At 35.8% G+C, this 72,089-nt stretch overlaps 1 long non-coding RNA gene across 1 annotated transcript; it reads left to right on the plus strand.

The window, feature by feature from the left end:
• Window positions 1-34,805: 34,805 nt before the first annotated feature.
• Window positions 34,806-48,497, plus strand: LOC147655511 (uncharacterized). Its single transcript, XR_015288218.1, has 4 exons — window positions 34,806-35,149; window positions 35,401-35,490; window positions 38,051-38,119; window positions 48,455-48,497. It is a non-coding gene; the product is annotated as an uncharacterized LOC147655511 (long non-coding RNA).
• The last annotated feature ends 23,592 nt before the right edge of the window (window positions 48,498-72,089 follow it).

The raw sequence follows: 72,089 nt of genomic DNA on the forward strand, positions 1-72,089 counted from the left end.
GCTATTGAGCTAAATGATCTGCATGAGCAGGCAAAGGAACACTAGGATATTATCAGGCAGGTACTAGAAATTATAGAAGACAGCATTACTTTAAAAGGCTGAAAATGCCAATGTTCTCAATCTTTTTATCACCATGACCTTCATTTAAGAAATTATTTTTTAAATTTTTTAAATAATTTTCTCCTTCACTTGTTTATACTGTTTCCAACCTCTATTGTTTCCACTATAGTACAGACATAAAAGAAGGCACAACTACTAATGTCTAATTGTGTTTGACATGTAACTCACATCTTACAATAATTCTTCATTGCTTTTCTTACTCATCATTACCTTACTAATTCCATACTTCAGAATCTTTCAGAGACCAAGTACATATCCAAAAGTCCCATTGCTGCAGCTGATAGGAACTGTAGTTTGTCTCAAATACTTTTTATCTCAAACTTCTATAGGGTTCCTCAGATAGATTGTTGAAATGCTGTTTAATGTTCAGGTCTGGAAATACTGATATATATTTTTATGGTTTTAATGAAGTTGAGGTGGTAGCACTAACATGAGTAGAATCAGTGCATACAGATGAGTAGAGTTAAAGGGACTGACTTGCCCTAATGTTTTCCATTCAAACAATTTCTCTTGAAGAGTTTACTCAGTCTGCTAGAGGTAAGAATTATCAAAGATCATACACTGCTGTCGTCCACAGAATTTCTGTAATGTATGAACCAAAAAAAAAGGCATGGAAGGAAATGAGATTTATGTTTTACAGTTTGGGATCACCAAGCATACAGATTCAAATCTTTACAAAGAAATTTTCATATGAAGCAGTACTACTATTAGAGGCTAAATAAAAAAGCTAAAGCAAAATCAACTGCTCTAGAACTGTCTTCCTAAGCATCCTATGACGATGCTATCTGTGTAGCAAAATGGAAAGTTAGTTTTGCTTTTGTGTTCCCAACTATTTACATAAAAGCTGTTTGGTTTGCTTTTTAGAAAAGCATTCCCTGCAGAGTATCAGTGAAAAACATATGTTCAATAAAAGATGTTTTTACAAGAAATCTGTACTTTTTCACTTAGAAGTTGTTACTAAGGAAATAAAAAAAAAAAAAAAGCCCTTCAAAGTTACTCCATGAACAAATATAAACATGCAATGCCTTCTTTTGAGGAAAGCCTGCAATGATCATTATCATCCTTATAAATAAACATGTTTATTTAAATTTACTGTAACCAGTTAAGAAGAATATCAAAGCGTAAAGTTATGTTCATTAGCCAGATTAACCAAACTGGCAATGGTGAGTTTAAGAACAGCCTAGGATCATCACTGTTTCATAATCAACTCTACATAAATTGTTGAGTTTAAGCCTCACAAACATTCCTCTGATATGCTTTTCACTTGTTGGGTTCCTGAGACATGTGGACAAACAGATGATGGCATTTCTCTTTCAGTCTGTGTGAATGGATGCATAGGTCTAGCTGTCATTACATTAGGAAATAAATGAAACAGGTGAAAATAAACCTAATTCAGTACCAACATGGGATATAAATCAAGATTAAATCTGAAATTTTGATCCTGGAAAACCATTCTTTATCACCAAGTCCTCTAGTATAAGATTCTGTATCTCCACTTCTGACATTTTAATGACAACTAATCCCACTTGAACTTTCTACAACCTAGTGACTTTTATATTTGTGGCTTATTCTCACAGGCAATTCCCATTAAATATAACTAACCTTAAAAAAATTTCCCCTCTTTCCATGACTTTTAATTTAGAATTTCACAGTCAATTTATATTGCAATGACTTATTGTTCAGCTGCTGAAATTCAGTAATTTAATTCATTTATGTAATTTAATCTTGGATTATACCAAGATCATAATATCTGTCATCATTCTTTAATTTTTTCTATGTATGAAATGAATGCTTTACATTGCATATAATGAAGGCTTTACATAGCATATTACTGCATTGTAAGACATTAATCGAGATAATGAACAAGAGAAAGAATAAAAAAGTAAAGAAACTCTGTGAATTAGCAAAAATATTTTCACAAAACATTTTTTAAAAATTTTGTTTCTTTCTGCTTGCACAGACTGAGAAACATTAAAGGTGATAAGGATAGAAAAGCATTTGTTCCCTCATAATTATATATAAGTAGCCAGAGATTGGTACTTTGTGAAGAACTTTTACTGTCAAGTGTCTTCTGGATCAGTGACTGAAGATAAAACATACACATATTGTATGCTTTAGGTACCTTTCTGTAACTTTTCTACTCTTTCAGAAAAGAAACAGGCATGTATAGAAGGCTGAGACCCCCAAATCCAGTCGACAGGCATCATTTTCAGCAGCATCAGAACTTGCCTTTATTTTAAACTCTTATCTGGACAAGTCACTATTTGTATCATTCACTTCCTTGGGAAATATTAAGTTAATGACAATTCTTCTGGCCTGTTTTCTTTCTCACAAAACTGGCAATTGAGACCAACTGATTTTGCAGCTCATGCATTTCCAGAAGGAGTGGAGAAAAAGGAGTCTTTGTGGGTCTCATTTTCAGTATTAATATTAGCATTTACCTTTCTGATTGAAAGTGTGAAACCTTCTGTTATGATACTGTTATATCTGGCAGCCTCTAGAATTCTCCTCTTTCATGCTATTGTTTTTTTAGTTGTTTTTTTTTAAGCTGACACAATATTACCAGTCTAGTTACAACACAAATCATAGAATCCTGTTACGATTTTTGAGTTTGAAAAATAATTGAACACCAGAAGCAGCAGGGTACAAGCTTATCATTAAACAATGTACTGAAACTTTTCCTAGGACCTCCTGGCATTAGATCCTGACATTAACATGTCTGTGAGTCACCTATATTTTCTCTTTTTCCAATCTCTGCTCGCTCTTTAGCATCTCTAATGGAGGTGGACTTTTAGTTACTTGCACAATATCACACTATCAGTGAGATAAAAATCATCATCTTATAAATAATTGCAAACTTATGCTTAAATTGTCTGTTAAAAAAAAATAAATTCAAGAAAACAGGAACTGCTTTTAACTTTAAAGACAAAGGTAGGGTTTCCATCAGTTTTCTAATGAGTGTTTTGCTCTAGCTGGCTGTACCATTTTCCTGAATGAAGTGGTGAAATCCTTTTGCACTTTTCTCATCAACAGCACCATTTCTGAAAGGACATAACAACAGTGTTTAAGTTTTCTGGAAGTAAAACAAAAGTGGGGAGAAAAACTGTCTCTCAGCAAGTTTTTCAAAGCAGTAGTCTGTTTTACATCACATTTCCAGTTCTTTCTTTTGCAGGTAATGAAGCTTCAAAAAGCACTCTTAAAAGAAATTGCATCCGCCTAAAAAAAGATCTATAACTCCTTCAAGTCAGAGACTGTTAGGCAAGGATACTTCCCAAGAATAAAAATTGTGATTTTAAAGCTAGATTCAATTTTTAGTTACAAAAAGCCCCCAGGATTCTACTCCAATAGGAGGAAGTTTGAATTTTCCTACCTGGCATGCATGCTTCTGCATTCATAAAACTATTTACTGCCCTTTATTGATGATCTTGTTTGGTGTGGAGTGGGGCTGAAAGGGAGATACAGTATGCTCTACAAAGCACGTGCTCCAGAAAACTCATTTTAGAATCACATAATCATAGAGCAGGTTGGGTTGTTATGGAACTTAAGGATCATTTAGTTCCAACCCCCCTGCCATAGGCAGGGACACCTTCCACTACACCAGGTTGCTCAATTCCCTAAGAAATCTGTCCCTGTGGTCTATGTGGAGCCTTCTCTTCACCATGCTGAACAATTCCAATTGTCTCCAGTTTACAGGAGAAGTGCTGCAGTGTTCTAATAATTTTTGTGGCCTCTCTCTGGGGCTCCTCAAATAAGTCCACATCTGTCTAATGTTGAGGACCCCAGACCTGGATGCAGATCTTTAGCTGGAGTCTCACGAGAGCAGACTGAGGGGCAGAATCACCTTCCTTGACCTGCTGCCCAAGCTGCTTTTGATCAGGCCCACAATGCAGTTGGCTTTCTGGGCTGCAAGCACAGATGGGTGGCTCATATCCAGCTTCCCATCCATGAGAAATCAAAGTCCTAAATCCTTCTCTTCAGGACTCCTTTCAGTGAGTTTTTCTCCCAGTCTGGCACCTCACTTGCAGCACCTTGCACTTGCTGAACTTCATGATGTCCTCTTCTCAAGCTTGTCCAGGTGCCCCTGGATTGTATCCTATCCTTCTATTGTGCCAGCTGCACTGCTCAGCTTGGTGCCATCTGCAAACTTGCTGAGGATGCACTTTATCTCGCTGTTTGTGTCACTGATGAAGATATTGAGGAGCACCTGACCCAGGACAGAGCCCTGAGAGACACCACTCATCACCAGCCTTCACCTGGACATAAAACCATTGATCAAAACTCTCTGGCTATGTCCATCCAGACAATTCCTTATCCACTGAATAATCCACCCTTGAAATTCATGTGTCGCCAGTTTGCAGACAAGGATATCATGTGGGACCGTCTCAAAGGGCTTATAAAATCTAGGTAGATGACAGCAGGTGATCTTCCCTTATTGACCGTGGCTGTCACTTATCATAGAAAGCTACCAGACTGGTCAGGAATGATTTTCCCTTTGTGAAGTCATGCTGGTTGTCTTGGGTAACCTACTTTTCTTGGATAGGCCTTAACATTGTTTCCATGAGGATCTCCTCCATTCTTTTCCCAGTACAAGAGTTCAGGTTTACCAGTAATTACTGGTTTACTTTTGCCAGTAGTTATTGGTACTGAGATTTAGTATAGTTCCCTGGGTCTTTTTTCTCCCCTTGCCAAAAATGGGAGTGAAGTTTCCCTTTTTTCAGTGAGCAGGACTTTGTTGGGTGGCCACGAACTTTCAAATTTGTTGGAGACTGGGTTGGCACAGGACCCTGAGATGCATCTCATCAGATCCCATAGACCTGTGGCTAGTCTAGGACTACCTCAGATGTGTGGTCTAAAAATCAAAAAATTGTACCAGGTCAAGAAAAAGTGAAGAAGCCTAGCCCAAGGGCCATTTTTCAGGGCAGGAAGAAAAGGTTCATCATAAGATTAAAGATTTATTGCATATCTGGGAACGAAAGTTGAACTGAATACAGATAGGAAGATTAAACATATTTTGTATGCAAAACCTGTAAAATCTAGCTGTTATTGAAAAGATAATGAATAATCTGGAATGAGAGATGGAAATGTCTAAGCCTTATCATAGACAGGATATTTGAAAAACAAGTGTCCTGCCGTCATAAAGGATTATCATGCACTTTTGAAAGTGGACATTGTGATAAACAGAAACTTGAAAGTTACTTAATTCTGGCCATAAACTAAAAACTCTCTGATTTAAATCTATCTTTGTACATAAATGATCACTACTGGATTATTTGGAATGCATTTGTTTTGCTTCTAACAATGACAGGTTTATTGGGAAGTTGCAGAGGTTGAACCGGTTATTCTGGTTCATTCACAGTGAATACAAGAAATGAATTTCTTTCTGTTGTATCAGTGTATTCTAAAGGTGCTGACAAGGACATTATTTTACTGAAAAAATAATTTTTATATAAATTTTTATATAAATTGTTACAGAAATCACAAAGGATACAAGCTAATAAAAATTACAAAAAGTTAAAAGAATAGCCAGTCACACCTTCTATTCTACTCAAAGTAACATGAAAAAGCCCTTCAGAACTTCAGAATTGAATGGTTTAAAAATAATTCATGAATATATAAATATCATCTTTAGTCTCTTTTGTAAATCATGTTTCCTTTAAATAAAGGTGTTTACCCATTGTTTACCAACAAGTTCTGTCTACATAGAATGAGTCTTGTTCTCATTTACCCTACTGCATTCTTATTTCTTGCACAATGAAAATTAATATCTTTGAGAAGATGCAGATTGCCCCATGTTTTCCCTTATGATTCATGGATTAGTTATAGGCTTGTCTTTCATTTACTTTGCAGGTTGCATGCTCATTTGCAGCAGTGTGCAATGAGAGTCAAGTAAATTTGGCTGTTAACAACGTACACTCAAATTAGTGAAAAAGAATTTTAGCAGAACACTAAGTCTGAGAAATGTAATGAACATTTAATTTACTGGCAATAATCAGAAATGGAAACAAAATATTAGCTGATGACAGATAGACATTAAATCAATAAGAAAAATTAATTCCTAGAACAAGTTATAGACAAATACAATTACTTATAGTTTACATTCTATGTGTTTATATAATTTCTGTAAGACTTTATCAGATACTGCTCTCTGACAAACTTGACAGTAATTTTCTCACTGGCTTTGAAGATTCATCATGAAAAGAACCAGTTTCCAAGCTGACAGACTATCTCACATGTTCTTTTATGCTCTTTTCAAATTTATTCACACTGGCCAGTAGTTCATTCCATGGCTTGCAGAAACTGTTATTTGTGAGAGCTGCTCAAGAGAGGGCAACAAAGTCTAGATCCCTGATTCTTCTGTGTTCTAATGAAAACTGCTTAATTACATCATTATGTAAGCAGTGCAATGAAGAGAAGGGAAGGGAAATTATATCACACAATGAGTATTTTGGGGGTATGTGTTTGATTTTTACTGTTTTCAATTGTCTGGCAATTTGCCAGAGTGGCTCATAAATTAACAAGATAAAGATAGATACTGTCCAGTTTTGTAAGATGCATCATCTTGGCTCAGTCTCTAGAAATTTACTTCTTTCCTCTGAATACTAGGGATTGCCTTTGGGCAACATTTAGCTCTATGAAACTGGGTGGGTGTGAAAGGACTTCTGAGGACTCTAGTAACCATTATACAGCATAATTTCTGCAGTATCTTTTTAATGTGCTAAATTTGATAGTCTGCATTTGGTTCTTGTAGAGGAATTCTTCCCTTCAGACACATATGCTCCCCGTTTAAATTGTCTTCAAATCAATGTGTCTCTTTGAAGCCAGTTTGCTTTAGGCATTATTTATCTCAGATCAGGAGATGGAGGTGGATCAATAGAGCTTTCTCATCGGTCTCTATCTTTTTAGAAAAGCACACTGGATTGCTGCTCGAAAATGAGAAAAGAAAGGGTGAATACATTATTCTCTTAGAAGTTCTGCTTGTTGTTGTTTTCCCAGTGCTAATGATGTGAATGATTGTAACACAGAATTTCAAAAGTTTCAATTTTGAAATTTACAAGGCATTTACCTGTGTAAAAAGCCAGAAAGAATGGTCTCCATTACTTGTGTTCTTCTGAGGATGTTTTTAATTTATTATTCAAATAATTATAAGTTTACTTGGAAAATTCTAATTTTATTCTTTACTTAAAAGATTCTAAAGATTTAATTGGGATGACTATACAGAGGTAGTAAAGCAAAACTCTTCAGTCTTTTTTTACTTTCTTCTTGAAACAAACTTAGGGTCCACACTTTATTTCCTAATTTGAGTGTCATAGAACTGAGGTATTTATGAACAAGCATGAATATAGACAGAGGTAAATTTGAAGATTATCCAGTTGATAATAATGGAATAATTCTCAAAATTAGCACAGTACAACAAGAACCTTATATCTTCATATAGCAAGAGCATTTTTCCTTCATCAGCAGCAGTATAAAGCATGAATTATCTCTGTGTATGAATGACAAGGACTCGAGTTATCTAAGAGACATCAATACAAACTATACTTCTGTGATGAGGGGGAAATATGTTACCAGTCTTGGCTAACTTACTTTTTGACTTGAATAAAACTTAGGGAAAACTTTTTATTTACAATGTAAGGGTTGTATCTGTGCTTTAGAAGGTCTGATCATCTACTCAGTTTATGTTTATTTTTGTGACAACACAAAAATTAATATATTTCAAATGTTTATATATTGTTACAACTAAATATATGTTCTTATATTTCAGTTAGGAGATTAGAGATTGTTCTGAGGGGAGTGTTTAGAAGACTGATAAATCAAGCTGCTTTCAAACTTTGAGAACAAAACTTTAAGAGATTCATTCATTCGTTACCAACCCACTGCATGCTAATGGTTTTCTCCTACACATTAATAACCATTACCACTATGAACTCAGTGAAGTTAAAAGCTATGTCTGAAGTTAGTGGTGGGGACACTGTGTCCTGGAGATGATGTTGTGTAGTTCACAGTGAATGCCATGCTCCATGGTGATACTGAGCTGCCAAGGTCATGGTGAGCAGCCTGGATAGCCCTTTGGTGAGACAAATCAGAGAGGAGACTCCTGTCTTCTTCATCCTTCCTCATCACTGTTGGTCTTTTAGCCTTCTTGCTACCCTTTTCTCACTAAACAAGGCTTCTATGGTTTTTGATTTTCCCATTCATCCTTCTGTGGTATTTGGTAGGAGGTCCTGCCTATTGGCAGTCTTCTCTACTTGTCTTGTTCTTTGTCTTGCAGATTCTTGGTTGTACTCTCCCTTGAGCTGCAATCCTTCTTAGCCCCACTGGTGGTCACAACAATCCCATGTTTACATAAAATGCATATGCATAGTGTCTGGCTGTGCTGTCACAGCATTACAAAACACATGCTGCTGCTAACACTATTTTAGTACACTTATATTTCTTAGTTGTGATTGCATCCTGGTTAAAACACATAGGTTTTATAGGTGGTACCATCAGGTCTCTCCTTCAAATACTACCAAGGAATTGCTGATCACAAGGTGCTCTATGTCCTTGAAACACCCTTGACTTACATTGTGCATTACATTGTGCTACTACTCATGAAATTGCAAAGATTTTGTGAAATATATCAGTGTGAAAATGTGTAGCTCTGTTTGTAAACATTCAGCTCACCAATAACTGCTAATTATAGAATGCAGTGGAAATTAGAGTTAATTTATGGCCCTGAGTACTTCCTAGAAAGGTACCATGATATATTAGGCTATCCAAACAGCATGTACATTGGCATTTAGATGAAATTAAGCAGCAATTACTCGATAAGCACAGAAAGGATCACCAGATTTAAAATATAATCTTGAATAGTTAACATGATTCAAAATGACGTACAGATTTTTAAAACAAAAAAGGAAAGGATGATGTTTATTGCTGTATGTGTTGAAAAGGATTGAGATGTGATTTTTTTTTTACACTCACATAATTAAATGTGAAAGGTAGAGATTAAATAGAACAACCCAAGTATATTAGCTTTGACTGTTACTATTAATTTTTCACTTCTATATATATTTTTTTATATATAAAAATATATATATATTTTCTATATATATCTTAATTTTTTGATTTTCTGGAATTTTATGTCTGTGATAAAAGATTCTTAAAGGTGTGATACTTAGTTAACTTTCAACCACAGTGAAAAATAGAAAAGAACTATGCATATTTTACAAGAGATGATACTGATACCAGTTGTGGTCTTTTGTCTAAAGAAGATTTAAAAAAGGATATGAAAAATGTAGTTTATTTTCTACAGCATTTTACATTTGGAACTCACTTTCATATTTGATCAGTTGTGTACATTTTAATTAATTGCTAGTAAATATGGTTCTCTATTAATCCCTCGCTTTTATTTCTGTTCATCTTTCTCCAGTATTTCTTAGAAGAAGGAGTAAAAATACATCACCCTTAAAAAGAGAAAAATCGACATATTATTACACCTCTTTACTTCATCCAGCTAATGAAGACTGCCACTGGCATGACAAAGCATGTCCTACCAGGATTTCTGGAAAAATTTCAAAGTTTAAAAAAATTTAATATTTCAGATAAAACATGCATTATGTAGAGTTCTTAATCTAGACAAGAGAAACAGGAAGTACTACATTTTTCATATGATAATAAGAATGAGATTAAAAAAGTGGTTTTGACTGTTTTCTAAATTAATTTGTTTATTTTATAACAGCTAGCTTTAAGCGAAAAATTATATCTCTGTTTTCATATATTATTACTATAGACTGTCCTGGAGAAGCTCTAAAGTACCACTTAAGTAGTGTTTATCATAACTGAAGAAGAATACTGTTTTAAAATACTCCAATTAAAAAGCCAAAAGTAAACATTAGTATTTCTTGAAATGACGTGGACTTTAGACTAACCATGATTCATTAATAATTTTAGATGCTTCTGTAGTCCAAAATTAACTCAATCCCCTGTATGTATATTTAAATCCCTGATGAAGCATGAAGAGTTTAAAGATATAGAAAACATGGGAGCTGAAAGTATCTCTCTATGCAGTAAAGAATCTGTTCTGTGGGAAAGGAAGAGCTCAGGTTCAAAGGCTTTCACATCAGCGACTTTCATGAGACATTAAATTCAGTTCAAATGTGTATTTCTGAGAGGAAGAAAAAAAATACACTCATAGAACAAACTGCAGTGAAATTTTGTTAAATGTAATTGAGGATGGTTTGCATAGGAATGCAAAAGAAATGGTATGTGGGTTCAAATGTTGTTAGAATTTATATTAGGTAGATACTTCTAACTAAAATATTTCTTATATGCTGAAAATAAGCCAGGAAAGCTGTTTATACAAGAAAGTTGCATTTCTTGTACCTACTTGTGGTAGGTACCTTGGATGTTATCCCAAAATGGTACTCCTAATAAGGAGCATCAAGGCACTAAGATGCACAAATTGACACCTGCTGTGACATCATTACAGCAAGTACAGGGGCGGTAATTATGGGAATTATAGAAAATAAATGTACAAGTCCCGCTGTTTCCAAACACCTGCTGGTAGGTAGAATGCTTGCTCATATTTTCCTTTAAACATAATTTTTGCTTTTGCCTCCATCTTTAGAAATAAGCAAGCCTTGTTGTGTAGAGCTGAAGTTCTGTTGAAGTAGCAGACCAGATCAGGAAGCGTGCAGCCACACAAACTCTGAAGCTTACCACATGAGTTCCATTTTTAATATATGGATCCAGTTCCTTATTCAATTCATACAGCTCTAGTGAAGGGTTCTCAGTGTTTCACAAGGTTCGAGGTTTTTCCTGTTACATTAAAATGAGAACGTATAGACAAAGGAATCTGATAAGCACCATAGCTCAACCAAATGGAAGAGCTTTTTGGGGAGAGACAAAAATACATTGGGATGTTGCATTATTTTAAAAATCAAAATCTAAATTACATCTATTAATTCTGGTATTTCTAAATGCAAATGACATGCATGAAGCAATGCACTTTAATTTCTTAATGGTAGCAATAAGATTAAGAAGTTGTGGAAAAATTGATTTAATGACAAAATACAAAATAAATATATTATAATTAGAAATATTGGGTTTCCATGACGAGGTCTTGGCAGTGCTTACAGTGATTTTTCTGTGAGAAGCTCAGAGAAGCTTCCCTCATATCTGAGAGAACCCATGCCAGTGAGCTCCAAGATGGACCTACTGCTGGCCAAGGTGGTGGCAATGCCTCTGGGACAACATGCATAACAACAGGAGGAAAAGAACCTGCAAAACTGTAGCCAGAGAGACAAGTGAGAGCAACAGCCCTGCAAACACCAAGGAGAAGGAGGGGGAGGAGCTGTCCTCCAGACACAGGAGCTGAGACAAGCCAGCAGCCTGTGGTGCAGACCATGAAGAACCTGTGTCCCTGCAGCCCATGGAGGTCCATGGGGGAGCAGAAATCCACCTGCAGTCCCTGGAGGACCCCAGGCCAGAGCAGGTGGGTGCCTGAAGGAGGCTGTGACCTCATGGGAAGCCTGTGCTGGCACAGTCTGTTTCTGAAAGACTGCACCCTGTGGCAAGAACCTATACTGGAGCAGTTCATGAAGAGGGGCAGCTTGTGGGGAGGACTCACCCAGAAGTTTTAGAGGACTGTCTCCTGTGAAGGCACCCCATGCTGGAGCACTGGAAGAGGGTGAGGAGTGAGGAAGATGCCATGACAGAGATGTGTTTTGAACGGACCACAAGCCCCACTTCCTATTCACCTATGCCCCTAGGGAGAAAGAGGTAAAAAATTAGAGCATGATGCTAAGCCTCAGAGGAAGAGGCAAGGAGAAGATTTTTTTGAGATTTACTTATATTTTTTTCATTATCCTACTCTGACTTGACTAGTAATAAATTATATTAATCTTCCCCACATCAGGTCTATTTTGCCCATGACAGTAACAGGTAAGTGGCTTCTCTGTGTCTTTAACTTGACTCATGAGCCTTTCATTGTACTTTTCCCCCTGTCCAGCTTTTTGAAGGGAGTGATAGACTGGCTTTGGTGGGCACTGGGTGTCCAACCAGGGTCAACCCACAACATCAATCTAGCAACATTTCTCCCTTAATGACGTAGTTCTTATCTAAGAAATAGTCGTCTTTGTAGCTCACTAGAAATTTTTAATTTTGGATATTAATTATTAGTTTTAATGTCATTAAAATCTTATTAAAATTCAAATTAAATAAAATTAATTATTATTACTTGTGGAGCTATTATTAAAAAGCAGAAGCAGTAAGAAAAATGGAAGAAGAAATCAATTAAAATATTCCTTTCAAAATTTGTGAAATTAGTCAGAAAAAGGCAAGGAAAGGATCTCTTGTGTATTTTTTAAATATCAGGTTTTGCTTTATATTATCTATTCTGTTATTTGTCTCAATACTGGTTTTGTTCTGCTACTATATACACTTTCTCATCTGTTGACATTTTGACTATACCCCCTTCAACATGGGAAAACAGATATTATTGTCTATTTATGGCAATGTTATCCTGGGTATTCTGAATTAATTATTGCATCAGCTTCACTTCTTGCATTTTCCTGGTCTTGATGACTTAATTGCTGTTTACAAAATTTTTTTAAGATGTAGCGTAGATATTATATGTAAAATATGTCTTAGAGGAGAGTATTTTTAAAGTCCATTCCTTACTCTGGATTGCAAAGCCCTTATCCTCACAGATGCCTTTAAGATTTATTCTTTTTGGTATGTATTTCACTTCAGAAGTGATGTAACTTAAAAATGTTAAAAAATACTAGCAGTAAGTGTTCAAAATGGAACAATGTCAAGACTGGAAAACATAACTTCAACTTCATATTTTTCTCTGTGTTTGAAGTTTTCAGTCACGAAAACAGAAGGAAAAAATAATGCAGGTTTAGTCAAACTAATTGAAAAATTTTATGTTCTGAAAATGGTATGAATTTTTTTCTCTTCCAGTTCAATTGAATGCAATAAGCAACTATCTTGATGAAGCTGCCATTCCATACAGTAGGCCTGTCTCCCACCAGTATAGAATTTCATAAAATTACAAAAAGATCTGACAATGTAAACGGTCTTGTTTACCATTTAAATGCCAGCTTTTTGTTGGAAATACTTTCTTTAGAGAACTTCCAAGGAGGAAAATTCCATAAAGAGAAGGCAAAGCTAAATTTGGAAGGATGCAGTATCTTGAGTTGCTGCTTACTTCAGATATGATGAAGTATTTCTTGGAATGTATTTTCTGAATCTATAGGCATATTTTATTAGGAAATTCTAAAATAAATAGAAATAGAATCTCATGAAGAGTGAACTTAAATAAATACACAAAACCAATCAACAAATCAGAAAGAAATTCAAATATTTTTAAATATCTGAAAAATTTCTGGCTTTAATGACAGAGAAATAAATGTTTTATCTTTTGCTCTCAGATGGATAGTGTCCCACGTTGGTTTCTTATCTTCCTTCCTACTTATTTGACAGGTCTATAATTGCCCAATATGCCCTTTTAGAAATAAACTTTCAACTTCCTATAGACTATTAAGCTTTTGATTTAACCCTGATGGCATGTCCTTATTTATCTTCTCCCCAGCTTTTTGTGCAGTGTCTCAGCTCTCGTGTAATGACTATGGCAGTAGCAACTCATTATCTACTTGTTTTGCCCATTCTTTGTTCATTATATTGTTTCTGTTTCCCCGTAAATGTCCTTGGAATATTAGTTCTGTGTTTTCCCAGCAGAACATTTTTATGTGTGCAGCTGGTGAGCCTCCTTCAGAAAACCTCAAGCTTCCTCTCTCTTGCTGCACTACTCCAACAGTTTATTCCCTATTTTGACATGAAACAAGTACACACATAAAGGTACTCTGCTGGGGCTGCCTGCTGCCTCTCAACTGGAGATGTAAAAACCCAGCAGGAAAGGAACACCAGCTTCAAATTTCTTTTTGTTGCCCCCAACTGTGCAGGATGTTGCCATGCTGTTAAATCCAGCTGACTTTCTGGAAGATGTAAATTTACCAAGATCTGAGGGGGCTGTGATCATCCAAGTTCCTGATGCTATGTTCCACAGGAAGTCATACCTATTCTTACCACTTGCCAGTTGTCAGTCTCCTCTGGCTTCTTTCCAGCCCTTCTCATTTATTCTTGCTGACTATGACCAACACTAGGTACATTTTCCTTCTTTCTCTTTCAAAAATCCATTTGATTCCAATTTGTTCATGTATTTTGCAGAAGGGTGCCATATAATCTGCAAAAGCACTTCTCTTTTACCAGACCAACTTTCTTGGGTAAATTTTTCATTCATATAAAATTGTCCTATTCATTTACCATGGCTTATATTAAGAATTTTCCCCAGGACACATCTGTACATTAAAATAGTTTCTTTAATTTCATTTGTGTGTACCACTTGCAGCTATTGAAAGCCAGTATGCACTTTAATTTTTGTGAGGTTTTCTTTCTCATTAGGTGATTATTCATCCTATTATTTCTCCTGTAGCTCTTTCTATTTCTGACACCTCATTCTGAAAACACCTCCTGATGTAGCTTTGTACAACATTTCAAGCTGCCATATGTATAGCTTTTATTATTATTTAATAATTTCAAAACTCATTCTAGGTAGAACTTAAAAGGGATGGGGTAAAATGCCAATTCATAAATCTGCCAATCTCAATGGAGCAGAGAGTAAATGAAGTAAAAAACAATGAGATTTATCTAATATATTCTGATACTAGACACTTGGAAAAAATCTCTAATCCCCTTTTCTCAAGGAGAGAGAGTAAACTTGCTTACTCTTCATCCACTAATGCTCCTATTTGTTCTGCTGCACAAGCGTGCCTCAAATAGATCTTTCTTATTTTAATCTGCTCTCTTCCACCCTTGATGTGGTTCGACTTTCTCTCTTTGATAAGGTATTCCAAAAGTTGTTTTTCAGATAGGGTAACTAAATTGAAAGGCCTGGGGGAAAGACACTGTTGATTTGTAGGTGTTAGAAACCTAAGTGTAAGGACTGTGGTCTGTTTGCTCTTTGCAGTGGGGTATTTCTATTTTGTGCCCCTAAGTGCCCCTAAGTGACATAAGAATCATGTTGATGTCCATTCCACTAGCATACCTATTCAACTGGAAAATAGACACAAATTTTCTTAGTCCACATACAAGTTTTTCCTCTCCAAGAATCAGAGGGCTAACAAGTGCTCTTTGTCGTAGACATAAGCAGTGACATTTTGTCTGCTATTTTTATTTTGAAAATATTTCCATTTATAATTTTATTTTGTCTAAATTATAGACCTATGTTTTCAACAAAGTACTTGCAGGTGTCATATCACGGAATCAAAGATGGAATTAAGCAAGTTTAATTCCTGTTTTGCTAACAGTAGCAATGCAAATCTAGCAGACAGTACTCAAAAGAGTGACATTTAGAAGACAGCAGGTGGTGCAGAGGACCTGACAGCTGCACTCAATGTCCCCGGATCCTCCTTGGGACTTTGTTCTGTTTCCATGGAGGGAATGTTCTTAGGACAACCAGGGATGCATTGGGAATTTATTTTTTTCCTTAATTGCATTCAGAATATATTGAGGTTATGTGCTCTGGAACAGACCCAGACAGGGAATTAAAGCAGAGAAAGTGGGGATAATTGAGGAATTTTGTACAAAAGCCTGGAAAAGTGACTGATGGCTTGACTGATCTCAAAATAAATAACCACAAAACCTAAGAAATGAAATCAAGTGTATAATCTTGAATTTCCTATAAAACTTCTCCTCAGTTTGAATAAACTGTGTTTGGAAAGTAACCTAAACCACCATTGATGTGCTCTAATTTGCCTGTTAATAAGGCCCTTCCACCAGCACATTCAGGTTGTGTTCTGCACTGAAGTGTTGAATTTGCCCTTCAGTTGGGGAAATTTGACGACTGAACAGCTCCTTGCTTTGTGCTGCTACTGGTAGCTTTTCATAAGCCCCATCTTGAACCAAACATGTCATAGCTTAGAGTTCACCTGTGTTCTTGCCACAAAATAGTTATTTTCTGTTTTCCTCACCTGGAGAGATAGGCATTTTTTGTTGTATTTATTATGGTAAATGTATTTCAAAGCTGTACCACAAAATCCTCCCTACAAATACCAACTTGCTTATATGCAGAATCTTTACATCTGGTGATGATGGCACAATACTTTTTATACACTATATTTTCATACACTGAGTACATTGTTTCTCTGGCCTTTGCAGATATTCAGAACTATTTACAACTAAATAATGAGATATTTCTCTTTAAGATAAAGATTATTGAATCTGAGTTGATTTCACAGGTCTACAGATTTAAAGTAAGAAAATTTTGGTGTGAGAACAAATAAAGACTCCAGTCATCAGCTGAACCAGAATTTCTTTTCTTTTAGGCTGTGTAACAGATTGAAAAGGGAAATTACATCCTAAAGCATTGTTCTTTAATTAGCAAGAAAGTTTTGGGTTGGGTCTTAATGGGTTTATGTTTGTACGGTCTTTTAATCTCCTCTTATTGGGTGAGAAGTCATGTTTCAGATTTATATCCTATTCTGGATTAAGTTTAAGTCCCATATTAAAATTAATTTAACGTACACATTCAGCATGTTTTATAATGACATCTCATCCAATAAAGAACAAAACATGTGACTGAAGTACTGCTGTTGTGACAAAATGCTAAATTCATAATAATTGCCCTTTGCAATGTATCATTTCACTATTTCACACTTCAACAAATTTAACCCAGTTGCCCAAATTGTATGTCAGATGCATCAGGATCTTTGTATTCCACTACACTACAGGCAAGTGAAAATCCTTTTTGACTTTGGTGACAATGGAAATTATCCTCTTGCAAACAGGCTTTGTAGCCATTTGAATAAACTCTGTAGAATTTTACAAGAATTTCCTGATAGCTAGACTAGGTACTGGGCATCAGATTATTATTTTTTTTTTTAAAGAAGTTATTTCTTTCTTTTTTGTTATATGTGGTATAATTTTGTTTATGTCGAATTTTAGATGCTCAGTCTGTTTATCTGAAAGCAGCATGTAAAACCTCACCTCAGAGACATCACATAAGGGTTAATTAATGCTTCTATTGTGCTTTGAAGTCTGTAATGAAAGTCACTGCAGGGGCTTCAATTCTGTTATCGTCACTACCACTGTTACTATTTACAATAGTTCACACTATTTTTTCTCTTTGTCTCTTGGAGTCCTTGATCCCTCTTACAAAACAAGCCTAAAAATCACATACCAGTGATGTGAGCAAGATATATATTTAGTAGCTTTACACCCTACTCATGTGGCTCTTCATCAGTTTGCCACAGGGAAACATCTGTTGCTACATGTCACCTCTCTTAGATCTTACCCTACACAAAGTTTTCTTGTTTTCTCTCTCCTGCATCCTCCAATAATGTTCTTTATTTTCTCTGGTTCTTTATGATTTAATTTCTAATGCCTTGCATGCACTTCCTATAGTCACTTGCTCATTTTTATTAGGTTTTTCATTTTCCTGTCATTTTGTCAGTGTTTCACCAGCCATCTGGCCTGCTAATTTTCCTCTGACTTTTAGTACTTTCCTCATCATTGCCTCATGTACATTGGAAAGAAGTGTTTGCATCCTGCTGTCAGGCTTGAGTTTTTTATTTTTTTTTACCAAGACTACAATTTTTTTTCTCTTGCTTAGCTTTTATTCATGTAGTTCTAGCCATCAGAAATGAAACAACCAAGTTTTCATAGAACACAATGAATTTTATAGTTAAAAGAGGGGAAATTTAAAGAAGAAATTATAATAGATGTTGCATTTCAGCTCAACTACAGTTAAAAGTCTACTTTGTAGAAAACATCACCCCAGGAATTCCCTGGGAAGTAACTTCAATAGAAGTAAACAGTGATTTTAGGGTATGATTTAGAAGATCTGTTTCAGACATCAATACAGGCCTGAGCTAACTTCTCTCCACTGACAGTAGAAATTGTGTAGATTATAAGTTTAGCTGAAAAAATCTGAATTTGACCTGATGAATGACATTCTCCAACTCTGTGTTCAGCTGTAGATACTAAATCTTAACCATGGCTTGTTGCTCTATTGGGAACGGCAAGAAGAACGACACAGACTCTCTCGGGAGTTGAACAGGAGAGTTTCTCCAAGGTTTATTAACTCAGATCTTCTTTTATAGACTGATACGTGAAAGTAGAGAAAAGTAAAACTCTTATTGGTTGGTAAACTGACACATCACCATCATTGGTCAGTGGGGTACACCACCCCTCGACCTTCTCTTGCAAGAAAACGAGGAACAGACAAACAGCACCTGCAAGGCTGTTTTCTATCTCTGAGGATTGTTTTAATTCCTCCCCATGATTTCCCAAGCCACTTTCTCCAGCGAGACTGAGAAAGTTATGTGGCCTGCTATTCCACAGGCACTGTGCTCCCTGCTTCATAGTTAGCATCCATAATGGCTGGTAAAGTGTTCAGTAACAAGTTAGGCCCAGAGTGAGTAATATTTTTAAAATCAAGTCATATGTTTTAGAAATCAAACTACATTAGGAATTCCTACATTTAGGAATCAAACTGCATTTAGGAATCAAACTACATTACCATAGGTTTACCAGTACTTACTACATTACCAGAATGCTCAACCTTTCATAGTTTTTCAAGTTACTTATTTGTTTCAGAGATGGCAGCTACTTGGAATGCTTTGGTTTTGGCTCACTCAGGCTTTGGCTTGCTCAAGCATATTAGTCATGATCTTAAAGCTGAAAAAAGACAGCCTCTGCTGATGTTCTGTACTCCTGGAAATTAACCTGCTGCTACTTTGAAGTGATCTTCTGAATCTGAAGCAAACAGCATGTCAGTCTGCCCATATCCTTGTGTGTCATCTGCTTTCATTGACAATTGACAACCTGATTGATTTCCTGAGGTAATTTTGACATTTTCACACCAGAATAATGGGGTTTTACCTAATGTGTTTCTAGTTACTGAAAGATGATACCTTTGGTACTTTATATTTTTTAATGCAATACATTTTAATTTCAGATTGTGATCATGTCTTTGAAGGAATTAGAAATTGGTGCAAATATATTTTTCCTATAAAGGTCAAAACTTACTGTGTGATAGTCTGTGGCATGTGTCAGGTCAGGGACACAAATCCTAAGGCTATTTCTGAGCTAAATAAATACTAAACAGTCGGTGTTCAAGGGATGGAAAACGAGGAACTAGTGCTCCATCATAGATGCCGCATTCTCTGCTGAACAACACTAAATACTAATTCTTGACAAAACTGGTTGCAGTATCTGACCTGAAATTATGAGTTGCACCCCTTGATGTGGGTGCCAAATGTCCACATTTGCATGGCACAAACCAAATTTTGCAGTTGGATTTGGGTTTTTTGATAGTTATGAGTAAACTCTGTTAGCTCAGCAAGCCATTAGGATGCACCCTTGTGGCTGTACAATCATGGTACTGTGACTGAGCCAGCAAAGTCAACTTAGAAGACTGTTTTTCTTAGTTATTGTGCTGACTGCAGTTGCACAACAACCTGGTCAGAGATGTCACTTTTCCCTTTGTCTTTGTTTGCAGTACCTTTCTTCTGCAGCATTGTAGCCCAATTTGTTAGGAAGTAGTCATAGGAGTTTTGCTGTGAAACATCAGCAAAGTATTCTCAAGGTTTTTTACCTTTTCTTTGTGGTGTAGATTGATAGAAAGAGAGAGAGAAACATTCATCTAACCAGCACTGTCCTGCAGTGAATATGGGAGTACTTACTATAGCTGAGGAGACCAAAAATAGCTTATTTATCTGAACATAGGCTGTGTCTCGTGAACAGACTGCTCTGCTTCAAAACTGAGAAAGGTTAAATGAGGGGCAGTAACCAGGTTCTTTCTTCAAGCATCCTTTCTTTCACTTTAAAATCCATCTCACAGATTTGTTATTGATTTCTGTGGTTCCTGGGACAGAGAAAGATATATACTACATGTTTAACTGAAGCAGATCTTGAGGAACAAGGACAATGTTACTCAGGAAGCATTTGTGGGACTGTTGAAGATTTTTGGTCATATTACTAAAGCTACTGTTCAGCATTTACCTTGGCTTTAAAACTTGATTCCTGAGACAATGCTCTGGTTTGAATGCAGCTATATAACTTGAACAACTCAGCTTGGTATTAGTCACAAGGATGTAGCTGATGTTCAAAACTTGTATTAGTGATTCTGAACTACATCTTGCATTGCTGCCACTGATGTTTGCAACAAGGCATGGTGCTATTCACTCTTATCTTCAGTATAATTGCCTCTAAAATATGTTGCTGCTACTCCAAATGTTCCTACAACTGTATATGTGTATCATCTCACATGCCAGAGGCTGTTTAACTGCTTTCAGTTTATGTGATGATTAGCATTGTTTGATGAGACAGCTCTTTGCTGTTAATGTCTTTGAAGATGGAATTGTTTTTATCTTGGAATTATCCCGTGACCAACATAGATCCTCTAGTGAGTGCTCTTTTTCTCTGGCAATTTCCTTACTGCTCACTTCTTTTAAAGAAGTCAAAAAGTGATTTTCTTTTTGTGAAATATCTCAATAGCTGATTCAATCACTACATTTAAATAAGACAGAAAAATATAAATAAATCAAACACTAATGTAAGCTCAGGGGGCAAGAATGTTATTCGTAGTATGAGCAGAGTCATTTTTGACACAGTAGGTGAATTCCTAAAGAAAGTCACATTATATATATATATATATATATATATATATATATATATATATTACTGAGAATGTCTGTAATGTTTCCTTTATTCATATATTACCAATTTCTGCAACACTGATGTAAGAACTGGAACTGACTATGTGAAATTGCTGGTTTTTACCAGTATTATAAAATCATCTACTACTGTTACTTATTAATGAAAAATTAATGAGAATTAATTATAACATGCAATTTCTTTTTAGAATTTGCAAATATATTCGTTACCCATAGATTTAAATAATTCAGTTCAATTCTTTATGGATATGTTTTTAACTAGATATATATATGACTCTGAAGGATCTTTTTTCTTAAAGGATACATTTCTTCAAATGATAGACATATTCCAGCTTGGAAAATAATAAAAGTGCATACTAGATACTGCCAATGTAACTAAAGCATGTTACTGTCTTTATTGTCACCTTGACTCCACATCTCATTATATCCAAGTGTATAAATTAGCTTGCTGCCTTTGTATTTTTTGTATGATGGCATTTCTGGTGATATTAGTGCAGAGCAGAAACTGTCAGGAGGGAGCATCTCTAAGAGAGCAGCTAAATTAGCACTAAGTTTACTTTTTATGTCATTTTCTACATCTTAGCAGCTCTGAATCTGAGTTGGTGATTTAAAAAAGAAAGGCAGTAAAGTCTCAGTTTTAGGGGATTCTGAGTTTTGTTTGTTTTCTTTTTCTTACTATTTGCTCTTGCTTTGTTTTGCAGTAGAATTGGGGAAAATAAATAGGAGAGGGAAAGGAGGGGCCCATGTGCTGAGTACATCAGCTGCCTGACTGGCGAGCCATCTGGACACATAGGGTGTCTCAGATGTCTTGGTCTCACAGTTGGCTTCAAACCCTTCCTTGAGATGGAGGGAGGGAAATGCTGAAGCCTTTGGATAGTCAGGGGACATGTGGCTGAGGCCAGGATGAGGAATGTTTCAAGAGGACCTCTGGGAAAGAGCTGCCAAACCCCAGTCTCAGTGTGCAGAGTAGGTAGGACAGTTTGGCCTTTATGACTTGCACCTACAAAAGCAGAATGTGCAATGACTAATACCTTACAATGCAAGGTTAGTTACTTTATATGTTACAGTAAGAAGTTTTCTGCCTCTGGATTACACTCAGTGAGTGTGGACTTGCCATTTATGTTAGGAAGTATGATAAACAGAGATCAGAAAGAGGAGGAATATTACAGAACAGACTTACATGTAATGCCTGATTGGTATAAGAATCTAGCAAGGCTGGTGGCAAGTGCGCAGATGGACCACTGAAAGCCGGATGGCTGCTTTCATTAGGCTGGTGGCTGCTGAAGTCCTACATTATAACATTAGACATTCTCACTTTTTAAATCCTATTTTGCTGTTTCTGAATAATGGCAAGGTAATCTGTGCCTCTGACTCACAGTCTACCTTTCTGATATGTCCTTTCTTTGGAAGTCTTTAAGCAAATATGAATTATACCCTCTGACCTGCTTAATTTAAGAAAGGTCATATTTCTAAATATTTTTCCTGCTTTAAGATGAGGATCTAATGAATCATATAAAAAAAAATAAAAAATACTGCTCATGTTAAAATGCAGATTTGTCAGCAATTTTAATATGAATGATGAAATAGATCATCCATACCCAATAATACTGTTTCTTGCCAAATGTTTAAACAGTATGTAGGAACTTAATAAAATGATCTAAATGTTAATAAGTTCTGCTAACTATTGACATAGGGTTTTGAAATAGGTTGCAATACTATCATGTCTGACCTTAATTCTGAATGGCCTAAAAATATCAGTCAGTATTATTTTCTAACATTAAGCATCAATTCTGCAAATGAAACATTAATATCTCTTGCACAAGTTCTTCATTGGTTTTCTTTACTACACTTTTACTTCTGTAGAAATTTTGTGCTAGCATTTCAGTGCTTGCTGAAACATCTATATGATTTTAATTCAATTTCACAGTAGTTTTTCTATTTTTAAGTATAGTTCAGTAGTCTGAGAATAATGTGACTATACCAGCAAAAGAATCAGAACATTTCTATCCTGTGTAAAAGAAAATAATTTTTTCTTGGGTCTTTATAATTGCATTTTCATTTTCAGGCTCATCTCCCTGGTTAATAACCAAAATATTGATTCACAAAGAAAAGTAGTTTAAAAACACAGTAAAAATACTTTTGGATAAAATCATAAAATTGGATATGTCACAAAACTCTGCAAGACACATTCTTCTAAGACAGAAGTTCATCTATTTTTGATGTCTTGAAATGATATTTAGGATTTCCATTTTAGCAAGGAGCCCTTAATTTCATGAAAAGTTGGTTTAGTTACTATTATTCTATTTTAATTTTATGCCTCTTCTTAAATCACCTTGAAATTTGTTTGGGTAGAGAATTTAAAAGACAATTATATTTGTTATTGTAGAAGAACAACTTGATGGAAAAAAATAGTACTATGTATATGTAGTTGTCCAATCCTACTTACAGGTGGATCTATTGTAGTTAGTATAATTATGTTTATAAGTGTGCTGTCCAAAGCTTTCCTCTTACAAAGCTTTCCTCAATACTCTTATTACAGTCACTTATATATTTGCTGTCTCTGTTAGTATAGTTGTCATTTTCCACACTGAACATTTGCTGATAATTTTAAAATGCAGTGATTCAATGTAACAATTTATGGTTTTTATGCACAGCAACAAAAGCATACAAAATAATTTGCAACCATTTTGTGAGCTTCACTTTGCTATTTTAGCATCCTTTTATATACTTTCATGTATTATCTGTCCTCTTCTTTTCCTTTTCTTATGTGAAAGCATAAGAAGTACAGGAATTTTTTCAACTCTATTTCTTTTGGCAGGGTTTGATACATATTGATCCAAATGTGTAATGGTAATAATGGTATCACATGCCAATGTGGAACCCACATCCACATTATTTTTACTCATAAATCCCTCAGGTTTGTGAAGGCATTTATAACTACAATAATTTTTGATAATTGTAGCCCAAACAAAAAAATAAGTCTCCAGGTGTCTCATTACTGAATATACCTTATAATTTTCTTAAAATAATTCTTTATTCTTTTGTGTTCCACAATATTGCTTTGGTTTTGGGGCTGTTTATTTGGGCAGGACTCTGAGCTAACTACCACATGTGCTTTACTCCTAAAACTGAATTACTTATTTTAGTTCCGAATAAGGCAACCTGCTTTTAAATATGTCGAGACTTTAGTGATCCAATTACTTGAAATTGAATTGAAATAATTACACCTAGGTACAATAGATAAAAGCCTAAAAGGTAATAAACACTGAGTGTAACAAATCCCATTAGTTAGCTGATTCACAGCTATTTTTTGCAGTCAGTTGTGTTTGGATTCTCGGTCTAAAGAGTAAGCAAAGGGTGTACCATGAGGGACATGTTTTGATATTAGAATGGCTACAAAAAAATAATGCAGAGATGAGCTTGTTTTCTACATTCTATAGTAACTTTATTGTTGGCTAAAGTTTTTGCTGTGTCTTTCTATACAGTTTGATGCTCTTAACTGCTGATTTCTGTCTCTGTTTTAAAACTCTGATGTATTCAATGTATTGCAGATCTGCCTAGATTTCATGCTGTGCTCTATGCTTTCTGAAGTCTCCAAAGAGAGATGATAAGGAAAATTTCTTTCTTTTTCCCTTTTCCCCATGATACTGTGTTAAATGTGGCTACTCAGCTACTTTATTTTCCTATCATCAAATCAGCTCAGGATATTTGTGGCTCTGTTATGCCTGCAAAGCCCAGAATCAGGCTGGAGAAGGTGCAGTCTCAGCATCCCAAAAATAATAGTAGAAGAAACAGACTCTTTGGATATAGTCTTCCAGAATGAAGGCAAAAGAAAAACTTTATTTGAAAAAACCCAAAACAAACAAACAAAGAAACAAACAAAAACAAAACCAAAAAAAGCCCCAAAAAATCATGAGACAGAAATAATTTATAATAATTTCTACAAAGAAAGAAAAAAGTTCATTTGCTGCTGTGAGTGGTGGTTTAAACCCATCTGGAAATTAAGAACCACACAGCTGTTCACTCAACTCCCTTCTTCTCCCCCAAACACAGTGGAATGGGGAAGAGTATCAGTAAAACTTGTAGGTTTTGAGGTAAGAACAGTTTAATAAGCAAAAGTAAAATACAAGTGCAGTAATAATAGTAAATTATAATAATGACAGTAATGAAGTAAAAAAAAAAAGTGAGGCACTACAAGCTCTCACCACATGCTGACTGATGCCAGACCATCCTTCCTGAGTCCAGATCCAGTTTAAATACTGGGCATGAGGTTCTGTGATGTGTAATATCTTTTTGGACAGTTCAGATCAACTATCCTAGCTATGTTCCCTCACAGTTTCTTTTGTGTTCCTGTTCACTGGCAGAGCATGAGAAGAATTAAAAAAGTCTTGGACTTAGGATAAACAGAACTCAGAAAAAATCAAAAAAATCAGAGTGTTATCGAAAACATTTTCATTCTGAATCCAAAACACAGCCCTGTAACAGCTACTGAGAATTTCACTCTACCCCAGTTGAAACCAGGACACTTTCTTACCATCCTCTTTAAGATGTCTGTACAAGACTCCTGTATCCTCTGTAGCCACAACTAATGTAAGATTACTAGCTCCTCAAGAAATACTTGAGATATATTGGTTTCTTACATTTTCCCTTAGTCTGTCAACTTCAAGGCTCTCTCAACCATTTCTGTATCGAGAAATAGTGTGTCAAGATGCATTGAATGTCATTTTTATATTAGCACTGGAAAAACAATTATGACAGAAATGAGCATGCTCTGTGAGCAGCGTTAACAACAAGAAGGTCCAACTCATTTAATTAGTTACTATTTCCCTAAAGCTTTGAATGTGTGAAATGTTCTATAAGCAGTGAAATATTTTATTATCACTTTACTCAAGGTCCTAGCTAGGCGTAATAAGGGAAATTTGGATTTTCTCATAGGAAATTGGACGAAAAAATTGCTGTCAACCAGGAATCCTGGGAATTGAGCAGCTAAAGGGATTAGAAAAACCCTGAGTCCAACAACTTTTACTGCAGAATTAAAGATTTCTTTTTAATAGACTTTGGCTCTAAATTCATTACAATTTTTAATACAAGAAACAATTAAGAGTCAGCAGAAGGAATTGGGCAAACAAAGACATTAATCAAGTATACTCCAAAATGAAAAATCTCTTTAAAAATTATATGGAATATCATATGTTATCAATGTACTGCAGAATAACAAATGTCCAGATGGAAGAAGGCTTGAAGTACTGCATTCATTAGGGCTAGTAAATCATGCATTCTTTTGAGATATTCTAAATTATGTTGGATTGCAGTTCTCAATACTTTGTAAACTGAGTCTCTGAGAATATACACACATAATCATAACTATAACCTTGGCTACATAAATATTGAAAAACTTAAGCCTAGCATTACATTTCCTCCTTTTAAAATACATAAGTAAAATGTTGTAAAGAAAAACCTCATCTTCCATCTTTTCCCCTTCTGATGAAGCTTTTTTTAATGAATAATTCACAATATTTTCCACAGAGACAGAGAATGAGAATCATTGATAGAATTGTAACTGTATACATTTCCTTTCTGTAGTCAGCTTGGGACACTGAAGCAGAACAATGATTTTAACTTAGGTTTCCCTTCTTTATTATAGATATTAAGCAAATCCCTCCTATTCAATATCCCAGTTTGTATTCTATGACTTGTGAAAAAGTATTCTGAGATTTCATTTTGGCTGTACTAAACAATGCCCTTATTCCATTTTGCAGAATCACTGAGACTCAATCACTGAATCATTTAGCCATTTTTTGTTGTAGAAATGCAGTGCTTTGTGAACCTTAGTTTTATACTTCAGTGTTTTTATTACTAAATAAGGAAATGATGCAATGTTCTTATTCTTCTATTCCTTTTTTTCCCTCTTCATTGCATGGCAATTTCTAATAACGTTGTTATTTTCTTGTTTTTTATGATGTTATTTAATTCCCTCTAATCTTAAGGAGTTCCTAAATGATAATTCTGAAATAATCCCATACCTAGGAAGGAAGCAAGGACTGTACTTTTTCAGTAATAGTCATTATATCACTATGCCTTATTTTTTTTTTTTTTTTACATTTTCACATGAAAATAGTACACCTTCCAAAAATACATCAAAATTATCTTTATTGCTTTCAACTCTCCCAGTAGATATGCATTGTGAAGATCAAAGAAAGGATCATAAATAAGCCACAGTTACATGATTAATGCTATCACAGATGCTGAAAGAAAAAAAGAGTAATTTGTCATTTTAGCTTATCTTCAGGAATGCTGACTTGATTTGATTGTTGTAACCTCAATAATTTGCCAGGAGATTAAGCCCAAGATTCTGATGTTATATCTGAAAATGGGGATGATCCTGCTCATTCATTATGCATTTTGGAAAAATGAACCCTTTGTCTATTTTTCTGCCAACACAGCTTTGTTGTTCATTGTGCTCTTATTAGTGTTTTGTTTTGTTGTTTATTGTGTCACATTACTGCTTCCCCTAGCAACCCTCACCAAGCTTAAAGGATTTTACTGTAGGAATTTATTTGCAAGGCTCAGCTAAATCCTTTCCACTTTTAATTTAAGCTTATTTTACTGTAATTTTGAAGTCTCAAAATGCAGCAGTGTACTTTTCAAGAATATGTTGTGTCATTTTGTGGTCAACAGGTGAGATAGATTGCCTGAGGAGTTACTGAGCATATTTGGGAAAGAAAGGGTCAGTAGACTGTATAAGTAGCCAAGGGGAAGTGATGGGTCCTACAGTTATGACAGTGAGGAACAATGTATTCTAGCTTAGGCAGACAAACAGCAGGGTTGAAGTGAGGTGCAGAAACCTTTATACTTACAGACTATCTTCTTTAGTTGTTTTAATTTTGCTCTACTGTAAAATAAAAATAAAAATTGAGCATCTTGTTTTCCTTCATTATTTATTTTCTTAATTTCAAAAGCTTCCCAGTCTTTTGAAAGAGTCATTTATAAAAGGAAAAGTCTGGACTGAATTTCCTTAATGTAATTTCCTATGCAGTGACATTTCAGACATCATGGTAATAGAAAAGACTCCTTTTATCTGTGGGAAGACCTGAAAGCCCCAAATACAAGAAGCTGAAAAGAGACAAGGGAATGCCATAAGAGGATGATTGGTAAATTGAGCATAAGATGTGACAGGGAAGTCAAAGGGTGTAATGTAAGGTGTAACTATTGCCTTAATCATTATAGGATTTAAATTTTGGTTATTGCTTTTCTCCACGTCATGCAGTGCCAGATCACAAATTGCAATTACAGTTATATGGAATGACACTAAGATCACATAAGATATTGCAGCAGGGCTCTGTGAGTAAGGGATCTCACACAAAAACTCACTTTCTCAATCATCATTATAACAAATATGGAAATTATTTTATCGCTTCAAGTGTTGCTTAATACTATTCCTCTCTCAGGTCTTTTGCTTGTGACTACAAGTGATGGCAAAATGGAATGAAGTTCTTTCAAAATACTAGTTTTTAAAATGAAGATTAGTATTTTCCAAGAATTTCCCCAAATGTACTTTGAAATAATAAGTGAATATATATAAAAATATATGTATTTACATGCAAATAGGAATCTTGGAACCATGTTTAATTAATCTGAGTGGATGTTTATTAATGTTTAATTAAACTGTAGAACTATATAAGAAAGACAAGACAAAGTATATTAAAATTATTAGCAAATAAATCTAATGGCCAAATTTATCCATATCTTGAAAGATTCTATATCGAGCAAAAACTAAAATGGGACAATCATTATCAGTACTAGCTGACTATAAAATCAGTTTTTTACAAGGGCAGTGTAACAGATAAACATTGAAAATTGTATGAACAGATGATTATTAGTCTGCATATGAAATAAACATTGGAAAAACAATTTTCAAAGGCCATTGCTCAATTACTTTATTGATTAGGATTAAGAAGACTAAATGATCAACAACCCATTGTATACTGTGAAAACTCTGGTGGTTGAAACATTTAGGAAGAGAGGACAGCTCAAACATACAATTTTAAATACTGGTATTTATACCTCAGTTCAACTTAATTGCAATTTGTAGCCCCATAGAATTATCTAATCACCATCTGCTGCTTCAAAAGCAGTAAAAAATGATGACGATACCAGACAAATAAACTGCTCCTTAATAATGTCCATTTGGAACTCCTGAAAGAGAAAGCACCAGAAATAGAATAAGAATGAACTAAAAAAGCTCTCACAGAAATACTAGGTTTGTATCAGAAGAAAAATCATTACTGAGCAACTAATTGAAAAAGTTAATTACAATAAATATAGGAAGAAAACAATCTACACTTTATTAAATGGTCTTGGTCATAAGTAAATGCACATGTATGAACTAGAAGAAGTGGATATAGACTGCTTCTTTCATGGCTAGATATAAGTTTAGCAAAAGAGGAATATCTGACAGTTAATAATGCTGCAGATTTGTCTTTGAGTAGGAAGAGAGTCACTGGTGATGGAAACCTGAAAAGGATGTGTAGGGAAACAAGGTGAAGAATGAAATACGTGGATAATGGATTTTATTACAACTGCCCATAAACTCTGGAGACTGCATAAGGACTTTTTGATGGGCCTTTGTTATTTCTGACATGTACATCTATCATCTGTTATGTAGTGTATTTGCTGTGGATGAGCTTCTCTTTAGCCTAGCTGACCCCAGAGCAAAATTTATTGGTTCTTCTATTCCAGTTTCTTTTTATAAATTGTGTAATCAGTTCAGTTGATAGAAATATTGAATTGATGTATCTTTTGATTTTGGATAGAATTTTGGGGATCTTATGCATATCTTTGAAAATTTTTTCTTTTTTCTGGAATACAGCATGATGGTGAGGTCTGGGCTTGTTTGGGGGTTTTGACAGCTTAACTGCTTTGCATTCCTTTTGGAATTTCAATTTACAAAACTCTTATGACATTAGTACACTATCTGATCTTCCAAATAAATAGCTGAAATTATGGAAATTGACTTAGAAACATTTAACACTCTCAAAATGCAACGATCTCATGAAAGTTGGATCTTTTTTACTCACTTTTTAAAGACACAGGTATCTCTAGAAAAAATTTGTGTATGTCAGGACTTTAAGCATGCAGTTAAAATGTCTCAAAGACACTGTCCCCATAAGATAAACTACAATGGCAGGCACAGATGGCAAACAGGAGGGTGTTAATTTCAGGCCTGCATGGAGGTGAAAGGCTTGGAATTAGCACACTGGGCAAGATTCCACTGTGCAGACTGTGGGAGAAGCACAGAGGCAACAACAGGAAGATGCCAGACCTGATGAGGCAGATCTGGGTAACCTATTTGTACAATCTCCCACCATAGCAAGTGGTGAGAAAGGAAGCAACTGCTTGCATACATCCTATCCCAAGTTGTAGGAATGACACGGACACCTCTGGATGGCCGGGTCTTGCACTGACACTTTTCCAGTGGAACTTATGTTCTTTATGTACAAACAAATAGGAATAGTAATATTAGTCTTAATGGATTGTTCAATATATGAATTAAGTGCAAAATCCCTTAAAATATGCAAGGGAAAGCCTAAAGATACACCTATGATTCTCAGTGTACCTGCAGACTAAAATCTCATTTTAGCCCTCTTCTTTCTTGTTATGTGCATGTGAGTAATTCTAGTTGCATACGCATGATGGTCATTACAATCTGAATAATTACAAACAAAGAGCATGAATACGAGAGAAAAGGTGAGCTTGTAAAAGTTGTAATGAATGCACTGTGCAAAGACTCCACTGCACATTGAAACACGAGTTATAACCACCAATGTTTCTTTGTCAGTCTTTATTTGGAGTCATGTCTACAAATATGCTGCACTAAAATATCCAAGAAGAAGAAAGAGAGATTTACTATTTGGGCTCCATACACTTAATTTATTCTGTATTATACTTCCTACAATGTCCAACTCATTTATTGATGGGAAATTGTCCTTGCCAACCTTGTTACACTTCCACAAGAAGTTTGATTTCTAATACTGCAGAAGGTACACTTAAAATAAGTGTAATAATTTGGGCTTTTACTTTTTTTTGAAGTTTGAACCCATCTGGAGAAAAGCTCTTTCACAGTTCTTTAGATAACTTTCCTTTAAATTCTTTGCAGAGGTCCAGAGTTATGCTCTCAGTGGGGTAGCTGGTCCCAGTGCTCTTCCAAGGATACACCAGAGAATAAGACACAGAAGGTGCTTGGAAGCAAAACTAAAGAAGAAAAATATTGTAGTGGAAGACCATGGATAGGAAGATACTTCTGAAGCTGAGTGAGAACTTCTGTTACACACTGCCACAGGAGTATCATCTGCATGCTCTGAGATAATTTGTTTTGAATCCTATGTGCAAGGATTTCACTCCACAAAACCAAGGAGAAGAGATAGTGCTCCATTTCCAGAACAACAGTGGAAAAACAGAGCCTGAATCTGTTTTTTTCCTAGACAAACCTTGAAATTTTTAGCATTACTAAACATTCTTTCAAGTGTTGTGGGTCTCACCAGAGTTCTGGAAATCAATCTCCAGGATTTTTCTCCCCTCGAGCCCCAGTGTGGCCAGATGACTGGAAACCCTCACCCAGGAGGTGTTGGTCACAGGAGGCCAGAGCACATAAAACCCATTGCCCTGAGATGCACATGGTCACATCCCTATTGTCCTTGGATTTCATGGTAGCTGAGACCACATTAGGATCCAAGGATGTACCTATTTCTTGCTTTTCTCTCTTTCTCCCTTTTTCTACATCTAATATCCTCTCACAATATGGGTAACTTAAGGTTGGATGGGTAGGGTTGGAGAAGCCGATGCTCTCTGAGAAGCTTTATTTTGATTAAATGTTTGTTTTAACTTTTGTCCAATTCTTGATCTTCTAAAGCTTGGCAGTAAATTTAGAGTTTTAACCTTCTGGAAAATTTTGTCAGGTTCTCCTTTGTGCTCACCTCAGGGAAAAGCAGTACCTTAAGGCTGTTTTAAATAAACTTGCTGAGCAAGGACTGAGACTCAACACTCGTACCATAGAAGAAAATGGCAATGATTTTCCAGAGGGACTGTGCAGCAGCAACCACTACAAATACATGATTTTTCAAAGATTGTATAAGATCACTTCCTCCAAGTTCTTCCATTACCTGGGAAACTTCACTTGCTCAGACACTTTGATGTTACACTTCATCACACAAAACTCTCCCTCTCTGTTCAGTGCTATGAAAACATTATTCTGCAGCCATGCAACACAACCAGGCTTATTTTATGTGTTTTGAATTGGATACAGGCAAGATAATACCGAGATAGAAGGACATTATATAGGGTTCCACTCAGCTCAGTGCTGAGTGTTGTATGTTGTGGATGATGCCAGTCTATGCCACTTGGCTCAGGATCAGAGTATAATTCCATGCTTGTTGCTTTTAGTGAATACCTGTAGTCTATAAGGCTTATGAATGCAACAGTGTTAAAAGATTTAATAGCAAGTGTAAAATTTAATATTTTGTTCTCTTATATGAAATACTATTATTCATAAAAAATTAAAGTATTCACTTCTAACATTTTGAGTGATTGGCTGATACTACCACATACTCATGGAGCTGTGAAGGGAATGTAGGGAATAAAACAGAGTAAAAGGCTTTAAATAAGAGAAGCATTAACCTCAATATAATCAAGCTTTTTCCCTGGATGAATGATGAAAGCCAAATCTATTATAGCTGGAAAGAGAAACCGAAGAAAATCATGAGGACTTGAAGGAGCTCCCTGAAAAGAGTTTTCTTCATGAAATTTGAATCTATGGCTCCTTATACTGACTTGTTGATAATATTTACAGCAGATTTCTTATAGCTTTTTAAATGTATGTTTTCATGCTAAATGTTCAATATGTGCTCAATGTGCATAGTGTGTTTTTTTTACAAGATTTCTCTAAATTCCATGTATCCTACCCTATGCTATTGATTATTTTGCTGCTTGGTAGTTGTTAAGTCCTCCATGTCTAAACATAAAAAAATGCAGAGAAAATAGTATAAAATATGATAATATGCAATAAAAAGAAAGAAATACACAAAGAATCCTATATAGGAATAATAAAGGAAAGATCCTTATATTTATTCTTCTTACATTTAGCATATAAATACACCTGCATATGCCTTAAAACCTAAAAGCTAATTCTGAAAATTCATCGTGGGTTTTCCAGCTAGTGTATTTATTTAAAAATAACAATGTGTTAGTTTTAAAATGCAGTGGAGATGCTGCAAACTTTTGTATGAACACCTGGCATGATAGTGGCAAATCAGGAGGTGGAATATCAAATTCTTTGTCATGCTTCTACAGAGGCATTAGGAATTTCATCATAGCAAGAGAGTTTGCTATTCACTAAACTGCAGAGCGTTTTATGTAGGGACTTTCTTTTAATATGTTTCACTGTATTGTCAAAAGAGTAATAAACTGTGACAAAGGTTTTCATGTTTTTGAATGAAAAATATTTATAGACTGAAAATTGTTGCTTGGCAAGTCAACTATGCAACCTCCGTCAAAATGAAAAAAAATTTCAAACATTTAGTATTTTAGTCTCAAGAAAGAGCTTAATTTTTAATGTAGCACTAAGAAAAAGTATAATTGAAAAATTTAACAGAGAGTGAGCTAGAAAACTACAATTACATGGAAGACACTGTTTGCATTCTCGGCATTTTGACTGGTGATCTTTTAGAAAAGTCCCAGCATGATAACTGCTACAATGGATTTCAGGAAAAAGAGTCCTCAAAAAAAAAAAAAAAAAAAAAAAAAAAAAAATTAAATCCAACAAAAGCAGTAAAAATAAAATATCCTGTCAGAAGACATTATTAAGGTTGTTTATCACAGATGTATCATAGATGAGAAATGCAATGCACTAACTTCTTGTGGATGAAACTATATGTATAACAAAGCACAGTACATTTTCCCTTACACTCTATAGCTGTGTGTTATCACTGGATCATTATTTATTAGCAGCCATAATGAACATTCTCCATCCACAGATTTCAAATACTGTCATTGAAATACAGGCCATTGTTTAGTTTTGCTTCTCTGATCTGGTTTATCACTTGCTTGTACATATTCATAGGCAGAATTGTATTCCCATGGAAAATTATATAGGAGATGTGCCTCCCAGTCAGGACCACATAAGAAGCACTAATTCATTGTTCCACTTGTGCTGAATTCTAGCTCCTTCCAAGACTCCAGTTCACTCAAGTGCCTTGCCACCTCTATTTCTTATTTATGGCAGTCTCATTTTTATTGTTTAAGTCACTTTGAGGTTAAGCACATGCTTAGAAATCTGGCTCAGTTGATATCTGAGTAACTGACCTGAAATTGCACATTTTACATGGTATAAATAAGAAATTTGCAATCAGTTGAGAAACATCTGCCACACTTTGCAATAACAAACTCAGTAGGAACACATTCAGGAGTAGATGATAGCAACAGAGGAATTGCTGAAATTATTTTTTTTATTTTATTTTATCAAGCTAAATCCAGTAGTTTTGTCACTGGGACAGTAGTGCTCATTTACCAACCACCAGGTTATTATTAGATGTTCTTAGTTCTACATAAATTCTGAACAGAAACTTCTAAATAAATCAGCATTTTCGAGTGTCACAGATGAAAGCACTTATAATTATTCAGAATATAATGTTCAATGTGATTTTGAAATCTAGATATCTGCTTGAAACACACTAAAATATGTATTGCATTATTTGATGAATAATTAACCAAAAAGCTAGGTTAAAGTAATAAAACCATACTAGTGCAAAGTTTAATGGAAAATTGCATGTTTTGATCCTTGTTGAGCCTTTCCCCTCTTGGTCTCACTTTACACCTCCCACCACCCCTTCACATTTCAGTTTAAAACATTCTTTTTCAAATTATGTTGATGTGGAAAGAAAAGTCAGAGTGTGCAAGCAGAGGCAAATCAACAAACTGCTATGGTGCTGCATGGTGCCACAGCCAGGGATTCAACTACTTAGACCTCAGGCCTCACTTTGAGAAGCTTACTCCTCTGGGGTCTGATGTGGTCTGGCTGTAGGAGAAGGGGAAGAACAGCCTCAGTAAAGGGCTTGCCCAGCTGGTGAAGAGGGTTTTAAAGTTTCTGGAGTAGGGGTGTTGCAGTCCTCAAACACAGGATCATGTCCAGAGAAGCTAGAGTTACAGGGAACCAGCATGGGACAGGAACAAGAGGGGCTTCTGTTCATGAAACCATTTATCCAGCGTGGGAACAAACTCAGATTCAGATGCAGAGAGCTCTGAACAAAAGCAGGGTGAGGGGTTTTGATGGACAGAACTAGGGTGGACCACTAAAAACACAGCAAGGGAGAAACCCCAGGGGCTCAAGCCCAATCAGAACTCCTGGGCTGCCCCTCACAAGGGGTCTGGGGTAGGGCAACTTCATCCAGGCCTCACACGGCCCATCCCCCAAAGCAGGAGATCAAAATTCACACTAGCTGGGCATTTCAGCCCTGCCTCCACTTTAACAATGCTTATCTGAAACTAAATCTTTGCCTCCCAACAGAGGGGTACCTCAGTTCATCCCAATCCTACCACTTGGATGGCAGTGGTACAAGCCCAGAGCCTGCAGGTGGAGTTCCAGATGCTCCAGCCGGTAAGCCAGCTTCATTGGGGGCCCAATTTAAATTCCTCTATTCAAGCACATTACATCCTTGTTTCCACTCTGGAGAGACGTGGATGTGACCTATAGATCAGCAGTTTGCTGTTCCAGCTGTAGCAGAGCTGTACAAATAGGGCACCACAAAACAGGTCCAGTGTAGAAACACCTGGATTTTAAAGTCTAAGTTTTCTTAGATTTTTAACAGATATTGGTTATAATATTTTGGAACCTGGCAATTAGAATTACTTCAAAACAAGAATAGAAGCTCAATTTCCTGTTGAGAATATGACTAAAGAAAGTGCTTACAGTATTTTCAGAGCAATCATTGGTAAATAAGTATATTTCCTGACCAGCTGAGGTTTAGTTGGCTGTTTTTTCCCACTTTCTTGATCAAAGCCTAAGAAATCACTTTTCAGCCATTATTGATTACTCAGTGAGATGAGTAATCAATGACAATGATTAGAAAAAAGAGATTAATTAAATTCGGAACATCACCTGATTTGAAAATAACTTTGATTATTTTTCTGTGGCAGTCTATGGAGCTCAGTCTTCATTGGGATAAACTTTAAATGATCTTTATTTTAAACACACACACACACACACACACACACACACACACACATATATACATATATATATATGAAGTATCTTTTAATGGGTTGATGTAGCATCTGGCTGTTCTATTCCCAGTTTTCAGTGTTGGAGGCTGAAATTTTCAAATTGCTTAGAAAATCAAAGAGATTACCATAAAATCAACAGCCTTCCAAGTCAGTCGTATGCACACATCTTAATTCATCTTGTGGATAAATGTTTGCAGGATCAAGGCCTAAATTTTATCTTGGTTTATGTTCAAGTTCTTTATGTTAATGCAGGCACTCGTGATTGCTTGTAACAATTCTGTTCAAACCGTCACTATTCAACAGAACTCAAGAATAAGAAAATAAAGTAATATAAACAACAAAAAGTGATTGTTTCCAGGACAAAAACTCTGTTAGTTTTATGCTTAATGTATAATTTTAAATAAGAAGAGAAAGATCTGTCTAGAAGTATGCCTTTTCAACTCTACCGATAATCTGTTCATAAAAGAAAAAAGTTAATCTTCAAATTACAGAGAAAGCATTTTGAAAGCCACATGATGTCATATGATTTGATTGTGATTTTAGAACTTTGTATCCTTTTTTTCACACAGCTCTACATGCTCTGGTTTTAATAAGTCTTTGCAAGTCAATGTATCATAGTTCATTTACTCACCCTGGAGCAAATGCAAGGTATTAAACACCAGCATTGGGTGGAAAAGATATGAAATGAGAGAGAAGCACAAGAAAATTGTGTTTAACTCCCTTGTGACTTTTACAAATATATGGAGAGAGAAGGCAAAGTTGGAAAAGTTAAAACTTGAATTTTGAACTTTGCCTTTCTTCCAGTAAAAACTTTTCAGAAACAGTAAATAAAAGTTAAGTTATAAAAGTGGCTGATATATGACAAACTGAGGCAGTGTTCAAGACACACAAACAGTGCATAATAAGTAGTTCCTCTTGCTGTCTGTATTTAATATATATTGGAAATAAGTTTTTAATATTTTTCACATTTTCAGTTTTCTGAGGAAATATAAATTTGCTTTCCAAGGAAGTATATTGAACAAGGATGATGGCATTACATTTATAAGCATTCTAGAAACTCAAATTCACTTCATTCAGGTCTTACTGTAAATGCATCTTTCACATAGATATCTATGACTCATGAATACATAGAATACACATACAAGCAAGGAGTTGCAGATTTATCTCTTAGACTAACTTTATTTGTAAAGAAATGCAAAATAATAAAAAGACAAGATTTAGTGGCACATGAAAAAATCATGAGGAAGGATTTTCTAAAGAAAAATCCCAGTGGTACAATTTTTCAAAGACCACAAAGCTATATAGGTGTGAAGTGCTTACTTAAATGAAATTTAGACTTGATTTTTTTAATTATGATTTAATTGTATGCTCCTGAGATGCTTCAGTAAGAAACATAACCACAATAAGCATGCTCTATGATAAATTAAAAGACGAATCACCTTGTGTAGAAGGTGATTCAAATCTTACAGAGATTGAAGGTGTTTACTGATGTCCATAGACCACATAGAGATCCAGGCCAGTTTCAATCCTAAATCAGATTCCTCAGTAAGATGTTTAACTCTTTGTGAGATATTTCAATATTTTGTGCCAAATCTCTGTTTAACTCTGTGCACACTTCCTTTACTGCTTAATATTTATATTGAATATTTGAAAAGCAAGCTTGTATTATTTGTCCAACCCCACAGATGGGTACTGCTTGCTCATGTAGATACAGTGGACTTTCAGCCTTAAAAAAGTATCTGTTGGAACAATTCCAAAATGCCCCCTTTTATACTCAGAAAGAGACGGAAATGCAGCAGTGTGTCACACAGCAGAGTCAGAAAGGCAGGTTCTTTTAGAAAAGCAGTCTTTTCCCACGTGACATGTCAAAGATAGATCTGCTATTTTCTTCTGGTTTGTATTAGAGGAGTCAAGGCTGTCTGTATTTCCCACAGGAAAATGAAGTACGGCGTGTATGGGAGCAACTGATGGCTTTGCATTCATGAAACCTGAACTCTCCTGAGGTATAGATTTCAGAGCTACTGTATCTGGGGAAGCAAATTCTGGTTGAAATTCAGAAAGAAACCCTGTTTGACAAGATGATTATTAGAAAGTATTTTAACTGTTTGTGCATAGTGGCCTATGATGGTTTGATAAAAATATGTCACTGAATAACAAATAGGTAGAGCTATATACATGTATGTTGCATGCTCATCTGGAGAGATGGTCAAACAATATCATTTGAATTGAATAGAATTTGAAAAATTCTAAGTTTTTTCTTTGTTTTCTCAGATTCATATATTAATATAGCAACAAAAAAAAGCAATAATTTCTCTGGAATAAGACTTCAGAAGACAGTTATGAATCTGGGCATGGCATGATTTGATCTCCACATTTACTGCATTTTAAATTGCTAGGGTAAAAAGAAATCCCTTGCTGAAAAGTTAGGAACTGAAGAGCATAACATTGAAAGGCCAAATGTTATGATCTAGTTCTCTGAGCCAGATTCGGCTTCGGAAGAAACTTAAGAAAATAACTTAAGAAAAATGTGTCCTTTTTTAAAATTTATTTTTTGTAGTTATTTTCCACATCATTTTATCTAATGTTAGGCGAAATTGAAGCACAAAAAATCTGTGATCTTGACTGAGACAGTGACTCATTGGTCACTCAATGATGGCTTTCATTCAGTGAAAGCCTCAGTGATGAGGCAGTAGAACAAAGACCTGAATTTATCACTCTTCCAGGGAGACAGTCAAAGATGTTTCAAGTAGGTACCTTTTACTAAATTCCAAGTTGAAGCCTGATTCAGGTTTAAATGCTGCCTTTAGGTACAGTCCTAAGTATGGGAGAAATGAGAATGTATAAAGCCTCTTGAGGCATTGCTGAGGAGTACCTTTAAAGTCATTTAAAAGAGATGACTTTTCTGCAGCACAGTTCCCTTTTATGCTGGAGTGAGAGTAAGGGCTTTATTCAGCTTATAGCTGCCTAAACATGGCTGTTTTTAGACTGGTAAAGCTTTCTCACCTTAAAGAAACTCTAAGAGCATGGGTTTAGGAAGGATTTAAGTTATCTGGATATAATGTGAATATATAAAAGTATAAGAGAAGGGTTTGTGAGCCTTTTCTGCAAAAGGTCTGTCTTCAGTGGTGGTGTGAAAGAATGGAGCATTGCTTCAGGACATAATGTGTATTTTCTGGTTGCCCTCATGTGAGTAGTGCTACCTGCTTTCAGAGGCAAAAAAATTAAATTATGAGTGCTAACAGGTGACTACTAATTGAATGTGTATGTGCTGGACGTCTACATACAAAAGGCGAACTTCTGAATTCCCTGACAAAAGCCTGCTACTTCTGTGGCCAGGACAGGCTGGTGGTAGATTTTGATAACAGCCAGATTAAAAAAAAAAAAAAAAAAAAAAAAAATACCACATCATTCAGAGGCACATTGAAGGCTCATCATATGCTTCCCTTCTGCACATAGCCTACTAAAATGAAAAGAATGAGGCTTTCAGGGCCCTGAAGTCCAACTAGACTGTTCATAAAAAGCAGAATTGGTTTCAGAAAGATGAAGATCCTGTCTGGAGATAAGGTCCTAGAAACGGGGTAACCTCCTGGAGATGAGACAAAGAAGCAGAGACCAGTGCTGGAGCCATGGCCACTGATGCCTGAGGCAGGCAGCACTGGGTGATGGCACAGCAGGAGCCAACAGAGCTTTCTGACCAAGTGGCCCAGTGCAGTGGCCACCTCCCCACCAAAAGTCAAGGAAACGGGTGTGTGAAACTAGAGTGTAGGCTAAAGACTGTTGTCTTCTTTGCTCTTGAATAAACTGCAGTCAGACAATCAAGATGCTAGAATTCAAAGGTGTACCAGCCTTCATCACCCCAGCAGTTGTTACTGTAAACAGGAGGCATGAGACAATAAGGTTTATGTGGTTGTTTGTTTTCCCCCCAGAGAGTCGTTTCAGATTCCCTGATATGTGTCTGGAAGAAGCACAGGTCTGTCTTAATCACTTCAGGAGGTTATCCTTGGAACTGTCAGATTCTAAATTAATTATTTTAAGGAATGTGCTATATTACTTTCTAAACAAGGAAAAAAAAAAATTGCTATTAAATAAATATATATAATATATATTTTTTATATATATATATATATATATATATATATATATATATTTATATATATATTGCATTTAAAAAATGCATCCTATGCCTGATCTATTGCTGTGCTATTCTTTAGGATGTTTTCTCTCTGTCAGTTCAATTGTCCATAATAGCCCTTACTCCTCTGCTCCATTTGAATACTCACATACACTTCTGTGGTTTGAATCCTATGACTTTTCTAATTCATGTACCTCCACAAAATTAGCCACTCAATATTAATACCTTCATGGAAATATATCAGGATATTAATGGCTTTGCTAAAATATTTCAGAATAAAGAATGAAATCTGTGTCACCCTTTCAGGCCCCTTTCTCTCTAAACCTATTTCTGAGCCCAGTTACGTAAGGACAATGAAGTGGCATAATTTTTAGGCAGTTTGGGTTTTCTTTTGTTTTTGTTTGTTTTTGTTTTGTTTTTGTTTTTTTTTTTTTGTAAACTAGCTAAATTGTTGTGGTACATGTATTTCTGCATGGAATATCCTCTGAGTCTCAGTTCCCTCTTTTCCTGGCAGAGATGACTTCTCAGAAGATCCAAGTTCTGCAATATCAGTGTGTTGTTAATATCTCTTCTGTAAACTCTTAAGTGAATCTGGCAGTTGGTAGTGATTATTAACCTTGCACTGAACCAGCAATTAATCTGTTCAGGCTGCAGAGGAAGAAGAAAGAGAGAGAGAAAGAATGAGAGAACACAACCTGCTCTGGCTCAGTGATTCTGGTGAATCTGAGTACCCTGATCTGATATTGTTTAAACTCATTAGTATTCTCTATCTAATCTTCAGATTTAATTCATTACATACATCATTTCCCCATAGCCTATACACCCATTTGTAATTTCTCTGACATATTTTTCATCTGCATGCTTTATCCTTGGCAGAGAAAACATGAGGTTAGGAAACAAAACCTTTGATAAATATGTATTTAGTGGTGTGTGAAGTAATAATAGAAAAAAAACCCTAAGCATTTTTCTTCTATGCTGCATTCTGCTGCATCATCCTGACCACAAAGTGAAGCAAAATTTGGCTCTATATACCTTTAAAATTATCTTACTGCTGTTGGCATTTCATTGAACTTTATGGACAATGCATTATCATATTATTGTCAAGTCAGAAATGAGTAAACAGAACTGTATTTTCCAATGTTATTTGACTTATCTTTCTGGGGATACCAGAAATGTAAGTAATTTATGACTGTTTCTTTACCCATTCTGACACATTTCTTAGATGCAGGAAATTCAGAGGTCTCATCACCTAAAGGCAAGGCAGCAAACCAATCAAGCACGTATGAGTGGCTGCTTGGAGCCAGGGAGCAAAATGCAGAGCTTGGTTTCCAGATTACATCAGCACCAGTTGTCCACAGAAGAAGAAGCAAGGAAAGACAAGTATCTAAAGAAAAATAATTTTCCTGTTTAATTACCCACCACTCTGTAGCTCTTGGCTTTCCTGATCCAAAGGATCAAGTTTTCTTTGTTTCTCAAATTTTTAACATCTGGAGTGTTCTGTGGCTACTTGTAAAACCTCTACCAAAATATGGTGTGAGAATTTTATTTTTTTTCAAAAATAGCATTTTTTGGTTTTGTTATGGCCTTAAATTCTTTTTATAAGAGACAAAGAAAAAGTATTTTCTCTTTTCTTACTCAATGCCAGTTGCAATATTTATACAACTCCATCAGACAGCCCCTCTGTCATTTCTTTGACTAAATGAGAAGACTTAGTCTATTCAATCTTTGCTTGTTCAGGAGCTGTTCCATAACTTTTATTTTTCTCGTTGCTGTCTCTAAGCTTTTTACCTCTTCTGCTACACTCTTTTTGAGATGAGGGGACCAGAACTGCACACAACATCCAAGATGCTGACACACACTGAAATTATACAGTGGATGAATGTGTAATTACATCCTTTCCTCTCCACTCGCTGCAAGTTTTTCTATCATCCTCAGACACCTCTGTGCAACCTCTCATCTCTGTGAAAATAAAGACCTTCCAGGGGTAATGATTTCGGTACTCTGTAAGACTGCTAAAGCCATTAGGTACCTCCCAGTCTCACCTCACTTTAGAGGTAGTAAACTTCATAATTCGCCACCATGGCTACATGTGTAGTTTTGTTCTGTGCGTCTTGAGATTGCATTTTGCCTTTTGCAAGCATGAGACAGCTTTCAGAATTCTCTCTTTAACTATGCTCAGAAACTTTTGCATTCTTCGATCATCTCAGTTCTTCCTGATGTCCCCTTGCTTGTTGATGCATATTATCACATAATCATTTGCCTGATTGGTATCAACATCCCAGGAGAGTTGAAGGAACCATCCTTGCTTCTAGACTGCTGAGACCCTTCATATTATATTTTGGTGGGTTTTTTTGTTTAATGAGATTTTTTCTATAGCTTTTGCAATAGACTTTTCTGATTCAGAGGACTCCATCTGTAGTAAAGTCTTCCACAGACAGGTCTAGTGAGAAATCTTCAAGGTTGATCATTACCTGAATAATTTACTAATCATAATTTATCATATTAAAAATATGTATACAAAGCAGATAACTGAAAAAGTGTCTCAATGCTCTCAGTTCATTAAAACACTGAGATTATTTCAAAACAGCTTCTTATGGTTAACTGTTATATGGGTCTGATTTGATAAAAAAACTCATATATTTTCCAGTGAAAGATTTGTAGGGAGCAGCAATGTTTGTAATTTGACCTATTTCTATAACACAAACAAACAAGGCAAAAGCAAACAACAACAACAACCCCAAACAACCCAAACTAGCACCCTCTCTTGTAGTATTAATGACAAGAAGAAATCCCTCTTGGAGGTCTAAAGTCTATTATAGATATGAGATAGCATCAAGAGATGAGGCACCACTGAAGTTCTTTGTGCCAAATATTTCAGACAGCAAAAGCTAAGTTGAATTCTAAGGTTTCCTATATATGGATCCCTGCAAAGCCAAAACTGGCAAAGACATAGAAGAATATATACATATTTACAAACAACTCACACACTGTCAGTTATAACCCTGAAGTTAATATTTGCTTCTGGGCTCATGCGTTGAGTTGGCAATTTTCTAGTCATAAAATTTTTCCTCAATCTTCTTTGGTCCTTGGAATGCATGCTACCTCTTGAGTTATCACTAGCATGAACACACTGTCCTTCCAGGAGGATATGCAGGCTCTTCCATAGTGCCTCTTCAGATGGTCATTACCTAGGCCATTTAATTTCTGAGAGTTTTAGTTCTCTAAACTCTAAAATCAAGTAATAACACCATTTTCTCAATCACAATGTGCTGTATAGGTAGAAGTACCTATTACTGACTAGTTTTAGAGAAACAGCAATCTATTCTATTTGCTGTCCATCTGCATTTGAACAGTATTCATAGCACTTTAAAAGATTTTTTTTTAATGGATTATGTCCTATATGTCAGTGATTCTATCTGTAGAATTATCTGTACCAAATTGCCAGTATGTTTCAGGCTTTCAAATTCTTCTGTGAAGAGCTGGTGTCTCACACACAGTTTAACTTGGAACTCTCCAAAGCAGTGTCACATATTTCCACTGGAAGTGGTAGCTCCTTTTCATCAGAGATGCAGAGCTTCAGTTGCTTTGTTATCAAGTTTGGAGGATGAGATAGCATTAGCTTTGAGTAGGAATAGTTTGGGAGTTTTTGTGTGACTTCCTATGAAAATAAATCTTAGGTAATTGTGTTATCTATTTGCCTGAGTTTTGTCCATTCCCAGTTGTTTTATTCCTTATCTGTCAACCAGTTTTCTCCAGAACTACTTGTAAGCCCTTTCATTATTTTCAGACATATTTGAAAGTGTAGCAAGAAGACCATTATGGACAATAAAAAATTTGTTAAGTATGCATAAGAAAATGAAATTAGCACATCTAATGAGAAAAAAAGTAGGAAGAACTCAGCCTCACATCTTCCATTTGGTAGTAGCCAGATTGCTGTCCATAATGAACCTTTCAGAACTATTTCTCCTCAGATGAACTTTTCTTGATGAAGTACTGGGACTGTAGGTGTACAAACAGGTGTGAAACTAGGTTTCACTACTTTTTCCTCTAATTGAACAATGTGATAAATAACCTCTTTCATGACTCTAATGTTTTCCAAAATATTTTTATACCTGATGAGGATGTCTGCACAATGATCCATATTCTAGAATGCAGTTGCTATTATGAGAAAAGGGAAGTTGTGTATTGTTTTTCTTACTGTCTCAAGACTCTGCTGAAACAAAGCATAATTCTGTACAACAAATTAGCTTCCAAAGGACTTTTAACTTCTCTTCCTCTTTCAGAGGCTTTATTAGGAATCATCCTATCTTCACTGTTCAGACCACAGTACAAGGGAGATATATTTATGGCAATTGAATAGTAGGTGCAGAAAGATCTTGGTGCACAATGAATTTTCAGGGAAGACTGGAATAATTTGACGTCTGCCCGCACCTCCATATATACTGACAACATTTTTCCACCATAATTAGAATGACATTCAAAATAACAGCTAGCATTTTCCCTGAAAACATAAACAAACAAACCTCCCCCAATTAGTTTCACAAGATGACTGAGTGAGCAGAGCTAAAGATTCCATTAGGAGCTTACTATGCTAATCTAATTAGCCAGGGAAACACTCACATATTATGGAACTGGAATCAATAAAAATTCTGAAAAGCTAGATTTACACTCAGTCACAAAAAGGATTATGCAGACAAATCACCATTCTTTTGCTTATAATTTTCATGAGTAATAAGCAGAACAAACACAATTCTTATCTGAAGGGTCACATGTAAATATGCATGACATGGTCTGAATATTCTTTGACATGAAAAAATTAGCAGAAATAATTTACGAGCTTTAATGTAATCCATAAACAATTTACACACTGTTTTGTTTTTTCAGTGAGGAGAAAATATATTCAGTCTCCTAAAATAATTTTCAAGCTTTAAACAAGTAGAAGGTCTTCAAAACCTAGACTCCACTTCTACCAGTTATATTAAGTTTATGTGGAACTTACTCATAAGAACTCTCTCAGCAGTTGTCAAAGTAACGAGAGATCATCTTTGTGGTTTTTGCATCATAGCTTTTAGTGAAAGAAGAAAATATTACTCTTAAATCAGCAACAGAAATTGCAGAAAGTGGCTTAGTTGTTTTCAAGGACAGAGACTCTTAAGCTGTGTTCCCCACAGGTGTCAAAGCATGAGAAATGTCCTTGAACTTTTCTATCTAAAATGAAATCTGCATTTAGTTTACAGAACAAAATTAAGTAAATCTGCATGAAGTAATATTTATAAATATGCAATTGCTTTTAGACTACAGTGATATTAAAAAAAAAAATAGCACTGAAGAAGCAGCATGGCAGCATGATTGCTGAAAAAGTTTAGTTACAGTGAATTTATGTGTCAATGTGCCCTTCATCATCACATCAGCAACTCCACATTGCTTGTCTGGACAGAAAATCTACCTCATTCTGAAGCTTCTGTCTCCCTCTTGCCTATTATTTTGCTATGCATCAGGTAGCTTCTAGGCAGCTTAATTGTTTCTTCACACTATGTAAACCATTTAACTTCTCTGGCATCCTGCAGAAATTAAGCTCATTATGGACCCAGTGGCCCAAATGACACCACTTTCCCACAAGGTACAGCAGGGAACCGTATTAGTGGTAAAGCTCAACGGATAGAATATATCACCTGTGACACATGGCTGTAGAGGGAATGGAAGAAGAAAGTGATTTGTCAAATTATATTTGTAGTGGTCAAGTGAGGTTAAAAATGGTCAAGGGTTACAAATACTGATTCAGAATCTTGTCAGAAAAACTGGCAAAGGTTATTCTCTTTCATTATGATGCAACCCCCCCACCTCCTGCCTCCTCCCCCCTGATTTCTTCTCTACACTCTGTCATCCTAAGACATCTGAAATCCTTATCCTTTGACCTAAATTGGAATTAAATTAGTTAAACAGTAGAATAAATGTAAAAGACTAAATGAGAAAGGGGGAGAAATCCAGACGTTATTATTCAGTAGGATTTGTTGGTCAAATAAAGATTAAATTGAGTGAAAGTGATAGAATTTTGCCCAGCATTTGTTTGAAAGCTAGTCTTTTTGGGTTATAAACTGGTGTTGAATCTGAGTGCTCCAAAATGTGATTCAGAACACGATTTTCTCTAAATGTACTTGCCAGAGGTAAATGTAATAATTTATGGAGTGTGCAGAAAATGTTTTCTTCAGCTATTTGCTATTCAGAAAAGGTTTTCCTTTGCTCTTACTGTTAGGCTTTTATGCTGGCAGTCTTATTAAGGTCAAGCCCTATCAAAATATTACCTCTGGGGTCAAAAGGGTAGTGTAGTCCTTCCCAAGGCTATTACACATTTTGGTGATCAACTGCTGGAGGGCACTTAAGAGAGATCCAGAGCAGTACACCAGCCCCTGGAGGATGAAACATCTAGTTTTTGACAGCTTCCTGTAGTCATGAACTGGGAGATTTATGAGGTTAGATTTGATCTCTAGTCCTGTCTAAAGCCAGGTACACTGTATGCTGCATTACTAAACAGGCTAGTAGGCAAAGCTAATATAGCTTCTTAAAGGTGAACTTGAAAGGCTACTTTTAAATCTCCAGCTAGCTAGCTAAATCCATTTTAATGCCAGCTGTGAGAATTAGGGAAATGCAGTCTCACAGGTACATTTTATTAAAGCAAACAGCTAAAGCAACACTCTGTCTACTTTCTGGTAATGTTTCTTCAGCAGTAGTGGAAGCACAAACGAATGGAAGGTGAATTTTTATTTATGTTGTTTAAAATTTCTAATTTTCGCCTGTGTTGAAAGTAGTCGGGACCATCTCTTCACCCCTTTCTGTAAGCCCTAGATCAATATGGTCTGACTCAGCACCTTAAACATGCTAGGAACTTCTAAAACTTTCATACTCTTTTTATGTTATGTTATATTCATTTAAACAATGAAAAATTAAGTGAGAAATCTAATACCCTCCTCATAAAGAACAACGTTTGAGAGAAAAATTGTTAAATGATACCTTAGACTTTTGTATATTATGTACTGTGAAAGAAAAAGTGAAAATTAAAATGCCTTCAAGTGCTTGAACTGCATCAAAATCAGCCTCAGTGTTTTACAGATATGATAAAACAGCTGAAGTACCTATGAAACACACAGTTTCATGTGTTTGATTGGAGCACAGCTTTGAATTGGCCTGTAATAATTTCTAGTGCCTCAGAATCTGGTACTTGAAATCCCAGATCTCAAGGTCTGTGAATAAACCTTATGTCAGTCAAATAATAAGTGAAGTGAATAACTAAACAGAAAAAGGGGTTTCTTTACAGGAGATAGAATTATTCTACCATTTTCAAACAGAAGACAAAGTAAGACAAAGTAAGGTCAGGAAGAAAAGTTAAAAGGATATTCCTGACAAACCCCAAAAAATAAATCCTGTAGGATTTATCCAAAAGGAGGATCTATGAGGCATGTGATCATACAGCAGAGAGAACGAGGCACAAGTCATATCTTTTTACAGCCCTTACTGGGTGTGTTTTGCTATCAACTTTCATTCTTCCTGACTAAAGCCTAACTTCATGTAGCAACCCCACTAAAACCAATAGACATACTAATCTGACCCTCATCAGTGCCAAACAGATCTTTACATTTTACAAGGCTGTAATTCACCTTTCTCTAAGTACAGACAAATGGTTCAGACTTTCCCTCAGTATTTATACTTTCCTCCTCATTTCTTAATTACACTGAAATGCTAAAAGGCTTTCTGACCACACTATTTTATTTGCTTGCCTTTAATTGATATTGTTTCACAGGAGATATTATCAATTATGAAGATGATAAATGACTGGGTGTCTTTCCAGAAGCTGCTTCAGCAAGCTGTCGGCTATGAAATTTATTCCTGGCCTTAAGGTCAGGATTAGTTTTACCATCAAAATGCAAAACAAAACAGGAGAGTGAGACTTAGTTTACGTAGAAATGGTGCAACTTGTCAAGTATGGTAGCGTGTTGTTACTTGATAATTAGTTCAAGACAAGCCTGAAGCTGCTTCAAAGTACATTTTAAATCAGACCAAACTCAAGAGTCTTTGGGGAGGCATCAGTAACAATTCAGTGGAAGAACAGGATGCTGTGAATGCTTGTTATTCAAGTATTTTCTTTCCTTATGCATGAGTTATATGGAAGCAGTAAGAACGTATTTCTTCTTTTTCTCTCCCTTTGATGCAGATAAAAATACAAGTCAGCCAAAACACACAGTGAACTAAGAAAGGTAAAGCGAAATTCTCTGCAGACTTTAATCCAATTTCTAGGTTACCAGAGATGATGACAATAAAAATAACTAATGAGAAAATCCTGAGTATGTATATTTCTAAACTGGCATAGTATGGAACTTCAAACAAGAACAAATACAAGAAAAAGAATTTAAGGTCTCTGGGATTTTTGATGCAAGTTTGCAAAATACCTTGGATGCTGAGTTCCTAGTCCTTAAATAAGACCATGTATAAAAAATGCATGACAGTCATGAAAGTCTTGTTAACATCAAAAAAATCAAGAAAATATTGAATTCATATCTTATAAAATAACAGATTTTTTTCATTAATTTAAGTATTCAGTACCTCTAAATGTAAGCTTTATATTATCATTAGTTTTCACTTCAAAGAACTCTATAAGATACTTTTGAAGCTCTATTATTCATCAACAGTTAAGGGAAGTTAAGGGATTATGTATTTCAAGGAGTTAACAGGATGAGTGAGTGTATATTTTAAATACTTTTATCATAATATCACCTTGAAGTAATAGAGTAATTCTATATAAACAGCAGACTTATCAAATACTACAATCTGCTCAGTGGGGTTTTTTTGGGGTTTTTTTAGGTTTTTTGTTTGTTTGTTTGTTTTTTGGGTTTTGTGTCATTAATAAGATGTAGTTTGGATTCTGATCACTCACAGACTAGCAATTGACTGATACATATTTTAATGGGGGGTCAGGTTCACTTAAGGATTCATGCCTGTCTCTAGTGATCACACAATCAGAAAAGCACAGAATGGTCAAGAAAGGAAGAGGTATCTGGAGGTAATTTGATCCAACCTTCCTGCTAAAGCACGTTCACCTAGAGCTGGTTGCCCTGGACCATGTCCATCTGGATTTTAAATGTCTCCAAGGATGGATACTCCACAACTTTCCTGGAAAATCTGTGCCAGGCCTTGGTCACCCTTACAGTGTAAAAGTGTTTGCTGATGTTCAAAGGGAACTTCCTGTCTTTCAGTGTGCCATTACCTCTTGTCCTGTCACTGTACACATTGAAAAGAACCTAGCACTGTCTTCTTTATACCTTTCCTTCAGATATTTATATACATGAATGAGATCCCCCTGAGGTTTCTCATCTCCAGCCTCAGTTGTCTCAGTCTTTCACGATAAGAGAGAGTGTCCAGTCCCCTCATAGTCATTGTGGCCTTTTGCTGGACTCTCTCCAGTATGTCCAAACCTCTTAGAGAACTGAGAAGCCCAAAACTGTGCAACACTCTCTGTGTATTCTCACCAATGCTAAGCAGAAGTGAAGCATCCCCTTTCTCGACCTACTGGCAACATATCTCCTAAGGCATCCCATAATACCCTTAGCCTTCTTTACTGCAAAAGTGTGCTACTAGCTCATGTTCAGCTTGGTGTCCATCAAGATGCCCAGGTCCTTTTCTGCAAAGCTGCTTTCCAGCTGGGTTATTCCCAGCATATATACTGGTGCATGGATTTGTTCCTCCCCACCTGCAGGAATCTGCATTTTCCCTTGAAAATTTCCCTGTCAGCCCTTTTCTCTTGCCTGATGAGGTCTCCCTTGAGGGCAGCACAACCCTCTGGTTTATCAGCCATTCTTCCCAGTTTTCTAACATAAGCAAACTTGCTTGAAGGCCTCATCCACTTGTTCTTGCTGATCAGGTGGCCTCTGGGAGATACCATTACCATGTCACCTGTACCTGTCTGCTGGTATGTCACCTGTATCAGTGATGAAAGTTTAAGTTCCCTTGCTTTCCTGAACTGTAGAGAACCTAGTCCTGGAGCTTTCTCAGGATTCTTTTTGGTGGTCAAAATAAATTTTTTCCATACTTTCTTTTATTGTTCTCTGAAATTCATTGCTTTTGCTCAGCATGTCTTTTACTCTTTGGAAGTGTAACCCACTAAGGAATGGTAAAGGAGCATATGTCCATCATATACTTTTGCTTTTTCTAAGACATGTACTGTGAATATATTATGTAGAGTACAAGACATGATGTACTGGGGACCTGAGGGGGTTTACACTAAAAAGCAGGTGATAAGTAACATTTTCTTTATGGTTATGGCAAAAAACATTATGATCTCCATTGGGACTGCATTATGCAGTGCTTTCTTATGTCTGAATTTGTGCCAGAGTTAAATACACAAGGGTAAATTACATGTATTAATGCCAAGAATAAGGCCTCTGTGATTTCTGTAAAACCTTAATACAAACAAGTATACTGTCTTTTTAAAAAAAATGCTTTAGATGCCTCTACATTCATGTTTAGTTGTAGAATATCTAACAGGGTTCAGCAAGTGGTTGGAAATGATATTGTCACAAATTTTATATAAAAATAAAAGCAGAAAATAAATCTTTGTACTTTTACTCCTTTATAAAACAGTGTGAATTTTTTATCTTTAGAAATAATCCCACTGGTATTATATCGGAGGAGGGAGATGCTACAAAGCTACAAAGAAATGTGAAAGAACTTTATCAGAAGTGGTATTACATTATCTGCTACTATTGACAGCTTCTACCATTGACCTAATCTGTGATATGAGAAGAAAAGGGAAATGGCACAAAACTCGCTATATCAAGACTTAAGCTCATGAAAAGGGAAAATAAATTGAAAAAAAAATCCACGTTATTAACCACTGAAATAAATACAGACTCACAAAGATCATAAAAAATATTTGGCTATGTCAGGTGGGGAAAAAAATCTAAATTACAAACAAAACCAGGTCTGTGTCCTTCCTATACTGAGGATCTCAGAGCTGGACATATCACTACAGGTGGGTTTTAAGGAGAGTAGAACAGAGAGGGAGAATCCCCTCCCTTGCCCTGCTGGCCACACTGCTTTTGCTGCAGCCCAGGCCACAATTGGCTTTCTGGGCTGCAAGCTCATATTGCCAGGTCATGTCCATACTCCCCTCTACCAGCATCCCCAAGTCCTTCTTGGCAGGGCTGCTTTTGACCTTTTCATCCCCCAGCCTGTGTTGATACTGGCGGTTGCCCTGACCCTTGCACTTGGCTAAAACTTATGAGATTCTCACAGGTTCCCTTCTTGAGCTTGTCCAGGTCCCTCTGGATAGCATCCCATTCCTCAGGTGTGTTAATTGCACCATTCATATCCAAAGATGCTGCTGATGTCCTCAATCCCTTTGTCTATGTCACTGATTAATTGAATAGCATGAATTGAGCAGTGCCAGTCCAGACTCCTGAGGGGCATAATTTGTCACCAATATTCATTGGGACATTGAGCCATTGACCACTACCTTCTGGATGCTTCTGTCCTACCAGTTCCTTATTCACCCATCAAATCTATCTCACTCTAATTTGCAGACACTGTTACTATGACAAAGGCCTTACAGACCTTGGGTAGATGACACCTGTAGCCCTTTCCCTGTCCACCAATGTAGTCATTCCATTGTAGAAGGCCACTTCTACAGGTTGGTCAGGCAGGACTTGCCCATGGTGAAGCCATGCTGACTGTGTTGAATCACATCCCTGTCCCACATGGACCTTAGCATAGCTTCTTCTGTTCCATGATTTTTCCAGTGAGAGTTGAGGGTGACAAGTTGATGGCTGCCAGTGTCCTCCTTTCTACTCCAGACAACTAAAAACATTTTCATATGTCAGATCATGGCCCAAACAACAAATTCAGACTCATGCTGAAGAAAATTATAGCACCTCTATGACTTGTAACACAACACAGAAATGGAATTTTTGCATTTCCTGAAAGTGTGGCACAGTATGTGAGTACTAATAATTTCAGATTAGTGTCTAAAAGTAGTACTTTATTAAACAGAGAATATCAGCCATGATGTAAAATTTTCTTTAGAAAGCCAAACTCCAAAGAAATTAAAATAACTACTTATGTGTTTGGGAATGACACAACACTAAGCTAAAAACAAAATACCAACTGAATTATTTGCTGGAAAGAAAAAAAATTGGTCAGACATTATCACTTTATTTTGTTGTTTATTGACTTTTGTAATTTGTTGAAAGGTGGAAATGAAGTGAAATGGAATTAAATATGTACTCTTTCCTCTTTATAATTTATGAAATCCTATCTCTGGCTACTGAGAACTCATATACTGTTTAAACATGAAACAAATCTTTCTCAATATTCTCCTCTGTAGAAATAAAATTTGAATTTATCCTTTTCAAAGCAGAAAAAATAAAATCTTGACACATGACATTTGTATTGTAATGAAAAAGTCAATGAATCTGTGATAATGAATTAGCACTGAATTAATGCAAAATGGTGCACTTTCTCTTGTATTCTTAAATGTGAGTAAAGGAACTTATATGATCTTTGAGGAGATCTGATCTTTGCAAAATTGCTGAGATAGAATGAACTGACATTCCCTGAACCCTTTGCAGATGAGGCATTTAAAACAAAATTTGGATCTTTGTCTGCCTGGAAAATTATTCAGGGTTCTTTAGATAAATTAAACAAACACATCATCCAACATCTCAATAAACTTATTGAAACATCTAGAAAAACTACACTTTTAATGGAGGAAGAAATTAATGAAAAAGATAGAATAGGATGCCTTTCTTTCTGCATCTGATTCTACCTCCAGATGGATGCAAAGAAGGTTTTTGAAGTGAATTATCAGAAGTGAGAAATAATTTTTTTGATAGAAACAGGTGGTGATATAATCATGATTCTACAGAATAGGTAAGGTACTATGTCTGTCAGTATACTATAGAATTTTAAAAATTAATGCACTTTTTCATTCCTACACATGTGATGCGGCTGATTCTGTAGTGGCTTATTCTATGTTGTGAATATACATCTGCTGGAGTTAGATGAATTGAGTTTGAATTTGGGTGCAGAAACCAGTCTCTTACACTGTCAGTGTGTAGTATTTTCAGCAAAACCTGAAATGGCAAGTATTTAAGTGGGCCTTTTTCATTTATTTCTAGGTCTTCAAAGGGAAAATATAATTTGTTGGAAAAAAGAGTGGCTCCTTTCCTTGAAGAGATATCTCTACTGCTATTACATATATATATATTGCATACCATTATTTTCTATTCTCTTGATAAATATATTAGAAATAATGCTTTTATGCCTTTTTATTTTTAGTTATCTTTCCTCAATACAGCTAAAGCTAACTGTATACTATATGCAATACTAGATAGTACTATAAACTATTTTGGTTTTCTATGAAATGCTATTTTATAATTTTTTTCTGCAAATTTGCTGTACAGCTGTAATTTTTCAGACCATAGATATTTATTTTTAAAGAAGAGATAATAATTTTCTGTACATATCATTTATGTATTTAGATACTTTAAAAACACATACCAACAATAAATAATGCAGGTGGTTTCAAACTGCATGTGAGGGTGCAGGAGATAATGAATAAAGCCTTTTTTCTAAGATCTGTGATTCATTGTTCTATCTGATAATTGATTATGTAAATAATATAAGTGATGTATGTAAACATACATGTCATGCAAGAAATGCTGAATTCAAGGAACCTTTACAAAGAAAATCTTTCTTAAAATTATGTTATTATTAGATTGGGAAAACACAGATGAACTTATTCAGTATTTATGAATAAATGAAAGAAGACAGGAGGATCTTAGGTTTCACAGAGTGTATCAACACCGAACAAGTTTTCCTTATTCTGTATTGTCATTTTAATGTGTAAATAACAGTATGGAAACCTTTATTTTACAGGAGAGAGCTGAGGGAATGAAAGAAGGCAGTAATGTTTCTTTCTCTGAGAAAACTGCATTACTAACTTTCCCCTGCATCTAAAGGGACACACTTCTAATTGTAGCAGAACAACTCAATATATCACAACCTCTTTAAGATCTTCACTACATGATGTATGTAAATTACACCATGATACCTCTTTGGCTATTATATATATCCAGATTTAGGAAAGAGAGTCAAACCCTACTGGCATGGCATCATAACAGAATGAGAAATTCTAGATCAATGTTTCTAAGCAGTTTAATTCTGAAGGCAAAAAAATCACACACACACACACAAATTATGTTCCTTATTAATTTATTTGAGGTGTGTGCTGTTTTATCAGAGAGAAAAAACCCCACAAAACCCCATAAGCCAAAATTTGAATTGCACAATATGGTATCCAGAGCTTTCCTTTTAAAGAGATGAGCCTGTCACCTGCATAATTTCAATTTATAGCAACACAGACATTAATGCAATAACAAACCCACTGAAACCCACCAACACCTTGCTAAAAATCTTTGCCCTTCACTAAAAGTGTGCTGTTTCCTAAACTGGAATACTACAATATTGGATATAAATCAGCAATAAAGCCTAATTTTCATAGACATGCATGGTTTTGCATTAGCACCTGGGCTACAGTGGCTTTAAGGGGAGGAAAACTATTTATAAGCTTAGGATATGAGTTGATCTCTAGCTGATTTTAAATGCTTTGAAGCCAAATTCTACAAAACTCCAGGAGTCATGCTCAAATACTTCCATGCAGTGAAGCAAATCTTTCAGCTGTCAGGTATCTGCTGTCACATCTTCATGCTGTAGGAACACACTGACACAGGAAGCACTGAACAATGACAGATCTAAGTCACAAGGAATAAAAGAGGTTTAGGAATTCCAAAGGTGACAATTTAGCTTCTTAACAGATACATCTATTAAAAAAAATTACTTTATATTATCAGAATGGTTTCAAACACAAAATAAATTCAGTTCCTTTAATGAAAATGAATTTTTGTTTATAAGTGCCTTGGAGAGGTTAGATCTTTGTACTTTACATTATGAGACTGGAATGGTGAAAGTGAACAGCTTCTACCATCATGTAATGTCAAAAGTGGTTTTCTTAGGAGCAAGCCTGTCTCCCTGGACATTTCATTTTCTAGAACATTCTGATTTGGTAATGTGTCACTAGAGGGTGCTGCAAAGTTGTTTTCTAATATATTACACAGATCACTAGTATTTATTTTAATGTTTTTGGAAACTACAGATCAAAACTTTCTGGACAGAAAATCTCTATGAAATGTGGATGAACTATCACTGGCTGATAGATTGAATGTCATAATCCTCAAGAAAGGTAGAAAAATTTTCAACTTTGTTTTAGGTTTTCATGATATGCATTAGAAAGGGTCCTGATTAGGGCACCTTTGCACAGTTATATAATAGTTCAAATTTATTTCAAGCATATCTTCTGACCATTAGCATGCTATTATGATGAATCAAGAAGATTAATTAAGAAGGTAAGAACTGTACTTTCCTGGAAAGACTGAAGTAAAATCTTATTCTTTAATATAAGATGAGGACCAGGACTTTTTTTTTTGGTTTGGTTTGGTTTGGTTTTTTTGTTTGTTTGTTTAGTTTTGTTTTTTGTTTTTTGTTCATTGTTATAAGGACTTCTAAATGGAAACAACAAACCAATAGAAGAAATAGTGTTTGGTATGGTGTTGGCTGAATTGTGTATAAATATTCAAAATCACGTCCTACACTTCTGAGCTATCGTGCGCACTTATGATTTCTTAATGATAACATTGTTATGTGGAAAACATTGTGACTTTACTAAAACACTATATTAAAGTGAGGGGCACCTACAATATCAGAGTTCTGGCAGATTTAAGACACTGTGAGAAATAATAGAGAAAACAGCTACCAGTTAAAAGCCTCCTATAAGATAACGAGCATTGAACAGTGATTCAGGAGTATGTGTGGTTAATGTATTAGTATGGTCATCATTTCAGCCAAAGGCAGTTCAGATGTGATAGCAGTACATGGAGGTGAAGGATCAGGAAAGGAGCCCATCTTATTCATGTACATCCTCTTTAGTTTTCTTTGATAACTTTGTTCCCCCAGCTTTCCCTTATTTGGGATAGCTTTATTAAAACCAATTTCCAATGCATTTGCAAAACACTAACCACTGCCCAGTAGTGTACTGTTTTTGAACTTAAAGGCACTAGTACAAGACACCAGAATGTATTTTGAGACCTTGGCACAGCAGTGCAAGTCCCTGCCTCTGCTTGCAGCCCTGGAGCTCTGACACTCACTGCTGGAACCGTGACACAAAGGTTCCCGCCCGTGGGAGCGATGTGTCTCAGCAAGGAAAGAGCCGCCCTGCCCACAAGAGGGCTAACGTGGTTGTGAACTGCACAGATTTAACACGTTGCTTGGAAAACATTTTTAGGAGCTGTCTTTTTGACTGCACAGTCGTTTGCAGGGAGGTGCGGGTTCTCTCTGCCACCGGGCAGCTGCTACATGGACATGCTCGTGTAGCAGTGAGCCCCAGATGAAGAGCAGCTCTGTATCAAGCTCTGGCCCAATGAGCTGGCTGCTGGCTTCCACTGAGAAGCTTCCCCTGCTGCTGTGGCTGGCAAACTAGCCTTCCTCCAGCACCTCAGGCTGCCCACAGTATTCTGACCTTCCTCAGAGGTAATTCTCTTTACTTTCCCTGTCAAACTCAGATGCTCTTTTCTATCAGGCAACAAAAGAATGCAATGCGAACCTTTGCGCGCTATTCCATGTAACTGTTGGACTCTAGGAGTTCCTCACAATGCTTTTCAATCGTCTAGAGCTTTGAAAACAGCATGAAAGGGCTAGAAATAGGGTGGAGGGGAATATTCTCAGCAAGGTCACAAAAATGATCTAGTTGTTATTGACATTTTTACCTCTTACAGCCACCCATCTAAGAATAGAATGAAATCCTTGTCATTTATCTCCCTCAGTGGATCCTAACCCTGTCACAAACTGAAAATTATTTCCTTTCCACAATAGATAGTGCAATGTCTGAGCAGTAGTTAGTAGTTACTGTGTCAGTGCAAAGAAATGGCCAGCTATGATAAGTAGCTTATTGACACAGTACATGGTAATTTTTCAGCTGGAACAATTGTGTCAATACACACTTGGGAAATTTGTAATTCATAGAAAAACTATTAGTAAATGATATGTCATTGTGGAGAGACTTCTATTCCGTTGGTTCACATGTGTACTGCCATGGTTTGCTTTAGCAGTGAATTGATGCACTCAGAAATAAGTATTTTAAACAATTAATGTATCAGACTTAATGTTAAATATGCACCCCCAAAACAACAGAAAGAAACATAAAACTTTAGAGTTTTAAAACTTAGACCTTACTACTAAATTACTAGAAAAAATAAAATCAATCACTGATCCTAGTTACACATAAACAACTGTAATGTTTGTGGATTTCCCTTTCAAAGCATTTGAGCTACAGTGGTGATGAAAAAAGGTCCACAGAGTGTTTTCATTTTTCACTGTAGTCTTCTATAACTTCATAATATCTAAACCAATTTAAATCTGTATTAATAAAAATGCTTTGAACTGAGACCTTGCATGTCAACTTGCAACACAGAAAGAATTTTTACTGTCAAGTTATGATCCTCTAAATTAGAAGTTGCTTTAAAATTGAAATGCTGACACAGACTTCTAATTGTAGAGGTGTTGGCAGGTGCTGCTATGCTAGCATTTTATTAGCAACTTTTGCCTGTGAATCGTGTTCATTAAAGGTTATGCTTATATCCTATGCATACAGATTATAGGATGTAGAATGACAGCTGTGTAAAATCAGTCGAATTAAAACACACACTGTAGATGAAAACAATCACATATTAAACAGATTAAATTAAAGTATCCTTCAAAGTTTCTTTCACTTAAAAGATATATATAGATAATATTTTGAGAGCTACCTTCTTATAAGTAAAACAGTTTATGTGATGGTTTCCGATACAGAATTAATCATTAAGGAAAAATAAAATATGTCTTCTCCTTTAACTAAATATTATATTAGCTCAGCTATAGTAATAGTCTGAATAGCAAGTGAATAGAGCATGGACCTAATTGCTGTAGTGTTCCAACCCTCCAAGCAGTGCAGATGTTATGCAAATAGTTTTGTATTCATTTTCAGATTGTAAAGTGTGGTCTTTTTTGCAAAATCAGAATGGATACTAACATCCATGCACACAGAGTTAAAAAAAAAACAACAACAACGACAAAATAAAAATCACTGAATTCCCCTATGTCTGGTTACTAGAAAAACCTTTTAAAGCACAGGCTTGTTTTAAGCAGTCTTAGTGACTGATCCACACCAAAACTCTTGATCAAAAAGTAGTAGACTTAGATAAAATTCAGATCTAAATCTCATTGAGCTGCAGGTTTTGCTGAGAGTTTGTGTGTGAGAATATTGAGAATGTTTGGGCTGTGAAGTACCAGTGTGCTATGTAGGTACAAATGTCTTAAGCCTTTTCTATCCTGTCTCCATCCTGCAGAAAATCATGGTCCCAGTGTGGAAATTGCTGATACATTCTGCTGGTGTATGTTAGCTTATTTCCATCTTTGTCTAATAATAATTTACCATGTAAATGCCTTAGGGATGAGACCTGTGTAGATGTTGAAATAACAAAAATCATCCCCGTTTTGAAAATGGTGAGGCTTTTTTTCAGATTTGTAATGTTTCCACATGCCTTCAGTGGGGAATTCCTGTTATTCAGGGTTACAATGCAGATGCTAGTGTATTTAAATTATTTGAAATATAAACAAAACCATAACCAAAAAATATTTAAACTTTATTTATTTATTTTTTTCTTGGGGGAAGGTTGTCAATTTGATGTTAAAAACATATATGTGTTAAGTTAGTTCTGTGGTATTATATTTTTTTCCATGGAAAACACACATTCATTAAGTCACCTCCCAACAGTACATTTAAAAGCATTGTTATTTTTAGTAGATATCATAACTATATTTCCATATATATATTTTATTTGACAAGGAATGGGAAAAACGGTGTGAGGACAAAAATCTCATTTCATGGTAACATTTCAGTGTTATTTATTGCAAGAAATTGCACTATTTATTCATCCCATCTATTTCTATCCTATCTATGCCTTATCTATACCTATCTTTACTGCTTGCTCAGTTACACAGATTTGCTTTTGGCAGTTTGACCCCACACACATATGCATATAGTAGTTCATTCCTACACTTGTACATCCACATGTAATTATGAATTAGTGTGTCTTCATCTTATTTGTTTAGTTTCTAACCCAACTTGTCACCTCTCATGCTCTGTAATTTTTTATCTCTAGTCACCTTTTTGTCTTGTGTTACTCATCAGGGTACTGGACTGCAGAGAAATGATCGCCTTAAATATTTTATTGTAAATTTTGAGAAAAAACAATAATGTCTTTGCATAAATTCTCAAAATAAAATGTATTGAATATCAATTAAATATTTTATCTTTAACACTGGTTTTAAAAAGGCCCAAAATTTCATTAATGCAGTTCTTTTATCTGGCAACTGCATCAGAATTCTTCTGTCACTGAGACTATGCTTTATACAGAACTGCTTGTTTGGGAATTTTTTAGGTACAGTCAAATCTTTGACATTTTTTTCTTTGGAAAACAAGCTCAAATTAGGAAAAAAAGAACAGAGAGAAGACAGCTGGATGCATTTTCTATTCTTGTTCTATTTCTCTCACAATGTATTTAAGAGGAGCGCTTAAGATCCTGCAGCATTCTTTCTTCTCGTGTTGCAAAGAGGATCCTCAAACAGAAGACTGCAGATATACTTTCAAAACTTGCCTCCAAATGAATCGGTGGAGAGAACTGAAAAAATAAAAATTATTACTAGTTATTATAGTTCAAGAATAAAGTGTACTATGAGTAATTTTCTTATTAAGAAGAATCTTGGAGCCTGACAGCTGCTGGAGGGATGTTTGCATTGTCAGGAAATATAGTAGACAGGCCCATTTTTGCAGTTGAAATTACTATTTTATCCCTTATCAAAAGAAATACAGAACAGGTGAGCCAGTTATAATGCCTTTATAAATTTCTCAAGTATCTGCTGCCAGACTGATATAAGTAACTATGAATTAGATGGATAAATAATTGAACAAAAAAAGCACTTGCTTTCCAATGCCTGCATTAACCATAAATAAATAAATAAGGTTTTTCAACCAAGCAGTAATTACATATGTGTTATACTCAGTATCTCAGACTTTTTCCATTGCACCCATACTTGCATAACTGCAGAAGTGCATGGTTTTCCTCACTTGTAAGTGCAAATGGCTTTAAAGTTGATTTTTTATGACAAAATAAGAGGGTAAGATATGAAAACAGAAATATCAGAACATTCACAAAAATCTTATTGTTCTGAGATACAGAAATGCCAATTTGATTTCACCTCTGCCACCTGGAGGAAGCAGATTTTGCAAGATTTTACAATTGCTATCATTGTGATTATTATTACTTCACCTTCCTCTACTACTACTATTAAACAGATTTGTTAAAGTGAGATATTATGCTATATATAAATTTCTATATACCTAATGAAAACAAAACTAAAAGGAAAATTACTTCTTTTACAGACAGCACAAACCTCAGTCATGTGCTACTGAAAGAGATCACATAATTTAAAGCCAAAAAAGGAAATTAACTGAAGTTAAGATGTCAGTGTTAATCCATTAAAATACCACCATCCTCTCATGCTGTTTTTGTGCCTCAAAAATATGTTAGAAAACCTTTAAGTAGTGAGTAAAACCACTATAGAGTGCAATTAGGTAATATTATATTCATAGGTGAATAAAACTTGCCACCTAAAGAATTAACAGTAGTTTGGCATGAGCCAAATGACCTTATGTATGTAAATATAAGTATGTGTGTAAACGTAGCTGTATACACATAAAGATATGAAAATATAGATATACTATTACTCATACAGATGAGTTACCCTATTTTATAAACCAAATATCATTCTTTTCCCTTATATATTTAAATCTGTCAAAGCTATTCTTCCATACCATTAAGGAAATAATGTTTTGCTGCATGGTATAATGATGGTTTAGTTAGCAGGAAAAAATTCTGTTGAAGAAAAAAACTGTTTTCTATAAGTAAAGCACTTCAATTCAAGGCAAGGATGGCTTTAGTTAAAACAATATGATTGATGTTTTACACTGATTTAGAATGTGTAGCTTAATCTTCTTCACAGAATCATGGAATCCTAGAATGTTTTTGGTGAGAAGAAACCTTAAAAATCATCTAGTTCAAGTCCCAGTCCCCACCATGGATAGGGACACCTTCCACTACACCAGGTTGTTCAAAACCCCATCCAGCCTGAACTTGGACACTTCCAAGGATGGGGCCACCACAGCTTCTCTGGGCAACCTGTTTCAGTGCCACAATCTTCCTAATATTTAGGCTAAATCTGCCCTCTTTCAGTTTAAAGCCATACCCCCATGTCCTGTCACTACATGCCCTTGTAATACCTTCTCTCAGCTTTCTTGCAGGCTCCTTTTAGGTATTGGAAGGATAAAGAATTAAAAGAAGACCCTGTAGCAGTCTCTTCTCCAGTCAGTAAGCCCATCTGTCTTTATGGAAGATGTGCTCCAGTTTTCTGATTGGTTTCATAGTCCTTATCTGGACTCGTTCCAATAGGTCCATGTCCTTCCTGTTCTGGGGCCCCCAGAGCTGGATGCAGCACTCCAGGTGCAGTTTCTTGTGGACAGAGCAGAGGGGCAGAATCCCCCCCCTTCCCCAATCCCCTCCCTTCCCCTGCTGTCCCTGATGCTTTTGATGTGGCCAGGACATGATTGGCTTTCTGGGCTGCAAGTGCACATGGCTTGGTCATGCTGATCTTCTCATCAGCCAACACCCTCAAGTCCTTCTCCTCAGGGCTGCTATCAAGTCATTCTCCTCCCAGTCTGTGCTTGAGATTGCCCTAACCCAAGTGTAGGACCTTGCACTTGGCCTTGTTGAACCTCATTAATCTCTAATATCCCACTTCTGAAGCCTGTCAGAGTCCCTTTGGATGACATCCCTTACCTCCAGCACGTCAACTACACCACACAGCTTGGTGTCATGGGCAAACTTGCTGAGGGTGCACTCTATCACACTGTTCATGTTGTTGACAAAGATGTTAAACAGCACTGGTCCCAATACTTAGAAACAATTGCTTGAATCACCTTTACTGGTGATCAGATATTTTTTTAATATACTTTAGTTTTTGCAGAAAATTAAGTTCTCTGAGGACTAGTGGTGTGCTACACTCTGAATTAACTGCCAAAATGCAGTAATTTTTCTCTTCTGCTTAATTGTATTGTGGAAGCAATCAGTCATGCAGCAAAAGCAATTACATTTTTGTTTTTATTCTATTTTCTTACTATTTTTGTTAATATCAAAGTGCATATTCTGTTTGAAAAGATGCTCTCTCTCAAACACTGTCTCTCTGAGAGCAAGGAAGCAAAACAAATCCAGTGGTAATAAAATAATTCTTGGTTTTGTGGTAGGGTACAGGGTAGAAGAAAGATGCATATACACAAATATCTCATGAAAATATTTTCTCAAAGCATATTTAATAGATTTTGACTAAAATGAAATTTAGAAAGATGTGTTTGCCCTCTGCAGAAAATTGCATCTGTTCAACAAACCCAAAAACACCTGAACGTCAGAAATACTCAGCTGAAACATTTTATTCACATCTGCTGATAATAATGCCCCATGGGCATTCAGAAGCCTCATGCCACTACTCTCAGTAGGTTTGGTTCATTAGCAAAGATTTTTCCCCTTGATGCACTTTTGGACAACAAGTAACATGACTATTTTTTTAATGTACTGAAATTTCATCTCTCAAGGGGGAAATATATCTATTTGCTAAAAGCTGAAACTATTATTGAGAAAAATACAGTGATTTTGTAACTCAAATATTTTACATAGGAAACTACCTACTTCTTCTCAGGCAGCTTTACTGGTAACCTTGGTATTGCAAAGATCCAGTGCTACAGAACACAATGCCAGCCAAATAACTATCCAGAAGGCTGGGATTCCAGTCTCAACTACTCCATGATATGAGTAGGTAGTGCAGAAAACTATGGGTTTGGAAAAAGTTTTGCTTTCCCTTTTAAGAATAATGATGAGGATTGTTTTTCCATTGATTTGTAACGCAAAAAAAGGCCCTAGTCCACTGAATTAAGTCCATCACAATCTTAGAGGTCTTTTCCAACCTAAATGATTCTATGATTCCACGAATACTTCATTTGAGTATACTTAAACAAATCTGTCTTCCCCACTCTATACTGTTTGACTATGTACATGATTCAAAGAGTCAGAATTATTCCCCTGTTTTAAGTGATATTCTGAAATCTCCAAGGGTGTGGGAAAGGTATAGCACAACACCAGCACAGATTTCTTTGAATAACATTCAGTGATTTCTCTCCTTGACCACATTGAATCCAAGACTAATTGTGCACTATACCTGGTAAGTCTAATTTTCTCCTGGTATAACCTGATGGAAAGTAGTGAGGATGCTTTTGGCTATTGAACTTCTCATACATCTGTTAGGTGAATGCACTTGCTAGGTGTTAAGTTTCTCAAAAAACCCAGCATCCAACATGGAGAAGAGCAGTCTTGACACATTAATATCAAGTTCAAAAGATCCAACCAATCCTGATCATACTTTAATCGCATATAATTATGTAAATTTTCATATAAGCAAGTTTTAATTAAAAAAAAATGGAACAGGAATAATAAAATTTAATCATTTCAATGGGCCAAATTTATCATCACTGAATAGAGTTTACTAAAAGGTATTTTATTATTTTGATGTCAGATTTCATCAAGTTCAAAGAAAATTAAAGAACTATTCTCCTTTTCAAATACCTTGAAGAACAAGCGGTTGTGAAGTTGCACTTAGTAGTATGCAAAGGAGATAATTTCTACATTAATTATGGAAATCTAATTAGCAATAACCCATTCATACACCATAACTCTCAATGTGCAAGAAGAACAATAGCTTCTGTTGATGTCTCATTATACTGTTCATCAAATTATAAAAGTAATATATTTTTTCACATTTTGTCTATAGTATTTTAAAATATCTGTAATACATTATTTTGTGGGCTTGGTTGGAATAGCTATGAATATATTTACCAAACAGTTCACTTAAGAGATTTTACAGGTTTTCAGAATAAGATACTGGACTTTTTTTTTTCCATTATTCCTCCAGCCTTATTATGTAAAATATTGCACATCTTAACAACATTGATTTCTTTTTCCTTTACTGGAACAATTTGGAGTTCAAATTAATATTAAGTAACTCTCTTTAAAGTTTTTTTCTTTACTCCTGACCTTAATAGGCTGAAATTGAACTTAATGGAGCAGAGAGAAGGGTGAGTGAGCAGGGAGAGCACAGTCACAGTGGGTTTGGGGTGTGGAGTGCTTCAGTTTGCAGCAGGACTCATATTTGGGAACCTGGGTTTCTCCTTCCATGCTCAGTGCAGACTACTGCAATATGCTTTATTTTCAAGATACAGCACATCCTCGTCTCCTTCTTCACTGGCCTTCATGTCTTTCTCTCACAGATTCTCACTCTTCCTTCGGAATGGAACTGTTGAAGTGTTTGGTTTTTTCCCCCCACCTTAACTCTTATCCCACAGGTGCTACCATCATTGCTGATGGGTTTGGCCTTGCCCAGTGGTGGATCCAGCTGGCATTGGCTCTGTCTGTCACAAGGGAAGTTTTTAGCAGAATTCCCATGGGAGCCACTACTGTAATAGCACCCCACTGCCATTTCCAGAACCTTGCCATGCAAACTCAGTACACACAGTTTTAACAAAAGTCATTTTAATGACCTGTTTCCTTTGAAAGTTAGGAAAAAGACCTGCTTGTAAGGCCACCTTTTCTCCTTCCCTGTGCTGCTGCACTGAAGTTTTGATCAGAAGCCAAAGCGAGCCCACAGCCCCACAGCCCCACTGTGGTAGGGAACCTGGGGCTGCTGTGGGTCCTGCAAGTCCAGGCTATTCCAGAGTCCCCCCACTCCCAGGCTCTGGCCTGGGCTACAGTGCAGTCATCACCAGCAACTGACTGACTTCTGAATCCCTGGGAAGGACATATGCAAGACAGATTTCAAAGCAGAAACTAGTGCCTGAAACAGATTAGAGAAGACTTTTGGTTTTTGATGCTAACCATTTGACCGGAATACTCTGCTATATGTTAAAAGTGAGGAAGTAAATTACCCCAGCAATTAAGTACTCTCTCTGCTGTAATGGCAGGAGTGTGAACCTGGAAACAAATCCGTTCTGTATCCATCCAAGGATTACAGAAATCATGTGAAAATCTCAGGTACTTGAGGCAGTGCTAAGGAGTGATAACTGTATCCTTCATTGAAATGGCTTCCATTTAGCCCCATCATTTGGAGATGATGAAAAAGGGGAAATGAAAGGTAAAAGATGAATGTATCTACACAGAATGGTGAGAGTACGTATGAAAGATGATCCTACACAGCATACCAAATATAGCTCTAAAGATCCAGGAGTTAATGAGAGTGTCAGTGGTGGTTAATGCAGTGCTCTGCGTGGGATATGAATGAGGCCATACCTTCCCACAGTAAGGAAACTGTAATTTCAAATTTTCTCTGATATCAACTTGCAACAACTGTGAGCAAATATTGAACTCATAATGACAATTACTGCATTTTAATTACTGAATTAATTGTGTTGCATAAAACAGACAGAAAATTGCAGACATTTTGCAACTTTTAAAATGCTAAAAAACTGCTATCTACTAAGAAAAAAGAATCCTGTTTTCTCAAAACCATGAAAAAAATAACGAAAACCAGTACTTTCCTGAAGTTGATAATTTTATTTGAAACATGAAACAAGATAATTGGAAAAAAAATGTATCACGATAGACACATTTTCCTCCTGCTTATCTTCCTCCTTTTCTTCAACTCCTAGCTCAGATAGTTGCAACAGTAGGGAAATTGGGATTACATCATCTCTTCTGTGCAGAACACTGGAAGTATGAGTTGCATTGCTGAATAATCAGAATTTTTCTACTAGAATGCCCCTTCTGTAGTTTGAGCTAATACACTATTCTGAAAATTTAATATCTTTGCAATCATTTTAATATAGAACAGAACAAAGCTGTGCTGAAAGACGCTTACATTTAAATAAATTAGAGCAAACTAGCAAAATGCAGAGGTTGAGATACAGGGTGAATTGTGCACATGAGGCAACTTTATCGAAAAAGGGTTCGAAACATGTTTTATCTCCAAGTCCTTGAGAAATGAAAAGAAAATCAGCAATAAAGGGAGCAATAGAGGAAGCTAGCTTTTTCACACAGTAAGCAAACCTTTGTAAGGGCAGATCCACCGCATAATCCTTATTTACTGGAGTCTAAACTCTTGTAGGCAAATGTAAATATTCAGCACAGGAATGTGTGCACAATGCAGATATTCTTTATTCCTTCAGAGCAAGACCTCTTCAGTATAGCTTATTGTCAATACAAGATAGCTGTCTGTGTAGAGAAAAGAGAAAAACATTGTCCACTGTAAACTTAATGTCTTGCTCCTAAATGAAGCTTATTCAAATTTGAAATAAGTCTTTCTCAAGTCTAGGCATCAAGATATTTTCATTCAAAAAGTATGTATAAACAAGCTCCTTGTTACAGATTCAACAAAGAGCTTTAATCAGATCTCTAAATTATGGTTTCAAGAAAATTCTATTTCTTCTGTGTGTCAGGCAGTTTTCATATTTCCTACATTTGGTAAAATCTGTCAACAAAACATTCAGGATTTCATTAAATTACTGCGACACAGAGATCGAGTAGGTATCCCCACTGAACATACTTAATTCTAGAACATACAATGTGTGGCACTATTTTAAAATTAGGGATTCTCTAGTTCACTATGTTTGTTCTGCATGTTGTCAATGTGCTCTAATGAGAGAGCTTTGGTATTGTGAAGTTTTAGGTAAGTTAGCGGTCATTTTGCACTATGCAGTGTAAACAGCTTGAATGTAGATGGGAAAAAAGGAGGGTGAGGAGGTGGGGTGGTGTTCTTTAGAGTGTTATTACTCAATCATCTAAAAAGGTTGGTATGTCATATTTTGTCATTTGATAATTATTTTGCAATGCTCTTAGCAGACATATTACTTCCCTAGGCAGTGGTTGTCTGAAGATTTCATTACAAACAGGAGCCTTCAGGGAAGAATGTTGCTTAATGAAATTAATCATTATACGGGTTTACTCTTTAATAAGGTACTTTGCAAGAGATTATTTCTAGATGGAATGTATTAGTGCAGATATGCTGTTTTGACAGTCAACACACTATATCAGAGAGAGTAGGAGAAAAGAAGGTGGGAAGGAGGGAGGGAGGGGAGGAAAAAACCAGAGAGAAAACTAAAAATAGCTCTTCACCATACATTTCTCCTTTCTCTGGTCCCCTTGACATGTACTGGGAATCATTTGACCTCGGCAAACCATCTGGTTGTTGATCATGTGATAGATGGAAGATGACTACATGACTGTGAAGAGGGAAGATGCATGGTTGGCACATTTTTGAGCTGTCTTACTGTGCCCCTCAGGCGCCAATCCAACTCAAACAATCAGTAGAGAGGTTGGACTTGATACACAGAAATGGGGTTTTATCTTCTGTTCCCATTTCATCCTTAAGAATTTTAATTTTTTTCAGAATCATTGTCATTGGTTCACTTGTCTCTTCAGACTGCAGGATTTTAACTTCTTTTATTTTTTTTAATTTTTTTTAAATAGTGCACTATTAATTGAGCTTGAATTGAATACATGCAGTTATGCAAATTGGAAAACTTTTGTTTCATAAACCACAAAAAATTAGTTAATGAATCCAAGATTTTGGGTAGTTATAACGGCTTACAACACCTTAAGAACTTCTTCTAAGATATGTTTCTGATAGATTTTCCTGAAATCTATTTTGCTTTACTTGAAAATATAGTTTGCTTCCTACCCAGTGTTTTCCTAACTGCATTTGAACATAAGGTAATGCTTGAAGATTAAAAGAAGGAATGTCTCCCAGTGACTACCAGTAGTGTTATTAAAAGGCTGGTGTGTCATGGATTAGCATTTGAGACTTTTATAATTGGTGAATTTCATCCCTATCTTTCTTTTGATTAACTTGAATGAAGATTTTGTACTGTCTCTGGAGTTAGCTCTACAAGAAAGAAAATCAGCACATTATCTTGGGCATGAAATCAGAATTGTCCCACAAATCAAGTCTAAACAACTCAGCAAATCATACAAGGATGATGGGGGAGAAAGCATAAGTTTCAGCTTTGTACATGTCCAGTGCCAGGTTAGTTTTGTTCAGGCTGCATTGGTAGAGGAAGACATGGCTTCTGCCTCAGTGCTGGAGCAGGAGCTGTCTTTCCTTTCAAATAGTCCTAATAGAAAAGATATGTGGTGGACTACTCCTCTCTCTTTCTATCCATGCATAGCACCTCTTAGACATAGATTTATATTTTTTTTTTAGGTCAATGTGTTTTCACAGTTCACAATAAATGACCTTCTGAGGTGAAAAAAATGCCATACACCAGCAAAGGGTGAATTGTGGATTTAAGATAGAAAATTAGAAATGTTAAAAACAGATAAGGCTTATGAAAGGGCATGGCATTTTACCTGGTTTTATTATTGTGAACACAGGTTTAATTCACAGAAATTAGCTAGAGATCTATAAGCTTTTTTTTTTTTTTTTTTTCTCAGACAAAGATCACAATCTGCAAAAGAAAGGAGGAAAAAGCAATTATTTTTGTGAGCATAAACTATAAACTATCAGATTTGTTAATTTGGACACTAGCTTCACTCTGAAGCTTAGCCAGCCTTTTATAATTTAACAAGTAGCCTTGATAATCTGCTGCATTGTGCACAATCATTTGCCATTTCTAATTAAAATTGACAACCCCCCTAAAACTTCCTCTAGACAAATGTGGCAAGTTTAGAATAGCTTCAATTGCTTTAACTCTTTGGGACTATATTTTTTACTTAGGCTCCTTTTAGAAAAGAAGCAACAATATATGGAATACTATTACAAGCCTGTAAAAATGCCCAGAAAATAGATTTCTTGTGGTGGTGTGTAAACAGCACCTACAGAACCTTTACCATATGAAAAAAAACATAATGAAAGCAGAATTTTCCCTCTAGACATGTTAGAGATACTTTGTTATTTGGAAGCAGAGTCACTAAGAAAAATACTGTCTCATATACAATGTGATCACTGCTGCTGCCTGGATGGCTGCTTGTCTGTTAAACTCCAAACTCCTACTGCAAATTACGGTGTGTGCTTGGGCTCTTATAAATGACCTACTTAATCTTGATAGAGGCAGCACTGGACCGCCTCACACGAAGGTTTCATACCTTCCCTCCCACAGCGAGACGGTGTCCTTGTGGTTCAATAAAAGAGTGACTGGAGGGTGACGTACAACAATTTGTGCATTAGGAAGCCATAATCCTTCAGGTTTTGTTTTGGTTTTTTTTCTGTTCACCGCCAAATTATTACAGTCCTCTCTTCCATACCTAACTGTCCTTAAAGCTGGTTGTGTAATTTAGCATATTAATAGAAAAATATTTTTTCTCTACTTCTGTGAAAATAGTGCAGGCCTTAATGACTAATTTTTTTTTTTTTTTATATTGGGCAGATGAAATAGTGGGGAAAACATTGCTGATTTATATATGTGTTGTGTATGGTCATGTAAGAGCATGTGCATTTTGCATGTTTCGGGAGATGGAGTTTTGCCTGCAGCAATGCAGTCCATTTCTGGAATGTCCAGAGTAAATTCCTGAGACCACACATGGGGGAAGGGAGACAGAGAGGGAGGAACAAAATGATTCCAAAATGCAGATCTGATGCTCCTCAAGTATTAGGGGACTTCTGGAAGCTGATGTTGTTAACATCTTTACAGAGTAGTGAAGTAGCTGTTGTAGAGGCATTTTGTTATGGAAGAAAAGTGCATTTTTATTGACAGTGGGTCTCTTTTGCTGTATGAATACAAGATAGATGACACTGAAGGTCAAGCCTTGACCATGAGACCTAGGAAGTGTTGTAATAGACATATAATGCACATATTCAGTAAGCATCTAGTTTATAAAAAAAGAGACCTGTGCTCTTTGAATGTATGTCATGCAGGTAGACAAATCAGGAGATTGGTTCAAATACAGGGTTTTGCATTCTAACCTTTAAAGACAGTATAAAAGAGTATTGGCCAGAATGTTTGTAGCTTCTGAAAAGATTTATTTTTCTGTTTTGCACTTGTGCCTTTGCATGTGACAACAAGGTCCAGAGAGAGAGTTTCCTTGAGAACCTGATGACACAGACATCAGTTCAGAGAGGAAGATGGAGCTCTGCATAAAAGTTCTGAGATTTAGAGAGAAGAAAATCACAACTATACAAAAAGAAAAAAAGAATTAATTTCTGTGGCATTATTTTCTATCTCAATGTGTGTGTGTTTTGTTTTGTTATAGATGAGTGCAGGAATTTTGAGGAAAAAAAACACCCAAACTTCTATTTATTACTTAAATTTGAAACCAATTTTTTGTAAGTTCTTTGTGAAAAGAGGGAAGGCATAAAAGTCCATAAAAAGTTACAGACTCTCAGATTTCCTAGTGCAATAAAATGAGTCTCTTTTTTTATACCCGTTATTTCTTTAGACTGAGTAATGTACCTGACCTAGCCTATGCTTCCTTGTTTCTGTCTTTGTTGATGAGAAATAGGAACAGCATTTATTTCCTGGCTTCCTTCTCCTTCTCTCTCTCTTCTCAAGTACTTGAATTCACGTACAGCATATTTTGGCTTCATGTATCTTCTTGCATGATGAAGCATCTGCCTGTGGTGCTGAAGCTACTGGCAGTGCCTGTGTTTGCCCCAGAGCACATTACAGATGGTAGTGTCATTGCAGATAATGATAGCCTAATATACTCAGGGTAGCAACAGGGGACAGATGCTTCTTTTGTTCAGTTTTCAGTGGCAGATCCACCCCGCAGACTGGGGCAGAGGGGAGAAAACGCCTCCAAAAAACAAGCAGAGCTGGCAATTTAGGTAAAGGCCACTGGGTGGGGCAAAAGTGCACATCATTAAAAACAAAACAAAAAAAGAAACCAAAGCCAAGAACAAGAAAAAAACCCAACGAAAACACCCGTGGATGATTTGTTGGAAATAAGTGTGCAATCAAAACACCATTTTTTTTTGCCAGTACATTCTCAGATATGCAAAATAACATTTTCTACATATGAAACAGTACACATGCTTCATTACTTTTATTACATCCATGATAATTTACATCAGATTACATGGGGGACCATTTCAAGGCATTTTGTCTCTCAGGATATGGATGTGAATAAATCGCACCCTATAATCTTCCGTCATCCCCAGTGCTTTTTCCAGGGGGGATTTACACTCACACATAAAATAAACATTTAAACCCCTACTGTAGAATGGCAAGGGCCCTTTCTTCCAGAGACTGCAAGCATCTAAAGTACATGCTATTTATCTTTTGCCTTTGTGCAGCATAGTCAGCTGAGGAAAGCCTTATCAGATAATAACGCTTTAACTAAAATGCTTTAACTTTAGCACTATTTTTCACTGAGTGTAATATTTTAACAAATTAAATTTGTCTATTTCTCAGTTTAATAGCTTGAGATCATTTTAAAAAATTTGCAAATTTTTAATGATTAACATGATTTTAGCACAAACCAGCATTTTTTCCTCTTGCAGTTAGTAACACTAATGAGGGAATGGAACTCAGGTTATCCATGTCATCAGTCATCCATGTTCAGCCAATGTAGCAGAAACAAAAGAGAGAAGGCAGTGGCTGAGTGAAAAAAAAGATCACA

This window comes from Cyanistes caeruleus, chromosome 1, assembly GCF_971803275.1.
Source record: "Cyanistes caeruleus chromosome 1, bCyaCae1.hap1.1, whole genome shotgun sequence".
In the NCBI taxonomy this organism is placed as follows: domain Eukaryota; kingdom Metazoa; phylum Chordata; class Aves; order Passeriformes; family Paridae; genus Cyanistes; species Cyanistes caeruleus.